Source organism: Arachis hypogaea, chromosome 17 (assembly GCF_003086295.3).
Source record: "Arachis hypogaea cultivar Tifrunner chromosome 17, arahy.Tifrunner.gnm2.J5K5, whole genome shotgun sequence".
Classification (NCBI taxonomy): domain Eukaryota; kingdom Viridiplantae; phylum Streptophyta; class Magnoliopsida; order Fabales; family Fabaceae; genus Arachis; species Arachis hypogaea.
Window position 1 is genome coordinate 20899939 of NC_092052.1, and position 72089 is coordinate 20972027.

The 72089-nt window shown below is 34.0% G+C and overlaps 3 long non-coding RNA genes across 3 annotated transcripts; all 3 read left to right on the forward strand.

The window, feature by feature from the left end:
* Positions 1-8178: 8178 nt before the first annotated feature.
* Positions 8179-10309, forward strand: LOC140181113 (uncharacterized). Its single transcript, XR_011875774.1, has 3 exons — positions 8179-8219; positions 9332-9508; positions 10226-10309. It is a non-coding gene; the product is annotated as an uncharacterized lncRNA (long non-coding RNA).
* Positions 10310-12800: 2491 nt separating this feature from the next.
* LOC140181114 (uncharacterized) lies at positions 12801-13466 on the forward strand. The gene is made up of 2 exons (XR_011875775.1): positions 12801-12965; positions 13103-13466. It is a non-coding gene; the product is annotated as an uncharacterized lncRNA (long non-coding RNA).
* A 49541-nt stretch (positions 13467-63007) lies between these two features.
* LOC140181115 (uncharacterized) lies at positions 63008-63600 on the forward strand. The gene is made up of 2 exons (XR_011875776.1): positions 63008-63147; positions 63257-63600. It is a non-coding gene; the product is annotated as an uncharacterized lncRNA (long non-coding RNA).
* Positions 63601-72089: the final 8489 nt, after the last annotated feature.

Below are 72089 nucleotides of genomic sequence, written 5' to 3' on the forward strand. Positions count from 1 at the left end.
CTTATTAAATGAAATAAGAGCATTGAGAACCATTCTAAGGATTTGAAACGTGTCGGGGATGGATTTAATAAGTCTAATTAAAATAATTCCCTATAAAACTTATTAAATGAAATAAGAGCATTGTGGGGATGGTGGTTCGTCCCACCTACGGTGACAATGATAGCTTTGTTCTACTCACGGATTGACAGTGATGTTAAATGTCCTAGTGGTAGAGGGGTTATGATGAATTATAACTTATGAAATTAGTTAAGATTGTGATTATGATTGAGCATGATTATAAATAAGATATGATTAATCTAATTGAGAAAAAGAGAATTCATTAATGATATTGATTACTTGCCTGGCAAGGATGGTGGTATTGTCCCACTTGCTCAGTGCATTGTTATTATGTGGAAATGGTGGTTTTGATCTGCCCACAGTGGGAATGGTGGTTTTGTCCTGCTCACAGCTTGAGGATGATTATTTTTGTGAAAACTGTGATTATAAAGAATAATGATTTTGATTATGATCTTGGTTATGACTATGGTTATGTTTAAATATGATTATGGTTATGTTTGATTGTTATTATGATTATGATTATGATATAACAACTGAATTAGCAAGGATGTGGGTTTTGACCCTCTTGCATTGCAAGAATTTGGGTTTTGTCCCACTTGCGTTATTGATGAGGCACCTGTGCCTGGCAAGGATGGTGATTTTGTCCCGCATGCTTAGTGCTGCTGTGTGGATGTGGGGATGGTGGTTTCTCTTGCGCACATTCTCTCTGATTATAAGGTGGAAAGACATTCTTCTTCATTTTATATGGCACAGCCTCACAGGAGAAGATGGTAGGGCACTCTTCCTCGATTTATTCTCCCTAGTGATCTCTAGGAGAATGTGATAGGGCACTCTCCCTCCCAAGACTGACTTGTGATAAGTGCGGGATATTCTCCCTGGTGATACACAATAGAGAGATGATATCCGGGTTAGCTACCGGATATTTCGGGTTTAACAGTTTAACCGACATGTGAGCTCACAACCAGTAGGACAGGCATACATCATATTGCATTTGTTTGTATATTGCTTGAAACTATTTATCTGTTTGTCTGTCCTTGTGTAATTGGAAAGTGTTGTGATTATATGTGTGATTGTTTGCTTGTTTGTGATTGTTGGTTCGGAATCGTTGGGAAATATAGTTCTTCGAGAAAGAGATTGACTGGATGGTAAATCTAAAAAGAAATAGTAAATAACATACCCATGATCGGAAATAAGAAAGTAAACAACAGTGAATTGAATTAGTTAATTTTGAGAAAAAATAGTTTAGAGAAGAATATGGTATTGAGGAATGAGTTAGGAAAGAGTGACAGTTGAATTATAAAAGTTGAAAGACAAGGAATTCCCAAGAGAAAGATTCATAAGACAAGTACTGATCGACTTCCGTAAGGCAAATTATGTTTTACATCTTCTTATGACAATTCTAAAATCCCTCTACTGAGACTGTGTGGTTTGGTTCTCATTTCCTACATCCTAATATTTTTTAGGAAATGGACGAGGAACCCTCTAAAGAGTTTTCTGAGCATTGAATGTGCATTAGTTTATTTGTAAAGTGAATTTGTATTTAGTTATTTTTCCCTCGCTGTTATCTATTCTTTTAAAAGGGGCAAGAAATTGTATTATTTGTTATATATATATATAAGTATACTTAATGTATTTTATTCATGACAATAATTTTAGTTGTTTGAGTTGTACTGATTGTTGATTATCTTGTGATAATTGTAATATGAAATATATATAATTTTAATGGCTCCTATTGATATATAAGTAGGTAATATAGGGTACATATGTAATATCTTTGTCATTAGCGATATCATGACTTAAGCATGATATCTTGATAGTAAGAGTGTTACAACACGCACATACTAGAAGTGGGTGTGAATTATCAAGTTCCTCCCATAAAGTCTTCAAAGCTATATAGTACGCAGTGACTGATAAATTGTTTTGCTTCAAAGCATAGACTTTTTCTTGGAGTTCTATGATTCGGAGGAGATCAGACTAGGAAAACCTCTCATTAAGGTCAGGCCAGATAGAGGAAGCTATTCTGAGGTAAATCAGGCTTTGTGTGATGGATGGAGATAAGGAGTGGAATAGCCAAGAGATCACCAATTTATTGCAACGCTCCTAGGCAGAGAAAAGAGCATCATCGGAGGATGGAGACGGTATAAGTCAGGTAAGGAAGTCATATTTATTTTTTGAAATGATGGTCATGGAGAAAGCTCTTGATCATGAGTGATAATTATTCCCTATAAGCACCGGCATGACTAGGATAGATGTGGCATTCTCACTGGGATGAATATAGAAGGGGCTAGCAGGATTGGCCATTTTGACCATGACAAGGTATCAACAGAGCCCTAGAGCTCTGATACCATAAAAAGGTATGGAACAGAGATAATATGAATAAAATAATTGTGTGTTATTTGGTATTCAAATAATTGGCACCTATATATAGGTAGAATTATGGACAACTCATCAAATTTTTGTGAAGATTTCTAAATCCTAACAGATTCTAAAATAACATAATGTAAAACAATGCAAAGGAAGTAAAGGTGACTCACTGCTTCTAGAAGACTATTGGAAAGAAAAAATGCATGAATAAAAAGAATACATGAATAAATGATGAGTGATGAAGATCAATCTGTTTGGGCTTGTATAGGTTTGTGATGGGTTGTTTGCATATTAAGGTCCAATAACAACATTATTTTTGTTCTAATTCCTATTGCGGTAGTTGAATGATTATTAGAGTTTGTAATAGAATCATGAATGTGACTAAACCAGAGAGAGAAAATGAATGTAAGTATTGCCGAGAGTATGAATACAAGTAATGGGTTAACCTTAACCATGTACACTCCTATAGATGAGTGTAAATTAATTATTCTGACTGAAGTAAAGATACCAGAGAATTCTATTTATATTGGCACAAACCATCTAAAAATTCCACTAATATCAGATAGAAGTCACTCTACAATGGCTATATCCAAGCCACAAGGGTTTATGTCTTAATATTCTCTCTCAAACTCAAGTGACGGTTGTCAATCACTCTGAGTTTGAGCCTAAATTTATGAAATATATTCACAGACAAATGGTTTGTAAAAGTATCAACCACCTAATCTGTAGTTGGGATATGAACAATGAGAACTTGCTTCTGATTAACACTCAAAGAAAGTGAAGATCTAGCTCCATATGCTTGCAACGTAAATGAAGCATTGGTTCAAGGCCAACATGTAGGAACTTTGGTTATCGGAGTAAACTGTAGGTGGAACCGATTGGAAAACTTGAAGTTCTTCTAGCAATTGCAAATTGAAATCACCTTTGCCTGAGCTGCCGCCAGTATTCGCTGATTGAGTGTTGATTATCAACGTCTGCAGCTCAGTCCGCATATGCAAACGCAATCAACCTAAAGTAAGCACATTTATGAAAAGTTAAACCACTACTCACGGTGTCCTTCATATATCAAATAATCTGCTTCATCGCCTTCTAGCACTAAATGGTAGAAAAGTGCATAAATTGCGCAACCTTGTTTACTAAAAATGCAAGTTCTAGGTGAATAATTGTCAAGTACTAGAGTGCCTCTATAATGGAGTGATAAAATTTGGGATCCTCAAAGGCTTCAGACCCAGACTTAAACAACTTGAGAGAGGATATTATGGGAGTGGACATTTCTTTCGAGTTCAACATTCCTGATTTATGTAGTAATTCAGTCGCATATTTAGACTAGCTAAGAATTACTCTACAATTATCCAGGTAAGTTAACTTCTAGCCCCAATAAAAAAAATTGAAATTGTTCAGATCCTCAAAGGGAAACACGTCATTGAGTTGCCTGACTAAAGTATTTATTCTGAATTGCTACCTGTGAGAATTATATCGTCAGCATATGCTAAAAGATAAAAAAATAGAATTGTTAGTCTTTTCAACAAACAGAGATACATATAAACAAGTCTATTTGAAACCAAGTTTCTGTAGAGTTGATGTAAGAGTCTGAAACCAAGCCATTGGAGCTTGTTGCAACCCATAAATTTCTTTATGCAATTTGCATACAAGATTTGTATTAGTATTAGTAAATTCCTCAGGTTGATGCATATAAATAGTTTCTTCAAGCTTTTCATTAAGGAAGGCGTTATTAAAGTCAGATTGTCGCATAGGCCATCCATTAGTTAAAGCAAGAGATGGAATAATTCGCACAGTGGTTGGTCAAATGACTTGGCTATAGACTTGATCAAAGTCAATGCCTTCAGTGTCGTGAAACCCCTTACCTGCCGTATCCTTCTCAACCTTTGGGTTGCACCATCCCGGACAGGGACGTTGCGACATCTTGGCAATTCTACTTGGGACATTCTTTCTGAGTCAAGCCTTATATTAATATCTTATTTTTTGTTGTTTAATTTCATTGGTATTTTTTTTTCTTGAATATGTTGTATGTTAATCTGTGTTTATATTATTCGTACAAAAATTGTTTCATTTTTTTTTATCAAACTTACTCAACATCCATAGGTTAGATATAGGGATAAGTAGTGATCCTTTGTGAAACCTTCGGTTTCCGTATAAGCACGTGAAAGTCTTTCACTTGAATTTAACATCTTTTTCCATACTAGCAAAATTTGTTTACTACTAGCTAAGTTATTGGTGTCAGAAGGAAAATTTGGGGACCCAATAAAGAGTCTAGAACCAACACTTTCACATTGTATAGTTCCTTTCTTTAGGAATCAAATCTTTGCATTTCACTAATTAATTTTTGTTGCTATTTTCTTTAATGATAATTTTGTTTTCTTATTTATTGCACATATATCGTCCAATTTTACAAAGATGTCATCAAATTTTCAGCATGGATAAGGGTGACGTTTCTGGGTCAACTAATATAGTCACCAAAGAAAAAATGGTGGTCGTAAAATTGTCAAAGCACACACAAAAGAAAAAATAGACAACCTACCTTTTGGGAAAGAAATTGCATTGTCCCCTATTGAAAAATGTGAGTTCGAGTCAAATGATTTAAGAGTGCTTAAGCAAACATTGCCACTACAAGAAAAAATGCCTGTCGGGACACTTTTTTCTTGCCACGCTTTTAAAGCGTGGCCAAAGGTGATCAATGGCCACACTTTTGTTAGGGTGGCCATTAATTTGTGATTTGGTCACACTTTTTTTTGCCATGCTTTTCAAGGGGGAAACCGGTACGCTTTTATGAGGGTCGCCACTAATTTGTGATTTGGCCACACTTTTTTTGTCACGCTTGAAAAGCATGGCCATAGAGAGAAATCGATACGCTTAAAAAGCATAGCTAATTTGTCTTCCAATGGTCACCTTTTTAAAGCGTGCCCATATCCTGTGTCTATTTGGGCACCCTACAAAAGCGTACTGATAGAGTTCCCTCCCCCAAAATTTAGTTTTCCACCCATTTTTTTCAAACACTTTTCTTTTTTGTTTTTTTTTCTAACTTTTTACTTTTAAACCTATAAGTGATAACATTATACACTTTATGTCCAAATTCACCTCAACCCTAAAGAAGCCGTTGCACCCAGTAGCAGCTCGCCTTCATGTTCATAATTTTTGAATCTCACATTTCTATCCCATTCCTCTAACCCTAATTCACGCAGCAGTAGTGCCTCCCTCTCCCTCATTTTTAGCATCCGAGCACTTCTCCTCGTCCTCCATCTTTCTCCAGCGCCATTATTTCAGTCTTTCCCTCAACCCTCACAGACTCAGCCCCTCTCCACTCTCCTCCTCAGCGCCACTCATCCCCTCCATCGTCGCAGTCCCTAGCTCACCCTTTCCTTCCCTCGCAGTCACAGTGGCCATCGCTCATAGTCCTCCGCGGAACTCACCTGTCACTCGAAGTCGGACTCCAAAGCCGTCGCCCGTAGTCCTCCTCGGAACTCACTTGTTGCTCGTCATCCTCTGCGGTACAATGCAATAAACAGTCGCATTCCTCTACATCCTTCACCAGCTCTCTGAAACTCTGCATCTATTTTTCTTATTTGCAGTTAGTTGTTGAATTTCTACCTTTTTTTACTTTTAATTATTTGTTCTAATTTTTTTGGATCTAATTATTTATTCTTGGTTGTTATTATTTTTTTATTCTGATTTTTTTGTTATGATTATTTGTTGCTGGTTCTAATTTTTGGTTTTGGGTTTTTCTTGTTTTAAATGTTGTTTCTGAACCAATTTCTTATTCTGAATTTTAGTTCTGATTTGGTAATGCAGGACAACAGCATTAATGTTGGCATTCTGTGAACATCTTTGAGATAACTACAGTCTTGCTACTTGATAAACCCCAATTTTGTGGTTTATCTTGTGCTTATTTTGGGAGATTTTATCAACATTTCTCACACTTATTCACAAGAAATGCATGATTTTGTGTTCACTTCCCAATATTGCTCCATGATGAAAAACATGCTTATTTTGCCTTAAAATTACCATATTTTAATTCTCTTCTATTGCCATTCGATGCCGTGATGTATTTGTTGAGTAATTTCAGGAATTATAGGGAAGGAATGACTTAGAAGAGAGGGAAAAAGCATGTACAAAAAGGGAGGAACATGAAGAATTGAAATCTTGGGAAAAGCAGCATCGGCGCACTCGCACACTCCACGCGCACGCGTGGACAGGATTGGCTGGAAGTGGCGCGCAAGGATGGACGCATCCGCGTGGATTAGAAAATTTCTATCGACGCGCACGCACGCATGGCGCGCACGTGTGGAAAGCTGCACGTGACCTCATTAAAGGAAATTGTGCCTGGCGATTTCTGAGGCTCATTAGGCCCAATTGCAAGCTGTTTTCTGCAGGAAAAAGACCCAAGGATGCTAGGGGAAATGGGGGATCACTCATTTTACACTAGGACATAATTTTTAGTTAGTTTTGGGGGTTATTTTGTTATTCTAGAGGGAGAAACCCTTGTTCCTCTCTAGATCTAGTTTCAATTTGATCTTCCCTTGTTGATTTGTGACTTGGATCTTGTTAATTACTAGTTTTAATTGTTCAATTTGAATTCCTTGCTACAATTTTGCTTATATCTTGTGATAGTTTATGAATTCTTGTCAATTGTCATTTTATACCCATTTCATGAATGTTGTGAATCTTGACTTGTTGATGTTACATTGATGATTTCTTTGTTTAGCTTTGTTGTTTGGATGATCATATGTTGATAATTGTTAGTGGGTACTTGTAGATTTCAACTTAATTGCTATTTTGAACATGTCTTTTGTTAATGCTTACCAAGTGTTTGATGAATTGTTTACTTTGATTATGGAGTAGTCTTCTTTACTCTTGGCCTAGGTCAAGGGAATTGGGTAAACTTAAGTCATTGGGTCTAATGGGTTTGATGATTTGGGAGCCCTAGGTGGTCAATTTGATACTCATTGTCGCCAACCCACTACTAATTTAATTAGTAGGTAGGTTGGGACTTATGGGTTGATGTGAAAAAGCCATTTGACGTACTTCAAGTCTAGGAGTAGATATCACGTACTTAAGACTTTGAGAGTAGACTTAATGAGCTTGGTTCCTCATAATTGTCAAGATATAGTTGTTAGACAAGGATGGTGGCCCCAATTCCCAAGCCTAGCCAAGAGTTGCTTTTATTATTCGTATTTGAAAATCAATTTCCTCAACCAATTTCTTTAGTTGTAGTTACTTGTTTGGGTTATAATAGAATTAAGTGGAATGTTGTTTATTCATTGAAGTTGCTCATGTTTTGCTTAGTTAATTGAACTAGTTGTTGCATTTTAAGATTACTTGCTTGTTAAGATTCCCATTTATTTTCATGCTCATAACTCACAACCCCGGATTTCTAACCAATGTTGAAGCACATGTTTGCCTATTCCTTGTGAGACGACCCGAGGTTTGAATACTTCGGTTATTTCTATTGGGGTTGAATCCCTCTTCTAAATTTGACCCCTGAGGATTGTTGTTGGTAGAGTTATACTTGCAACGCGACCTTATTGAAAAAATCTTTACCAATACACCCTTGGGGCCCGTGTCACTACTATAAGTGTAATAAAATTTTGGCATTCAAATCATTATTTGATCTTGTAGACAGTTTTGTACACAGTCATACATGGTTTCTTTGTTTGTTTTCTATGTGGGACCTTTGTTTTTAAAAAAATTATCCTCAAATTATGATTATGACAAGACATTGATCTACACAACAAAGAGATAGTAAAACTTGTAGTGTTTCAACTCACACCAACCAGGACCAGGTAATGTTTTGAGCATGGTATAAAGCAAAAGTGTTTAAGCTTAAGCTTAACTAATTATTAGAAGGCATTATTAGACCCTGGTTTCTACAGTATTCTTGCATTGAAATCTATGTATTATCATTGGGTGTTTTTATTTTTTTAGACCCGCATCAATTCCTTTCTTGCATTAACTTCTTAAGCACTATGGTCTGCTTTTCATTAGACAAAACAATGATTTGGCCTAATGACACTTTTTCACATGTACTTTATTTTCTTTTGCTAGGCATGCATGTGTTTTTCTTTTATGCATTTCTGGTTAGTTAATTAAATGGAATAACTTTTTTATTTCAAAACCTATCAACCTGTATTTAAGCTTGTGTAACTTTATATACGCATGATGACAAGGTCTATAGTAAAATAACAAATTAAAGAGAATGTTACATAATTAATTTTGTAATGTAATTATATGAAAGAACATGTATGTTTGGATAGCACCTACTCCTCTCCAGGTTTCTTAAACCAAATTTGTCTTCTTCTGGTTTACCAGTATTTGCTTTTATATATATGTTGCTAACAAATGAGGGCTATGCTTCTTTTAGTAGCATATAGTAAGAGATAATATGAAGCTGTGTGTGGCACCTGGAAAACTAGCCTCAAAGCTATGAAAGAATAATAAGGATTATTACATATGAATTCTATGCAGCATAATTCGAATAAATTCTCTCATGGTGTTATGTCTGCTTTACTTTTAAGCACCTACTTATTCTTGGCTCGCAGTTCCCACCATGACAATATCATAAACTATCACATGAAAAAATGCTAATTGGTTCTTTGTAAATTTGAGCTTATGTGTTTTACTTTATGCTTTACGCTTAACTACTTGAGTACATCTACTACCGGTAAACTAGACAAGCATTTTACAGCATAAATAAAAAGGTAACGTGGTACCGTCACTCAACTTTGGTATCTTGGCTTAATTTATGCTAAACTGAAGCAATTCACACGTGCAATCTATTTATATTAAAAGAGAAATCACAGCCAGAATTTCGATGATCTCAAGAATTAATCTTTTTTGGTTTCCAAGATTAGTGGATGGGTTTTGGAATTTTGGGTTTGATCATTTTTCTCTGCAGATGTGAGCTGGTAGTGTTTTGTGGTGGTGTTCATGAGAAAATAGCTTCAGGGTTGTTTGAGCCTTTTGTTTCTCACCTCAAGTTTGTGAAAGATGAGATCTCTAAAGGTGGATACTCAATTAAGCTTCTCCCTCCAAACAATTCTACATTCTGGTTCTCCAAGGCCACCTTTGAAAGGTGATTATTCCTGCCCCCCTTTTCTGGTTTTTCCTCTTTTCACTTTTATTCTTTTGTGGATAATCACAGTGTTTGTAAATGATTCTTCATTTGTTCTTTGGTTTCAATAGAGTACTTATCCTATTTCCAATTAAGTTTGAAGACCCCTGAATCAATGAATCAATGAGTCGATTACCTTTGCATTGAAAGTGCTGAAGTGCTTTAGATATGATTGGGAATGGTTTTTCAAATGCATACTGACTTAGGCATTTCTCAATGTTCTTAATTATTAGTTAATTAAGCAGGGATTGATGAATGAAATCCAACTAGTTGAATGATGACTATCACATTAATCATGGAATTAGTTTACTTGGTTTTATAAATTTGGAGAATAGAGATTCATTTTTTGTTGGATCTTTGATTCAAACTATTTCGACAATAAAATTTGAAAAGTAGTCTACGACATGTTGTGCATTTTTTTATGATCTCATGTATTTTGCAAATGCATTTGGAGCATTGCGTTTGAGGTATGAACTGGAATTGATTAGCATATTAAGAAGGTTCTGTGTATTATTATGCATTAAGAGAAAGCTGATTCTTACATGCTTACAGGGAAGCCTGCATTAAGAATATCCTTCATACATGCTCTTTTTCAAGAATTATGAGTGTTCCTGTTGATTGTGGATGTATTTCAACCGATTCAATGCATAATCTGATTTTATTTATTTTATATTCTAGGAGGTTCAAGCTTCACCTAAGGAGGCAACTGAAACAGTGGTTTTGGTCATTGATGAGAAATGTGTGGAGTCACTCATATCAGAGCTTGTGAAAGGTGTCAATGAGCCAAAGCTATTTTGGTCTTCACACGAACAGTTTTCTTGTTCTTCAAATCACAAATTTTGACTTTTTCTTTGATTGTGACTTTGATGATGTGTATGTTGTATTTTTCAAATAATAAATTTTATTTTTTTGTTGACAAATGTGATGAAAGTTTATGGATGTTGGATTGGTTAATTTAAAATTATATAAAAAAAATTTCCTTTGTTTAAATTAGTCATTCAAATTATGATGTAAAATTATATATCAATTTTGCAATGTTTAATTAGGAAGATTTATAAACAAGTATAGCTATAAGTATTTTGATCTAACTTATAGTCATATTTTTTGCTATTGGCATGCTTTTTAAGCGTAGCCATATCTTTTCGTAATCATCAATAGCCACGCTTATCAAGCATAGTCATATTTTCTCCTATTGGCACACTTAAAAAGTGTAGCCATATCTTCTCCTATTGGCACGCTTTCGAAGGGTAGCCAAAACCACTTCATTGAGCACGCTTCCAAAAGCGTGGCGATATGTATGCTTTTCGGTACGCTTCTCAAGCGTAGCTATAGGTTAAGACCTATGGCCACGCTTTTTAAGCGTGCCAATAGGTGAAAGCGTCCCAACAAAAAAAGCGTGCCGATAGATCCACAAAATCGTGGCGATAGAGCAACCGGCATGCTGGCGGATGTAACCCTTTCAAAAACGTGCCGATAGCTCAAGAAGCGTGGTGAAAAGCTATCAACACGCTTTTTTGCACTTTTCGGCACGCTTTAAAAGCGTGGCAGAAAGCTTATTTTCTTGTAGTGTGCACAGATCTTGTACCAACAACACGGTCAACATCTATTGAGTATCTTGAAGGGACTTTAGTGCTATTAATCAATATGATCAAGCATCCCAAGACTTTTGATGGTTAGAAGAATTTGATGTTGGCATGTTGAAAAATTACATTCTTCAAGCTTTTCTGGAAGAGGAACCAATTAAAGAAGTTTTTATGGAGGATGAACAGCAACTACAGGTGCCATTGCAAAGAAGGATGAACAAATAAATCAATGTCAACTAGAATTAGAGCAGAATTGGAGCATTTTTGGTGATGGAGGGTGATTCAGCAAGAAATAAGGTCGTGATCGATGGTGATTAGTGGTAGCAAAGCGGGTAGCCTACCTTGCCCTGGAACAAAAATAATGTGGACTCAAAATGCTAGTCTGCCCTGCTTTATTGCAGGTTGGTAGGCTAATAAACTAGCTCACTTAACTCTTTTTAAAAAAAAGTTAATAAAATTAATAAAAAAATAATTATTAAAAGTTAAATACAAATAGAAAATAATCAAATTACAATATAATTTTTTATTATTTTTTTCAAAATTTGTAACTTCAATATAATTGTTCAAAATAATATTCGTCAATAGAATCATCTTTATTTTAAGAAATAAGTCACATAATTTTAGAATATATATGAAATTGTAAGATAAAATGAATAAAATTAATAAAAAATAAAAAAATATATAATAAAAAATATTTAAAAATTATATAATTGTTAAGTTTTATAGCACTAATCACTCTTTTATTTGTTAAAAAAAAAAAAAAAACCTTTGACCTTGTGGGTTAGTCTGATTTACCAAAAATTTGCGAATTTGACAGTATATATGTTGGCGCATTTTTTATTTAACGGGTTTTAAATTCTAGTCCGCTCACCCATTTTTATGTATTCGGTGAATTTGACCCATTTTAATGATCATCGAAAAAAATGCAAAAAATACGAAAAGAAAATTAATGAATTGAATGCAGGATTAAAAATAATTGAATACATCAGAAAAAAAGGAAAGAAAATCAAAGAATTGAATGCATGCTTGAAAAAATACAATGGTGCATCAAGAATGTGACTCTTAACACCATATTAGAATTTGTAATAGGACTAAAAATGTGATTAAAAATTTGTTTGGATGTCATTAAGTAGTTAAAAAAATTTAATGAAAATATATTTTTTTTAGTGTATTTACTAAAATTTTAATGATTAAAATAAAAGAGCAATGTTAAGTAATTAATGATTTTTTTGAACAACATGAATAACTACCAGTCAAATAAAAACACACTACACTCTAAATTACCCACCTAAATCTTAATATTAGAATAACCATTTACACACCTAGTAAAATAAATATCCGATATATTCATTGTTCACATTGTTTAATATTTTCATTGTCTACCTATACTTTTTCAAAATAAAAATATTACAAAATAAAAAATATTCTTTTAGAAGTTATAATTTAATATTTTTTTAAAAGATTTTTTATTAAAAAAAAAAAGATATTTTTAATAAACAAAAAGTATCTTTATATTATCGAACCTAAATATAATTATTTTTACTCTTCTAGAAGATGTTTAAAAAAAAGTTGACTTAAAAATCAGACAGAGAAAATGTAAGTAAGCATTGCTAAGACTATAAATACAAGTAATGGATGAGTGTAAATTCTCTATTCTAACTAAGGCAGAGATTTCAAAGATTTCTATTTATATTGGCACAATCTATCTAAAGGCCACTAATAACAGATAAAAGTCATTTTGCAACAGCTATATCCAAGCCATAAGGATTTACGCCTTAATACGATGGCTAAGATTTCCTATGCTGCAATTTTTGCCCTTATTCTTATTATTTCTGGTACAATATATATTTAAGCATACCCATATACAAATGTTAAGAAAGTTTTCAAAAATGAATTATTATTATTATTATTATTATTATTATTATTATTAATTTCTCATAACTATTTTTTTGTTTTTGTTTGAGTTTTGTAGTTTCTATGGCAAGTGTGGAAGGATCATTATGTTCGAATGATCTGTACATTACTAATCCTCCTTGTCAGGAATCATTTTGCAAACTCATATGTGCTGGTCGCTATGACGGTGGACGAGGACATTGTGCGACAAGAAAATCTAATAAAATATCTTATGAAGTATGTGTATGCATTCATGAGCATGACTGTCCCCCATAGGCATTAGGGTTCATATTTTTATAAAAAAAATATATAAAGTTGAGAAATGCCCTGTTTTGCAAAATAGATTAATCAACATTGTACTCCTTCAATGTCTGTATCTTGTTTTTTTTTAAATACAATAAAGCAAAGGCATATGAAATAAATAATATACAATTTAATTTTAAGTGTTTTATATTATTTCTTGTATATTCATATTTATTTATACGACACGAATAATAATTACAAAAATATGAAATAAAGTACAAGAATCATAAAATAAAATATGTTCATAATGGGCGGGAAAATGTTAAATGAAATGTGTTTGGAAAGATTCATGATTTTGCCATGATGTCATCAATAACAATCTTGGATGGATCGAGAAAGAAACCACTCAGATAAAGACGCCTAAAACGTCATTTTTTAAAGATGTTTTTATGTTGTGTTTTAATTGGTTTCTATATAATTTATTCGGTGTTCCTCATCACATACTATTAAATTTCTCAAAAGATTTTCTTTCCAAAAACAATAAAAAACATTTAATTTGGATTAAAACAAAAAAGGTAATAGATTAACTATTAGATTTTTTTAAAAGATTATTTACATAAAAAAAATCACATTCACACACACACACATATATATATATATATATATATATATATATATATATAAAACAAGCTCTTAAAATTTTTATAAATAAAAAAATAATTAATTTTTATTCATATAATATATAAAACAATTATTATATTATAGATTAAAATTTATTAATTTAAATTTTGTTTTTATTTTTAATATAAACATTAGAAATAAATAATTTTTTTATAACAAGATGTAATGTAACAAAATATATATAATATTAATTAGTTTTTAAAAAATTCTGAAAAGATGGTTTTTTTTAATAAAGTGTTATTAAAAAATTAACATTATAAAAATGAATTTCAACCAATATGATATAATAGGTTATTAAATATATTTAATACAAAACACATTGAATATAAATTTTTATTGAGTTTAAATTTTAAATAATTTTTAATTGAATTTTGAATATTTTTATTTTAAAGAGTTAGAATATTTTAACATCATTTTTTTCGAATCTTTTTAATTGAGTCTTTGATTTTTTAAATTATAAACCTTATTTATAATTAAGAGTAATGTTTTAACACCACCAATTAGTCACACATATAAAAATACAAGAACAATTCTATTGTCATAATTATAATCTAACTTTATAAGCAAAACAATACAATGAAACTATATATAAGTAATATAACTAAATTTTATCTACATATATAGTTACATTTCATAAATAATATAATTAAATCATATTTATGTTTATAATTAAAATATGAATAAAAATACAAAAAATTATTAGGATGGTTAATTTTTTTGTTCATAATTTTTTTATTATTTTTATTATGAAAAGTTTAATTATTTTAATAATTAATTATTTTTTAAAAAAGATAACTGAATAATACAAAAAAGTCTTATTAAGAGTAATTTATTTATATATGATTAAAAAATAATTGAATAATTATATACAGTAAAAAATTAATATTATTAAAAAATAAAAATAAAATTTATTTTAAAATTAAAAATAAAGTTTATTTAAAAATAAAATTAAAAATCATGGTTTTTTTTTCTTTTTTCCAAAATTTATCTACGAGTAATTCTATAAATATTTTATGATGAATAAAAATATTAAACTCGTACTAAAATTTATTCTAATAAAATTTATTTTTATTCTACTAAATGTTAAATAAACTATTGAAAAGAATTTTGTTTCTTCCATTAGAGAAGAATGATAAACTTCTATACTTCTATTATGTTATGGCAATAATTTGACCTGTTATTTTTTAATAATAATAATAATAATAATAATAATAATAATAATAATAATAATAATAATAATAATAATAATAAACAAGTATATCACAATAAAAAAGGAAGCACGTCACCAAATAATTTATCATCCAAATTATATATGAATCAAATTGATAATACGAGAGCTAACACTGCAAAAATTGATAACAAGGTTAGGGATTTACAAAACCTTTCTTAAGATCATAGAAAAAAACGTTTATATTTGTGTGATATATAAAACAATTATCATATTATTATTATTATTATTATTACATTATATATATATATATATATATATATATATAGGGTAAAGTACTAAATTGGTCCCCTAGGTTTGGGCGTAATTCTGTTTTGGTCCTTAAGGTTTAAAGTGTTCTATTTGAATCCAAAACGTTTTCATTTAGCATCAATTTAGTCCCACAGTGAGGTCAAAATTAAATAATTAACAAAATGTCCTACATAACAACAGTTCAAGAACAAAATCGATAATCTGGAGAACAAGTACAAGCTCTAGAGGCACAAAATCAACCATTGATGCATCAATACATTTATTTATCATTTTCTTTAGTTTTATAGAAAATATTTTATTTATATTATAAAAAATAATAAATAAATGTATTGATGTATCAATGGATGATTTTATGCCTCTGGAGCTTGTACTTGTTCTCCAAATTATCGATTTTGTTCTTGAACTGTTGTTATGTAGGACATTTTGTTAATTATTTAATTTTGACCTCACTGTGGGACTAAATTGATGCTAAATGAAAACGTTTTGGATTCAAATAGAACACTTTAAACCTTAAGGACCAAAACAGAATTACGCCCAAACCTAGGGGACCAATTTAGTACTTTACCCTATATATATATATATATATATATATAATTTCGTAAAGTAAAATTTTTTTCGGTAGGGGTATTTATATATATATATATATATATATATATATATATATATATATATATATATATATATTTTCAACTATTTTAAAGTAAAAAATTTCTTTTAATATTTGATTAAATGTTCTTGTATTTAGTACTTTTTTTTGGCACTTCCTCTTAGTTAAAAATATAATTTTTTAGTTATTATTGCTAGGGGTATTTACAGATGGGATATGGCTGAAATTTCGATCCAATCCGCACTAAACTCATTAGATCAAATTCGATATTCGTACTTTTTATGTTTGAATCAGATATCAAATATATCCATAAAATAAAAAATATTAAAAAATTTTATTTTAATAAAAAAAGTCAATAATTTTTTTTGTTTACTTTTTAAAACATATTTACTTCTATCTGATTAGAGTGTGGATCTGATTCGATCCAATCCGATCATCTTACAGATCAGATCGTATCCTCAAATTACAGATCAGATACAGATAAATACTGTGAATTTATATGGATATGATCTAATATATGAACACCCCTAACTACTACTATAGGTTCATTGTTGCAAAAGAATGCTTCTTTTATTATAAACCATTATTAGATCTTAATTACCATTAAAATAACTTAATTGTCAACAAAGAGATAATACTTATTGGTCTCTGAAATTATGTTCGTATTTCAATCCATAGTTGTAAAAACCGAACTATAGTTGTAAAAACCGAACTGAATCGGCTGGTTCGACCGAAAAACTAGTGAACCAGACTAGAACCGGACCACGATTTACTCCTTAGACCGTTAAGGAATAAAACCAGTGTGAACCGGTACAAACCGGTGTAACCGAACTGGTCTGCTTGAAAATTTTTTTAAAATATCTCCACAAGGTCTCGAACTAAGAACCTTGGAGCAAAAACAACCTCTACTTGTCACTTAGCCATTGCACTTCTAAGTACTATATTTGACAAATAATAATTATATAGTATACATAAATATCTAATTTAATTTAATTTTTGTTTTTTCTATTTTTAAAATTAATTATATTTTAATTATATACCATTATTAATATAAATATACATTTCACTAAAAATTATTAATTTACTTGATCTATTTTATTGCTAGTATTGTGATTAAGGTTATTTGTTTTGATGTTAGTGTTAAAATCTACTGATATTATAGTTAGATGATATGCTTTGTGAATTAATTATTTTTTATTGTGTCAAAATAAGATACTATTGTAGTATTAAAATTTTATGGTTTTTTTATATTAGTTATTTTTAGAAGTTGAGACTTGATTCTTCATAAAATGTTAGTGAAGATATGTATTTCAAATTTTAATTTTAAGTTTTTAACTATTTTATATTTTATATTTACGTGAGACCGGTTTTATCGGTTCAACCAGTGATTTATTGGTTGAACCAATAAACCAGTGAACTAGTGATTTTATATTTTAACAATTGAAATTTTTTTTTATCTTATTTCTTTTCAACTAAACACTTAAAACCCTAATATGAGTCATGTAAAACCCAGAACTTTTGAAAAGTCTTATTATGATTAAGTCTCAAATCATATAGTTATTTATAGCCTTAATTTTGAAAATCATTTTATTAAAGATAAATAAGGCAAGTTGTGATTTATTGAATTTGAGACAAGTTATGATTTATTATCCAATTTGATAATTATTGGATTATTTTCTATAATTATATTATAAAGTTGGTAGTTGTGAAATAATAAGGATTTTTATATGATTCGGATTAAATAATTAATATTTTAAATATTAATACTGTTACTTTGGAAAATAAAGGGTTTAATTATATTATTTCTAATTATTTTGATTTGGGCATTTTATGGAAAATAATTTGTAAGATTGATAGAGCAAATAGTATTTTCTATATGCAATTAGTGTTGGATTTAATTATGGGTTTCAATTATTATATTATTCCCAATTTTAGTAGAAATTACGAAACTACCCCTAACCCTAAAAACCCTAACCCGGTTACCCATTCCCTCTAACCCTACAGCCACCAAAACCCTCCCCCAACAACTAGCAGTAGCAACGGCTGCAAAGATGAAAGAAAGAAACGAACGAAACAAAGAGAAGGAGATGCATAATTAGGGAAGAGGGGAGAAGAGGGAGGCGGCGCGGTGGGTGCCACTTCCACCGTCGCTGCCGTCGCCAACAGAGGGAGAGGGAGACTGAGTCGCGGCGGAGGAAAGGAGGGAGCTCGCCATCGCATCACCACGTCGCCACCGATTTGCCGCCACCACGAAGCCGCCGTTCTAGCCTGAGTAAGAGAGAGATCGAGGCGACGCGAGGGAGAAAGGGAGCCATCGTGCTCTGCCGCTGCTAGTTCCGCCGTATCCTGCGCCGCCGTCGTCTTTACCACAAAGCCAGTCGCCGTCCTTCATGGTAGAGAGAGAGAGAGAGAGCGCGCGACAGTGGAGCCCTGTTGAGGCCGGTCTGTTGCCTCCATTTTCGCCGCTGTGCCATGGAGAAGAGAGAGCCGTGCCACACCTTAGTCATTGCTAACTCACCGAAGCTGGCGCACGAGAAGAGGAGGAAGGGACGTTGCCTTGCGTCGTCGCTAGCGTGCCTGGGCACTGTTGCTGCGAGCTGGCCGTCGACGAAGCTGGGTGGTTGTTGTCCTTGTCAGTAGCGGGAGAGGAGGAGACGCGATGATGGTGGGTGGTTCCGCGGCCCTTGCTGCCGTGCCGTCAGAATCTGCCGCCATGGCCGCTGGAGCTCCGGGCTGAGCTTCTGCCACTTGAGACCTTGCTGCCGTCGCCGGAAAAGTATGCCGGTAAGGGTTTCAAACTTGGTTTTCGTTTCTTGTGAGATTATGGGAGTCTTATTGTCGCGGCATGTTGGTTTCAGTCACCGTCGCTGGAGTTGGGTCGCCGCAGCCGCTGGAGGTGGCTACCGGGGCTACCGCCAAACCGGTTTAGAGGCCGTTACTGTTTCGCTTTCGTATTACAGTAAGTATCTTATGTTTCAAAAAAAAGCCTCGCGTTAGTATTCGGTTGTGTTTGGTTAATGAATATGAGTTTTGGTAACGTAAGGTCGAGTCCTGATTACTATATGTTGCGATTAGTGCTGCTGTGGTTATTGCGAAAGTGGCTGGGAGCTGAGGTTTTGATTGCCGTCAGTTCGGGTTAAGGCGGAAAGGACTCTGTGAGGCGTTTGGATTATGGAACCTTGCGTTTTGAGGTAGGGGCGCTTTCCAAAAACTATAGTTTATTATTGGAATTATTACATATGGATACTGATATGAGAAAATGTGTATTTGGTGATTGTATCAGTCCTATGTATTGTTTGGTTGTTTTGTATGATTATGGGTGTTTGTTTGACTCGACTGTGGTGTGGCTTTGTGAAACGAAATGCTTTTAAAATTGATTCTTTTAAAGCTTTGAGATCGAGTTGAATCCGTTGGAAATTGATTTGAATTGAATTGGATCCTCTTGAGAATGTGTAAAATAGATTACACTCTTGATTTCAGCCTGGCTGGCTCTAAACGATCTGGTTTTTGATAAATGATTGTTGCGGAACCGTTTCTTTAAAGCTTTAGAAATGAGTTTATTCGGCTGATAATGATTTGATTTTTAAACGGTTTTCTTGAAATATGGAATTGAGATGACTGTTGGATTTTTGGCTTGCCTTGGACTGATTTTTGAAATTTGGGCTGTTGGAAAAGGATTGTGGAATGGTTTTGTTGGGACCCGAACCGGGTGGCAACGTCCAAGTTTTAGGGGAGATGCTGTCGAAATTTCTATAAAATCCGAGTCTTTATTGAAATGTTGTTTGGAGAAATGATGAGTTAAAGATTTCTATTATTTTATTTGAATTATCAAGAAAAGAATGATTCATGCTTTTAAAATAAATTATTAAAGAGAAAATTGTGATTTAGTCTTGCTTCTTAAGAAAGGCATTGTATCTTTCAGGAGAAAGTTATTTGGATGAAACTTATGTTTTAAAGCTGTTTTAAATGTGACAATGACAATGCCTTTGAATTTGACTTGAGGGTTTCGATTAGAGGAGTTTCAATGATTTTGAAAGAACCTAAATGTCTATTGACAAGTTTCATTTTGAAATGTTTTGAGAAAGGTTTTGAGTACTCTTTGAATTCTGAATTCTTGCAAGACTAAAACAATTTTGAACAGTTGAAACATTCTAGAACTTATCATGGGGTTGAAGTTGGTTTTGCCTAAGTAAAGGAAACAGTTTTGAAAGAAGTAAATGATTACGTGACTCGGTTTGGCTTAGATCCTATTTTATTACTCAAATCGAAAAGCCAAGGTTTTAATGATTTTAAATGAATTTGGCGAAATGAGTTATGCTATTCTCCCCTAAGGACTTGGGACTCTGTCGAGAAACTTTTGTTATAAAATCCCATTGTTGGATGGGTGATTTTGAATGTTCCCAAAGTGAATCTTTAACTTTCCATGGTTTTGGAAGTTTTGGAAAGAGGATGCCGAGAGCGGCTTTGTTTTAAAAAGTGAACTCACTTTGAGTAAGTTTGGCTTATGAGCCTGAGATGATTTGAGAAATGAGATCTTTAAAGCCAAAGCTGAAAAGAGTTGAAATTTGATTTCAAAGTGAAATGGCTTGAGAAAAGTGATTTATGGCTTAAATGCCGGTTTTTATGAATTTGATGATGTTGAATGGTGGAAGTGCTGTTTGTTATGGGCCGGAATGGCTGTGTATGATATTGATTTATGGTTGGTTGTCGAATGAGTTATGGGCCGCATGGCTGATTATGAATTATGAGTTTAAGCCGCAGGGCTGTATTTATTGATAAATTGGCTGGTTCTGGATTGAACCGTGAGCCGGATGGCCGAGATGAATGTTTTATGTGAAAATGCTTGTGTTTTCTCTCTGGTTGTAAGGGTGACAGGGCACCGATACCCTCTAATGGCGACAGGAAGCAGATACCCTCTAATGGCGACAGGGCGCAGATACCCTCTAATGATAATAATACGCAACCGAGAGACTGTGTCCGGGTTAGCTACCGGACACGTCGGGTTGGCTTGGTAATCGACAGATGATATCATCAGCCACTAGGGACAGGCATGCATCACTTGCATCTATGTGACATTGTTTGGGTGTGCATATTATACTTGGTTTGCCTATGTGAATAATTGCTAATTGTTCTACTTGCAATAACTGTTTGTTTGTGCTTGCATCTTCCTATTTGTGTTTGCTACTGGGATTCTGTTGGACTGTGGTGATTGGTTGATGGTAGGACTGTTTGGGGCCTAGGGTCGTGGTTGAAATGAGATAAACCGATGGTTGATTTCGGTTTTGTGTTTCTGGTTTGGAATAAAATATGAAAGCCTGTTTTGGTTCAGCATAGATAAACCGTTTTGAAAGGCTTTTGAGTTTTTGAGAATTTAATTGTTCCTCTTTCAGAAAAGATTTCAGACTTCTATTTATTGTAAACCGTTGTTTTTGAAAAGAGGCATAAGACGGTTATTAATCACTGGTACGGTTTATCTTCACGTATCCTATTACAGTAATTCCCAAAAACCCTCAACTGAGAACCCTTTCGAGGATGATGTTCTCACCCCTCCTACAATTTTCCCCTTTCAGGATATGGGCGCAGAAGTCACGAAGAGTTTATTTAGTTGTTGTTGAAATACTCTGTATTGCTTTAGACTATTATTTGTACCCTCGCCTGTATCTTGATATATTCTGTAAGAGGGTTACGGACTGTATTGGCTAATACTTGTAATTTTATATATATATATATATATATATATATATATATATATATATATATATATATATATATATATGGATGTAATCTTTATGAGTTTTTGTAAGTTGTATGGTATCTATGTATGTACGTTGTATAGCAAAGTATTTTTTTGGGAGCGTATTGCGGTTTAAAGTTTTAAACAGACTCATATTTTAGTATTAAATAGTATAAGTGTCGTCGTAATATCCGAGCTATCAGAGTCGCGTAGCCGGAAGCGTGAGCTTTGGTAGTTAGGGTGTTACAAGTCACGGATACCTAAGTTAAAAAATCAAACTAAGTAAATTAAAACTTTAAAAATCATATTAAAGATCAAATATAACTTCAAAACAGAACTTTAACTTATGTAGTGATTAATTTAAATGAGAATCAAATAAATCAAAATTTAACATAATTTTTATCAATGTTTTCAAATTCGAAATTTCTATACCAAAATTAACTAGGATTTTTCTTTAAATTAAAAATTTAATGAAATAGTGACTTTAATTATCTTAACCAGTGTCCTAATTAATTACTTTTATATCTTAAAAAAACTGTATATGAGAAGAAAATAATTAATTTGTCTACTTTAATAAATAGTTATTTTATTAAAATGAAAGAAACTATTTTTTAGAATTTTTTAAGAACTAATTAATATTATATATATTTTGTTACACTACATTTAGTTATAAAAATTTTATTTATTTCTAATGCTTATATTAAAAATAAAAAAAATTTTAAATTAGTGAATCTTAATCTATAATATAATAATATAGTAATTATTTTATATATTGTATGAATATAAATTAATTATTTTTTTATTTATACAAATTTTAAGAAGCTTGAGCTTGTTATATATATATATATTGATGAATATGATATATTTTTTTGTGTAAATAATCTTTTAAAAAAAATCTAATAGTTAATCTATTACTTTTTTTGTTTTAGTCCAAATTAAATATTTTTTTATTATTTTTGGAAAGAAAATATTTTGAGAAATTTAATAATATGTGATGAAGAATACCGAATAAATTATACAGAAACCAATTAAAACACAACATAAAAATATTTAAAAAAAAAAACGTTTTAATTGTCTTTATCTGAGATGGAGAAATGTAAATCATGCGCATGCAAGATGAATAACTACTCACCATGCAAAACTACCTGGATAGTGTAGAAGTTAGTGCCAACGGATGCAGTACGTGATCCTACTTCCAAAACGACCAATTGTCTGAGTTACTCTATAAATTCCACTATACTACCCCATGTAAATTTCATCCACTTCTAACAACACTCATACTTATTTACTTTAATATCGGAGTGCCTTGCAAACATTTTCAACCACTGTTCAGATACACCTACAGTGGAGCATTCACAAGCCTGGACCTTCGTCAACTCAGGTCCAATCTCAACAAGCAAATCGGGTAAATATGTCGGCTACGGTTATTAACATATTTGATTTGGAATTTCGCTGTACATCCATGCATTTTTGTTAGAAAACCCAATTAAATTTGTCCAAATTTAACAAAAATCACTCCTATAAAGTATACGTAAATCACGCACTGTTTCTTTTTTGCGTTCCTCTTTTTTTTCATGTGTTTTTTCTTCCTCATCCTTTTTTTATTGTTGTATTTTTTATTTCTTCTCATTTTTCTGCTGTTATTGTAAATTTTTATTCTTCTTAAGAGAATGAAAACAATAAAAATTATGAGAAGGTAAAACAAAAAGGAAAAGATGAAAAAGAAAAAAAAAAAGCGATGACGATGATAAAAAAATAAAATTTTAAATTGTGCAAAATTTATCAAGAAAGAGCCCAAAATCTTCTAGGCTTGAGACAAACAATTTTTTAATTGAGACCAAAATTACTTAACGGGTGATACAATTTTTTTAACTAATTAAAAGATATTAGAAACAAAAATAATATCCAAATATTTTAAAAATATCATCAAAATTTTTAATTATGAAATTAAAATTTCTTTCAATATATCTTATTCTTTTACTTTTTTTTTTCATATTTTATTTTTTTTCTTTTTAAACAACGTGTTCTTTTTTTTATGTTTTATTATTGATATAAATTTTTTCCTATATCTTTTTATACTTTATTTTAAAAATAAAATATTTTATCTAAACAAAATTATTTTAAAATTGAATTATATACTGCTAAGTCTTATAAAAGAATTAACATATATACACACTAGCTACTGAGTTGAAAACATCAGATAATATTAATTTGAAAAACGTTTATTCTATTTAAAATTATATAATTGATTAATATTTATCTTATATTTATTAAATTCTTATGAAAACATCAGTGGATAGAGAGTAAATCTTAACGGTTATAATTATAACATCTGATATTTTTAAATTTTAATGGAATTTTACTATCTTTCAATGGATTACAATCACCAATTCTCATTAGGATTTACCCAATCCTATCTAGAACAAATTCAGATTTTAACCCAATCTAAATTTAACTAGGACTCAATCCTATCTTTCAACAGCCAAGTGCTAACCCAACTTGCAAGGGCATCTCCACAGGATCATGATACAAAACAGAAAAAATACAAAGAATTTTTGAGATGATTTATGACTTTTTTCTCCAAGTTTAATTCATTGCCTTTTTCATCTCATTGACTTTTTCTTATAAACCTCACCATGTTTTCCTTTTTCAACGAGACTCAAACAAACTAAACTGAGAAAAAGAAATGCAAAATAGTAACCATGAAGGAGAAGAACTTATAACGACTTAGGAAGCTATGAGAACCGAACCAAGTGCTCTGTTCCACTTACTTGCTCAACCTGTAACACCCTACCATACAAAGTCTTATGCTTAAGTCATAATTCAGAGATGGCAAGGTATTACGACCTCTAAAACAAAAATTTAGTACGTATAGTAGTATGAATAATTGATTATAACTAGGAGCCTTTGTAGAAAATGGGGGTAAACAAAAACCGCGACTCGAACAGGCAACACTCCGATCGACAACGTAACGAACAGGGATAAGCTAACGCGATATTATATATATAAAGAGTGTCAAAAACAAGAATTTCAAGACTCAAAACCCGGCTGCGAAGAGAACCGGTCCGAGCATAGCAATATATACATATGATAAAATAAGGAAACCCCAAAGGAAACCCAAAGGGACACAAATACAGAAAATCTATTCTCCAAAAATCCCCTCTAGAAGGAGTCGTCACAGTTTGTATTATTTAATGGAGATAAAAGTATCTAAACAAGATATATAACCCAAAACAGAGTCCCGAGAACAAAGGATCTTCGCTAATCCAGAAGTCTCCAGCATGCCTCAACGAGAAGCCTCGCGTCCTGCATCTGAAAACCACAAAATCCGCATGGGTGAGAACCAGAGGTCCCCAGCACGGTAACAGCTTCCACATATATAATACATAATAATAGAGGAAAGCCGAAGGCAATCCTAGAACTTCCTTCAGATAATATCAAAGCTTATAAAAAAGCTAAACCGTAAGTGGCAACTGACTAAAGATCCTTCATTCTAACTAATACTTCCCTTTCCAATTCCTTCAGACCTCCCAACCACCAGCAGGAGTATAATATAGCAAACACAGTTATATCAGACAAGAGATTTACAAATAGGAACAGATAAAGCATTTAAGCAATTAGCAAGTAATATGCAGTCAATAGGCAATCTCAAACAATTCATGTAGTATGCTTATGATGCATGCCTGTCCCTAGTGGCTGATGATATCATCTGTCGGTTATAGAGCCAACCCGACAAGTCCTGGTAGCTAGCCATTGGACTGTCCCTCTGTCGTGCATCCCCAACTCGAGTTATACTCATCATAAACTTGATCATAATCATGATCCATATCCATCACCCTCACTGGTGAATATTTATGGGGGCGAGCTCATCCGGGCCTTTCACAGTGCCCGACCACACTTACGACATTGGGTTAACAGAGCTTCGAGTCTCAACCTGGAGCACATGGTGGCTAGCCATTGCTACTACCCAGGGAAACCCTCATCTCCAATGGTGGAAGTGCCAACATTCACAATTCATTCAACAGCATATATGCATTTATACTTAGCCATAAACATGGCTCCGCCGCCACACGGCATAATCCAGCCATCCGGCTCACGGTTAAATCCATAACCAGCCAATTCATTAACAATTACGGCCATTCGGCCCATGGCATAACAAGCACTTCCACCGCCATCCTCCACATCTCACATAATCATCTTTGATCCTCATGGATCATTCATTTTTCCCTTGCTTCACTCGCAAGTTACCACATTCACTAGCCCTTTTCCTTATGCTAGGCATATCATAATGATTTAAGACATAAGTGGTGAGATTGGAGGCTTAGAAGTATGGAGTTTGGCTTTTAAAACTCAAAAATCAACTTTGGGATGAAAACAGGGTCACGCGTACGCGCACGCGTGGATGGCCTTATAACTCATCGACGCGCGGGTTGAAAATTAGCCAAACGGCGCGCAAGCGTCAGCCACGTGTACGCGTGGGTACTCTTGCGCCCCAGGCACAAAACTGGCACAACTTTGGCACAACTCTCGGGAAAATGGCTGGGCATTTGGTGCAGCGCATTCGGCGCGCCCGTGCACATCACGCGCACGCGTGGATGGCGCTTCCTGGAAGAACGGCGCGTATGCGCCAAGTGCGCCTACGCGCGGGGGGGTGATTCTGCTAAAAATTTTCTAAGTTAAAAGCTGCAGAATTCACAGATTCAAACCCCAATCTTCCGACGGTCATAACTCTCTCATTTTAAATCATTTTTCACCCGTTCTTCGAACGGCATGGACATCCCGGATCCAATTTCATTTCTAAACAGATTTGGCACAAATCAGAGATCCGTAGTCCAAGTTATGTCCCGTCAAAGTATGCCCAAATACCATGTTTTCATACAAAACCACAAAGTGCCATTTTCAAAACAAGCCGCTTTCAACTCTTTTCAAAATCAATCAAAACATGCCAATTTCAACCCTTCTCTTTGAAATCATTCAAAATGTACCAAAATCAACAACAAGCCATCCTCAACTCACATATTGACATTTTACCAAAATTTTCACAACCACATCCAACCATTTTAACACTTCTCAATCAAATGGCTAAAGGACAAATACAATATCATGTCATACATCCTTCCTCATCCCAATTTCCAATAATACCATTTCCAATCAACAATCACTATACATAATCAACATCATACTCACCATCAACATGGTACCACCCACCAATTCAACCTTAATCATCCATCAAGCATATATCACAACATGCATTTCTTATATATCACACAATCAAGGCATCATTATTCATAATCACATATATGAACACATCATATATCTCAACCATTCAACAACACCAACAATTCAATGCCTATCTTAGGGCCTCTAGCCTAAGTATTTCCTACCACATTACATATTAGATACGGAAAACCGAAACCATACCTTAGCCGATTTCCCAAGCTCAACCGGAGCACTTCCAAACCACTTTTCCTCAAGCTCTCAAGGTCTCAACACCTCCAAGAACAGATTTTTATCACACAAAACCCTCTTCCAAGCTTTCCAAAATCACCAATCAAGCTCCAATATTCACATATACACAACCTAAGCCACAATCATCATACCCATACACAACATCTCAATGCCCAAACCTCATAGAACAACAAATTACACTAGGGTTGAGAATCTTACCACACCCAAGGTCCAAAGAGACAAGATTAACCTTCTCCTTCAAGAGAGTTGGGTCCTATAACATCAAAGAACCCAAAATCTCAACATTTTTACTCATGAAACTCGAAATCAAGGGCTGGAATTTCGAACAGTAAAACGTGGCTTACCTCAAGATTAATTGTATGGGTTTTGTAGAGCTCTCCGCGGTGAACGCGTTGCCGCAAACGGAGCGGCAATCAGAGCTCTAGATCAAAAGTTATGGTGGTTTGAAGATCAAGTGAGAGATAGAACTTGAGAGAGTGTTCTTCCCTCCATGGCCTCCATTTCAGCGTGTTTAGTGTCTCAAATGAGGAGAGAGAGTGCTGAAAACTAGGGTTTTGGTTTAGTTTAGTTGGGCCAAGGGCCCACTTTGGGTCCGGTTGGCCCGGTTTGGCTCGTTCGGTCCAATCTTGGTCCGATTTCTATAAAATTGGTACCGAAATTCTCGTCTCAATTTCCTCTATCATATTAAGCCATAAAAATAACATTTTTGGCTTTCTAGAATAAATTCTCATTTATGGGTTAATTAGCCGTTAATTAACCGGATCTTACATTCTACCCACCTAATTGGGAATTTTGCCCACAAAATTCAAATGCAATTACCTGAGAATAAGTGCGGATAATCCATTCGCATCTCCGACTCAAGTTTCCAAGTGTGTTCCTCAACACCGCCTCAACTCCATGCCACTTTGACTAATGAAACCTCTTTTCCACGCAACCGTTTGATACTAGTATCATCAATTCTGACTGGAGCCACTGGAAGCGTCAAATCTTCTCTCAACTGAACCGATTCAGGTTCTAACACATGGCTAGCATCAGGAGTGTACTTCCGAAGCTGCGACACGTGAAACACGTCGTGCAGGTTCAAAAGATGAGGTGGTAGAGCCACCCGATATGCCACCGGCCCAATCCTCTCCAGGATCTGAAATGGACCAATGTATCGAGGATTCAACTTCTTTGCTTTAATCGCTCTACCTACTCCTGTGGTCGGAGTAACTTTCAGGAAAACATGATCTCCTGCCTCAAATTCTAAGGGCTTCCGCCTTTGATTGGCGTAACTCTTTTGACGACTCTGCGCCGTAAGCATCCTATCTCGGATTTTCTTGACTTGTTCAGTGGTCTCAGCTATCATTTCCGGCCCCAACAAGCCTTTCTCTCCAGCTTCATACCAACATAGTGGAGATTGACATTTTCTCCCATACAAAGCCTCATACGGAGCCATTCCGATGCTCGCATGGTAACTATTATTGTATGCAAACTCTACTAACGGCATATACCGATCCCAACTCGCCGGTTGGTCCAAAACACAAGCTCTCAACATATCCTCTAGTGTTTGGATCGTCCTCTCAGATTGACCATCTGTTTGAGGATGGTACGCTGTACTCAAGCTTAATCGAGTTCCAAAATCTTTCTGAAATGCACCCCAGAACCTCGAAGTGAAACGAGGATCTCTATCAGAGATTATAGTAGCAGGTACACCATGGAGTCTCACAATCTCCTTTATGTATAACCGAGCTAGATCCTCAAGGGTGTAAGTCATTCGAATGGGCAAAAAGTGAGCTGACTTTGTCAGTCGGTCCACAATCACCCAGATAGCATCAAAACCAGTCCTAGTCCTTGGCAATCCCGACACAAAGTCCATTGCAATACTTTCCCACTTCCATTGCGGAACCTCTAAGGGTTGCAACATCCCGGAAGGTCTTTGATGTTCAATCTTTACCTTTTGACAAGTTAAGTACTTTGAAACATATTCCGCCACATCATTCTTCATACCCGGCCACCAAAACATCGCCTTTAAATCATGGTACATCTTAGTACTCCCCGGGTGAATGGAGAATCCGCTTTTGTGTGCCTCCTTTAAGATATCTTGCCTCAAAGTGCCAACATCCGGCACAATGATCCTACCCTTGAATCTCCATAACCCATCTTTTTCTTCCGACACTCTCCACTGTTTTCCTTGCTCGATAGCCGGTAACACCTTCCATAACGCTTCATCATTTTCATGAGCCTTTAGGAGTTCGGACTTAAAGTCACTCGAGATTTCTAATCGGCTCAAACACAAGGTTCCAGATACTTCTCGAGCACCAATTTTTAGACTTTCGAATCCCTTGAGCAACTTCTCCTCTTGAAGCATCATCCAAGACGCATATAACGACTTCCGACTTAACGCATCCGCCACTATATTCGCTTTTCCCGGATGGTAATTCAACTCAAAGTCGTAGTCTTTCAACAATTCCATCCACCTCCTTTGCCTCATATTAAGCTCTTTCTGATCAAAGAGGTATTTCAAACTCTTGTGATCGGAGAAGACTTGGAACTTAACCCCATAGAGATAATGTCTCCACACCTTCAAGGCAAACACGACCGCAGCGAGTTCCAAATCGTGCGTAGGGTAACTAAATTCATGAGGTCTCAACTATCGTGAGGCATACGCTACCACATTATGATGCTGCATCAGCACGCACCCTAGACCCTTTAACGATGCATCACAGTACACCTCAAAAGGCTCGTTCGGCTCAGGTAACACTAACACAGGTGCAGTGGTCAACTTTTTCTTCAATGTCTGAAAGCTCTCCTCGCACTCAGGAGTCCAAACAAACGGAGTATCTTTGCGAGTTAACTTTGTCAACGGCAAAGCTAATTGCGAAAAGCCTTTGATGAACCTTCGGTAATAGCCAGCTAAACCCAGAAAACTCCTTATCTCAGTCACTGTGGTTGGTTGCCTCCAATCCATCACAGCTTCCACCTTAGTTGGATCTACGGCTATTCCCTTCTTACTCACTACGTGACCCAAAAACTTTACCTTACTCTTCCAAAACTCACACTTAGACAGTTTCGCATAGAGTTTCTTCTCCTTTAAAATTTGCAACACGGTCCTCAAGTGTTCTGCATGCTCTTCTTCAGTCTTGGAGTAAATTAGTATATCGTCAATGAAGACAACAACGAATTTATCCAGAAACGGACGGAATACTCTATTCATGTAATCCATAAACACTGCAGGAGCGTTCGTCAACCCAAAAGACATTACAGTATACTCGTAATGACCATATCGAGTCCTGAAAGCGGTCTTAGGGATATCCTCACCCCTCACCCTTATCTGGTGATAACCGGATCGCAAATTGATCTTAGAGAAAACCCCAGCTCCTTGTAACTGATCCATGAGATCATCAATCCTCGGCAATGGGTACTTATTCTTTATGGTGACCTTGTTCAGCTGCCTGTAATCCACACAGAGTCGCATACTTCCATCTTTCTTCTTTACCAGTAACACTGGAGCACCCCACGGGGAAACACTTGGTCGGATAAAGTTCTTACCCAACAATTCCTCTAACTGAGACTTTAGCTCGGCCATCTCTAACGGTGACATCCTATAAGGAGCACTTGAGATTGGTCCCGCCCCAAGCACCAATTCAATAGCAAACTCGACCTCTCGGTTAGGTGGAAATTCCTCAATATCATCGGGAAACACTTCCGAAAACTCACACACTACCGGAATCTGATCCAACCTTTGATCATCACCCGAAACACCCGCGGTTAACAACAGGATACCCTGACATTCGGTTCCAGAACAGTTCACCATCATTGAATTCAAGTAATAATTATTCACCACAACCGGCCCTTCTGTATCCTCCGGCATAAAGTACACCGACTTTGTAGAACAATCAAGCAGGACATGGTTCTCAGATAACCAGTCCAATCCCAAGATAAGATCAAGACCGATCATCGGTAAGCAGATTAAATTATGGACAAAATCACGCTGCTTAAACCTAAACGAAACTTTCGGGCATCCTAGCCTAGTTACCATGGCTTCATGGGTAGCATTATACACTTTTAAGTCATAACCTAAGGTTACGATCTTCAATCCTAACTCATGGGCTTTCTCAAATGCAATAAATGAATGCGATGCTCTCGAATCAAATAAAGCATTTAAAGTTTGACCAGCCATTTCACAGTTACCTTGAATGAGTGTCTCAGATCCTTCTGCACCCACAGCTGAGGTGGTGAACACCCGACCAGTCTGTTGTGCTTTCCCAGCACCTTATTTTTGCTTCTCAGGACAACTTGCGGCTTTATGCCCCGCCTTTCCACAATTGTAGCACAAACCCCATCCGGCCTTGCATGGTACTCCCGGATGGTGACTCTCACACCTAGTACAAGCTTGATCATTCTGAGGCTGCTTCCCAAACCTTTTCCCTTGGGAGTAGTTGTTGTTGGGCCTCCTAAAAGAACCTCCCCTCTTGAAAGGCGGACCTCTAGGTGCAAAGCTCTTCCCTCGGTTCTGTAAAAATGATCCTTTGTGACTTCCTTTCTCAGCGGTTGCCCTCTTCACACACTCTTCAGCAACCCTACACTTGTTCACCAACTCGGAGAAAGTCCTAATCTCCATTGGTCCCACTAAACTGAAAATATCGCTCCGGAGTCCTCCTTCGTACTTAACACACTTCCATTCCTCATATTCCACCGGAGTCCCTTGACACATACGAGAGAATCTGAACAGCTCCTCAAACTTGTCAGTATACTCAGATACGGACATAGTACCCTGCTTCAGCTGCAACAATTCAAGCTCCTTGGCCGTCCTAGCAGAAGTCGGAAAGTACTTCTTATAGAACTCCTCTTGGAAGACATTCCAGGTGATATAATCATCACCCTGCTGCAGGAGGTGTCGGATTCCTTGCCACCAATGCGACGCTTCACCAGTGAGCAAATAGGTAGCGAACTCCACACGCTGCCCTTCAGGTACCACCTGCGCTTGCAGTGCTCGTTCCATAGCCTGAAACCACGTATCGGCTTCAGTCGGGCTAGTAGTTCCCTTGAACTTCGGGGGATTAACCTTCAAAAAGTTCGCCAGTGTCATCGGGCCCTGAACTCCACCTCCATCATTACCATGGTTGTTCATCTGTTGACCAAGAGCCTCAGCAGTGGCTTGCATAGCAGCAGCCATATTCTCAACGCAGTCATAAAGTTCACCGGGTCATTAGTGTTAGTCTCCGGCGCACGAGCATTAGTACGACCTCTCCCACGGCCTCTACCGCGTACACGAGACGCCATCTGGTTTCTATACACACCAAACAATCGATATTAAGTTGATCAGTCTCAATATCGGAAGTTTAGTGCTTCAAAGTCCCAAATGCATGCTCATGAACGTTTATGCCAACTATATCAAGTAGATATACTAAAAGCACATAACACACATACAGAGAATGCACAGAAGCATAGTCAGTCTATTCCTCAGGCTCTACAGGAACGAACTGCTCTGATACCATAATGTAACACCCTACCATACAAAGTCTTATGCTTAAGTCATAATTCAGAGATGGCAAGGTATTACGACCTCTAAAACAAAAATTTAGTACGTATAGTAGTATGAATAATTGATTATAACTAGGAGCCTTTGTAGAAAATGGGGGTAAACAAAAACCGCGACTCGAACAGGCAACACTCCGATCGACAACGTAACGAACAGGGATAAGCTAACGCGATATTATATATATAAAGAGTGTCAAAAACAAGAATTTCAAGACTCAAAACCCGGCTGCGAAGAGAACCGGTCCGAGCATAGCAATATATACATATGATAAAATAAGGAAACCCCAAAGGAAACCCAAAGGGACACAAATACAGAAAACCTATTCTCCAAAAATCCCCTCTAGAAGGAGTCGTCACAGTTTGTATTATTTAATGGAGATAAAAGTATCTAAACAAGATATATAACCCAGAACAGAGTCCCGAGAACAAAGGATCTTCGCTAATCCAGAAGTCTCCAGCATGCCTCAACGAGAAGCCTCGCGTCCTGCATCTGAAAACCACAAAATCCGCATGGGTGAGAACCAGAGGTCCCCAGCACGGTAACAGCTTCCACATATATAATACATAATAATAGAGGAAAGCCGAAGGCAATCCTAGAACTTCCTTCAGATAATATCAAAGCTTATAAAAAAGCTAAACCGTAAGTGGCAACTGACTAAAGATCCTTCATTCTAACTAATACTTCCCTTTCCAATTCCTTCAGACCTCCCAACCACCAGCAGGAGTATAATATAGCAAACACAGTTATATCAGACAAGAGATTTACAAATAGGAACAGATAAGGCATTTAAGCAATTAGCAAGTAATATGCAGTCAATAGGCAATCTCAAACAATTCATGTAGTATGCTTATGATGCATGCCTGTCCCTAGTGGCTGATGATATCATCTGTCGGTTATAGAGCCAACCCGACAAGTCCTGGTAGCTAGCCATTGGACTGTCCCTCTGTCGTGCATCCCCAACTCGAGTTATACTCATCATAAACTTGATCATAATCATGATCCATATCCATCACCCTCACTGGTGAATATTTATGGGGGCGAGCTCATCCGGGCCTTTCACAGTGCCCGACCACACTTACGACATTGGGTTAACAGAGCTTCGAGTCTCAACCTGGAGCACATGGTGGCTAGCCATTGCTACTACCCAGGGAAACCCTCATCTCCAATGGTGGAAGTGCCAACATTCACAATTCATTCAACAGCATATATGCATTTATACTTAGCCATAAACATGGCTCCGCCGCCACACGGCATAATCCAGCCATCCGGCTCACGGTTAAATCCATAACCAGCCAATTCATTAACAATTACGGCCATTCGGCCCATGGCATAACAAGCACTTCCACCGCCATCCTCCACATCTCACATAATCATCTTTGATCCTCATGGATCATTCATTTTTCCCTTGCTTCACTCGCAAGTTACCACATTCACTAGCCCTTTTCCTTATGCTAGGCATATCATAATGATTTAAGACATAAGTGGTGAGATTGGAGGCTTAGAAGTATGAAGTTTGGCTTTTAAAACTCAAAAATCAACTTTGGGATGAAAACAGGGCCACGCGTACGCGCACGCGTGGATGGCCTTATAACTCATCGACGCGCGGGTTGAAAATTAGCCAAACAGCGCGCAAGCGTCAGCCACGCGTACGCGTGGGTACTCTTGCGCCCCAGGCACAAAACTGGCACAACTTTGGCACAACTCTCGGGAAAATGGCTGGGCATTTGGTGCAGCGCATTCGGCGCGCCCGTGCACATCACGCGCACGCGTGGATGGCGCTTCCTGGAAGAACGGCGCGTATGCGCCAAGTGCGCCTACGCGCGGGGGGGTGATTCTGCTAAAAATTTTCTAAGTTAAAAGCTGCAGAATTCACAGATTCAAACCCCAATCTTCCGACGGTCATAACTCTCTCATTTTAAATCATTTTTCACCCGTTCTTCGAACGGCATGGACATCCCGGATCCAATTTCATTTCTAAATAGATTTGGCACAAATCAGAGATCCGTAGTCCAAGTTATGTCCCGTCAAAGTATGCCCAAATACCATGTTTTCATACAAAACCACAAAGTGCCATTTTCAAAACAAGCCGCTTTCAACTCTTTTCAAAATCAATCAAAACATGCCAATTTCAACCCTTCTCTTTGAAATCATTCAAAATGTACCAAAATCAACAACAAGCCATCCTCAACTCACATATTGACATTTTACCAAAATTTCCACAACCACATCCAACCATTTTAACACTTCTCAATCAAATGGCTAAAGGACAAACACAATATCATGTCATACATTCTTCCTCATCCCAATTTCCAATAATACCATTTCCAATCAACAATCACTATACATAATCAACATCATACTCACCATCAACATGGTACCACCCACCAATTCAACCTTAATCATCCATCAAGCATATATCACAACATGCATTTCTTATATATCACACAATCAATGCATCATTATTCATAATCACATATATGAACACATCATATATCTCAACCATTCAACAACACCAACAATTCAATGCCTATCTTAGGGCCTCTAGCCTAAGTATTTCCTACCACATTACATATTAGATACGGGAAACCGAAACCATACCTTAGCCGATTTCCCAAGCTCAACCGGAGCACTTCCAAACCACTTTTCCTCAAGCTCTCAAGGTCTCAACACCTCCAAGAACAGATTTTTATCACACAAAACCCTCTTCCAAGCTTTCCAAAATCACCAATCAAGCTCCAATATTCACATATACACAACCTAAGCCACAATCATCATACCCATACACAACATCTCAATGCCCAAACCTCATAGAACAACAAATTACACTAGGGTTGAGAATCTTACCACACCCAAGGTCCAAAGAGACAAGATTAACCTTCTCCTTCAAGAGAGTTGGGTCCTATAACATCAAAGAACCCAAAATCTCAACATTTTTACTCATGAAACTCGAAATCAAGGGCTGGAATTTCGAACAGTAAAACGTGGCTTACCTCAAGATTAATTGTATGGGTTTTGTAGAGCTCTCCGCGGTGAACGCGTTGCCGCAAACGGAGCAGCAATCGGAGCTCTAGATCAAAAGTTATGGTGGTTTGAAGATCAAGTGAGAGATAGAACTTGAGAGAGTGTTCTTCCCTCCATGGCCTCCATTTCAGCGTGTTTAGTGTCTCAAATGAGGAGAGAGAGTGCTGAAAACTAGGGTTTTGGTTTAGTTTAGTTGGGCCAAGGGCCCACTTTGGGTCCGGTTGGCCCGGTTTGGCCCGTTCGGTCCAATCTTGGTCCGATTTCTATAAAATTGGTACCGAAATTCTCGTCTCAATTTCCTCTATCATATTAAGCCATAAAAATAACATTTTTGGCTTTCTAGAATAAATTCTCATTTATGGGTTAATTAGCCGTTAATTAACCGGATCTTACACAACCCTTGGTTGTTCACCCTTATTATAGAAGAGTAAAGCCTCCAAAGTTTGAACCAAGTTCAACCTCTTCGCTGTCCTCTTCTCCAATATCAGACTTTGCAGCGGCGTTATCAGAACAGAGAGAGAAGGTCAAATCTTTGACATGCAACATACCTTCTCTTTCATTCTTTTTCTTCATGATTCTTTGGTCTTGACCGTGAATCCTTTCTTTGGCCCCAAGTTTAGTTTTGGATTATGGATTTGTTACTGACCATGTCTGATTTCAATTTCTCCATGGTTGCTTGATTTGAGTTTAAGACTTGGCAGATTTCTTCACGGTTCGTTGGTGTATCACAAATGGGAAAATTAACTTTCGAGATGTTCTGGCCGGATGTAATCTTTCCTTTTGTTATGGCCAGAAACTTGCTTGAACTTAGTAACAAGCTTTTTGTTCTTTGCCAAAACCTAGCCCCAGAACTTTCCTATTCTTTCTTTCTTCTTTGTTCAGAGATTGATGTGATAGATGAGAAGAAGAGAGGAGAGAGGAGAGAGGAGAGAGATTTTGGCTTTTGGTCGAAGCTAGAGAAAATTCAAATGAATTAAACTTGGGGTTCAAGTTTTTGAGTGGTGAGTTTTGGAGGATTTACCGAATGGGCTTGGATCTTTTCTTTGGGCCTATTTGTTTTCTTTCTTCCTCATGGTTCAGCCATTCAATTTTTGCATCAGATTGTTGCTATAGCTGAATTGGAGTTGGTCAAGGTTTGTGTGGCCTTGCATTGATGGGCCTTGATTGTTTGCACCTTGGGCCAGTTTTGCTTAACTTATTTTCCTGCACACTAAACTAAACATATTACACAAACAATTTATAATGTTCCTAGAATGTTTGTTTATCATCTTTAATCAAGAATTAGTTTTTCAAACTCAACAATCTCTCCCTTGGTGGCAAATATTACTAAAAATGAATTTAAAGAGACTTAGGAACAGAAACTTTCCTTTGATGATATGAAACTCCCCCTGCCCTTTTGTCACCAAGCTCCCTCTGAATATATACTTTGATCAACCTGATTTGAAAAAATCATTCATAGAAATGATGCCAATATTCAAGATATATTCAAACGATTTTTATGTCTCAGGGAACCTGTTTGGTTCATAAAAAAAATCAACGCCTTTTATCAAACAATCAATAACCAACCTTGAAAGGATCATAAATCAAAGCTAATATACAAAAATTCATATCCTAGTTCAGAGCCTGATCATAACAATTCAAGAGCTCAAAAAGACCATTAAAAACATGTACATCCCATGTTCACAATCAGATCTAAAATTCAGCAAAAATTAATTTTGATCACAACAGAAACACAGTCAGAATTTCAAAATTTCAAAAGTGTGCCATTAGAGACAAAACGTTCGAATGTGAATAAATCACAAATGTGATTTCACAAATTCAAAACAGAGCAGCTGTTCAGCCGCCTTTTAATTCATTTTTTCATACTCCCCCTTTTGTTATCAAGAAGGAAAACCTGCAGCAAAAGATGTCAATAAATAGAGCAAAACAGCTAGCTAAGCAGGCATAATTAACAAAGTTAAAAGTCTAGAGTTATTACAGTCATTCCGAATAACAGTATTCAAATAAAACAAGAAAACAGTCACCAAAGTTCAGAATTCAGAAACAATAAAATGTCAAACTTTCAATAGTTGTAGGGGACAAGCCTAGGCATCAGATTCCTCTTCTTCGGTCTCCAAGATGTCTTCCTCCTCTAAAAATTCTTGATCCTCACCAAGAGAATCAAGGTGCTTCAATAGTACCTCAATCCTATCATGGGATTTCATCAAAGATTTCTCATTTTGGATGGCTATCTTCCGAGTTTGTTTACTTGATTGGACCATTTGCTTGGTCATTGACACAAACTCTTGGAGGACATCTTTGACTACCCCTGTGATTAAGAATTTGTGGGACTTAGAACTACTAGCGAGTGAAGGTGAGGGAAGGCTTTCATCTTTGCTTTCATCTATGACCGAAGCCTTAGGGACTTTAGGACCTTTGCCTTTTATTTATTTTGTTGCACCACTGCCTTTTAGTGAGGATACTTTATTTTCAACGGGCTCATTACTCAAACCAATTGAAAAATATTCAAACAAGCATGTCAAAACATTCCATATGAAAGAGAATTATTTTTGCAACTTCTGACACAATCAAGCATATGACGGATCGTAAGATAAGCAAAAGAAATAAGAATAGAGTTCAGAATGGCATAGAGCACCAGAGTATCACATACAGTCAGTCACTTACTAGTAAGATCCACTTTGAGGCATGATGATATGAGTCACAATGTGATGAAGTTGGGCTCTAACAGGTCCTAGAGATTTATGAGTGGGGTCATACCATCCATAAGTGAAAAGTTTTCACAAATTCTAGCCAAAGCATCTTGATGAGAGATACCAATATGGTCATCCCATTTTCTAGACATATATGCTCTTACCCCTATGTTTTGATAGTCGAGGGCATCACCAATAGTGTCCTTCTTCAAAATAAATTGAGTGCCCTTGACATAGGAGTGAAGTTCTCCCCCATAAAGAGCATGTTAGCATAAAACTCTCTGGCCAGATTCGGATACACTGGTTTTCGAATCTTAAAAATGTTATCCCATTTCAGAATATGAAAATTACTTTTAAAATCAATTTCTTTTCCAGCTAATGCATCAAGATCAACAACAAAAGTAGAACAGAGTGTTCGATTTGAGGTGACTTGTTTATAAAACTCATAATCTGTGTAGTACGTGAAATAGTGAGGATGATGGTGAGAGTGAAAAGGTTTACCAAATTTTGTTTTGAAATCAAGGGAGTCAAGATTTGGAAGTTCCCTAGTAGGTTGAAGAACATGCTTTTTAGGACCTCTAGAGGGACGGCTGGATGGAGCAGAACGTCCTAAGGGATGAGAGGTTGAGTGTGGAGATGGCGGACGCTCTTCTTCATGGAACGGCCCCATTCCTTTTCCACCCTTTGTTCGAGATGACTCAGCCCCTTTTTGTGCAGAGGAAGCCCTAGGACGGATGACTTTTCTGGCCATTGATTCTGTCGGTTGAGGTGACTAGGAGGAAGATGAATGAGAGTGGATATGTTTCTATGTATGAGATTGTGGTTGTTTTGAATTAGGAGAGTTGCGAGGTGGGATGAATGAGCCAATGCCTGTTCTAGTTGCTAATTTCTTTCTCATACTGAAGAAGAGAAGAGACAGTGGAAGGGAGAGAGAGCGTCGAAGTGGGGTAGTAGGGAGGAGAGAGGTTATCTTGATTATGAAACCGTCATTAATGCACAATGAAATCTTCTCTTTAAAACATAAAATTCTTTAATGAAGTGGTTTTCAAAGAGAGGTTTGAAATTCAAAAAAATTGCAATTTTTGAAATGACATATCATGAAAGATTTGAAAGGTTTCTGACTGATAAGACTTGAAAGGAGAAGAAAGAAAAAAAACTTGAAGTAATTTCAAAAATATTTTTATGATTAATATTAGTATGAAGCCCATTTCATTAAACACAACTTGTCTCACATAAGCCCAATGGTGGTGATGTGGAAGCACACTGGGTCACTTGAAGCAAATTTCCATATCACAGAAGATTTATGGGCCTTGTTCAGGCCTCAGAGGAGTTCATCATTTGCCCAGTTTTGTCTCCCTGCTACCTGTGAGACAAAACAATACTTAAAATTTTATTAGTCAGAATTACCCCACAGATTGGATATCAATTATTCCCAGAGTAGTTCTCAGTTTACAGAACCTATCTTCACATAATGGCTTTGTTAAGATATCAGCCAATTAATCTTTTAATTTTACAAATTGAATATCAATAGTTTTCTTTTGCACGTGTTCCCTAATAGAGTGATATTTCACTTCAATGTGCTTAGTTCTTAAATGCAACACAGGATTTTTAGAAATATTTATTGCACTCATGTTATCACAAAGTAAGGAAACACTATTAATTTTCAGTTTGTAATCGGCAAGCTGAGTTTTAAGCCAAATTAATTGTGAACAGCATGAGGAAGCTGAAATATATTCGGCATCGGCAGTGGATAAAGCAACAGTAGCTTGTTTTCTACTTGACCAAACATTTAGGAATTGCCCAAGAAAGCAACACATCCCCAATGTACTTCTTCTATCCACACAGTCAACAGCAAAATCTGCATCACAATGCCCGATTACACAAAAATCATTAGTTCTAGGATACCACAAACCAAGGTCAGATGTACATTTTATGTACCTAATGATCCGTTTAACAGCAGAAAGATGTGATTCTTTAGAACGAGATTGAAAATGAGAGCATACACCCACACTTTGTACTATGTCTAGCCTAGATGATGTTAGATACATAAGTGATCCAATTATACCTCTATACCGAGTCTCATCAATATCTTTTCAGTTTTTATCCTTGTCAAGTTTTGTATTAGGATGCTTAGAATTCTCTAAACCGAATTTCTTCACCAATTCATTGGCATATTTACCTTGGTGTACAAAAATACCACTAGGAGTTTGTTTGATTTGAAGTCTAAGAAAGAATGTGAGTTCTCTCATCATACTCATATCAAACTCACTAGTCATTAGTTTTCCAAATTCTTCATACAAGGTTTCATTTGCTGATCCAAATACAGTGTCATCCACATACACTTGAACAAGCAAGAAATGATCATTAGATTCTTTAATAAAAAGAGTAGTATCCGTAGTACCCCTTTGAAAGTTATTTTGTAACAAGAAGGCACTAAGCCTTTCATGCCAAGTTCTAGGAGCTTGTCTCAAACCATAAAGTGCTTTTGCAAGTTTAAAAACATGATTTAGAATATTTTTGTTTTCAAAGCCGGGGGGTTGAGCTACATAAACTTATCTATCAATAAATCTATTCAAAAAGGCATATTTGACATCCATTTAAAATAATTTGAAGCCTTTGTGGGCAGCATAGGCAAGCAATAATCTTATTGCTTCCATTCTAGCCACCGGAGCAAATAACTCATCAAAGTCAATGCCCTCTTCTTGATCATAACCTTGGGCCACTAATCTAGCCTTGTTATGAACTACATTACCATCCTCATCCACTTTATTTCTAAAGATTTACTTGGTACCGGTCACCTTCTTGTCATTTGGGTAAGGTACAAGAGTCCAAACCTCATTCTTTTCAAATTGGCTTAACTCTTCTTCCATAGCTTTAACCAAAGAAGGATCTTTAAGAGCTTCTTTCACATTTTAGGACTCCAATTGGGATAAGAAAGCAAAGTTGTTGATGTTGGCTTTCTTCTTGCTTGAGGATCTAGTGGTGATTCCATGGGAAGGATCTCTAATAATGAACTCATGAGGGTAGTTCTTCAAGAACTACTATTCTCTAGGCTTATGTGATGGGTTTTCAGTTGGGCTTTGACTTGGTTCACCAATGCTCACAGATCTAGAATCTCCTGCTTCATTAGGAGACAAAACTAAATTATCTCCTGCATTCTGATCAGCAGGGTTAGAGCCAGCATTCTCCACAGATGGCACTGGGGTATCATTTTCTTGATCCTCCTTTGGATTCAACTCAGTTTCAGTTCCTGCATCATCCTCTATAATAGAACTCAAAATGTTGTTAGTGTCACAAAATAAAACATATATGGATTTCTCTATGGTTCTGTGCTCTTTGAGATAAACTCTATAAGCTTTACTAGAGGTTGAGTAACCCACAAACATACTCTTATAAGATTTTCTTTATTATTTAACACAAAATATTTGCCCAAATATATGAAGGTACTTGAGATTTGGAGGTGTTCCTTTATATAGCTCATAAGGAATTTTTTTTAACCCCTTTCTAATGATGGTTCTGTTTAAGATGTAGCAAGCAGTGTTTACAACCTCTGCCCATAGAAATTTTAGAACCTCATTTTCACAAAGCATTGTCCTAGTCATTTCTTGGAGACTTCTATTTCTCCTTTCAACAACTCCATTTTGTTGGGGAGTTCTAGGATATGAAAAGTTATGAGAAATACCAAATTCATCACAAAAGTTTTCAAAATCTTGATTTTCAAACTCTTTTCCATGATCATTTCTTATATGAGTAATTTTCGAATCTTTTCCATTTTGAATCTTTTTGCAAAGAGAAGAGAAAGCAACGAACGCATCATTTTTGTGAGCTAAGAAAAGAACCCACCCAACTCTAGTGAAGTCATCAACCACTACTAAACCATAATGTTTTTCTCCCAAAATTTGAGTTCTAGTAGGATAAAAAAGATCAATGTGTAGTATTTCTAATGGCCTTTTAGTATAGATTACATCCTTGGGCTTAAAAGAAGTTTTGGTTTGTTTAGCCAATTGACAAGCATCACAAGTGATGTCTTTGTCAAACTTTATATTAGGAATGTTTCTAACCAAATTTTTCTTTACAAGTTTAGAAATTTGGTACATGCTAGCATGTCCTAATTTCTTATGCCAAAGCCATTTTTTTCCGATTTCATTGAAGTGAAACATGCTACATTTTGTTCTTTTAGTTCCTCTAGAGTGGGTTCATACACATTATTGCACCTTTTTGCTTCAAAGAAAACTTCACCGGATTTTTCACAAATGACTAAGCAATCCAATTTTCTAAAGATAACCAAGTATCCTAGATCACATAATTGGCTAATATTTAGTAAATTGTGTTTCAATCCGTCAACAAGAAAAATATCATTTATGAATGAAGAGAAATTTTTACCTACTTTACCTGTGGCCACTATCTTTACTTTACCATTATCACCGAAAGTTACAAAGCTTCCATCATACTTGTCTAACTTGATGAAAAGCGTAGACTTTCTGGTCATATGTCTAGAACATCTGCTGTCTAAGTACCACATGGTTGTCCTTTCTTTTGGATGTTAGGCAAACCTACAAAAACATTCTCAAGTGACCTTAGGTATCCAAATTTTTTTGGATCCTTTAATGTTAAACCATCCTTTTTGGCCAAGACCATTATAGTTGCCTACTATTTTGTATACCTTGTCCCCAATCATTTTTTCAGTTATAAAACATTGAATAGGAAAATGTCCACCCCGATTGCATAAATGACAAAATCTTTTAGGTTGCTATTTTTCAATATTAGTTGGGTTTTGAAATCTTATGTCATCTGAAGTAGAAGCCACGTTTGCAAACGGTGATCTTTCAAAAATAGTTTCAGATTTTTCATAAACCCCAAACCAGCCTTTTCATAAAGAGGCTTTTGACTAGCCAAAAGTTTATTTAAATTTTTAAAACTTTGAGCAAACTTGGATAGATATTCCTTTAATATTTTAACCTCTTTATGCGACCTATCATTTTCTTCAAAATAGTTTAAATATGTAATCATTGAATGTTGTTTCTCACAACTACTAATTTTAGCCTTAAGCCGCTTGTTTTCTTCAATAAGGTCAACAGTGGCTTTGGATTCTCTTAGTTTATCTTTCAGAAAAGCATTTTTAGCTTTTAGGATGTCATTTTCCATTTCAAGATCATGGCATTAATTTAGAAAATTTTCAATTTTTTAGTGAGGTGATCAATCATGAGATGAAGGTCTTTAGTAGAAGGTTCAATGAAAATTACCTCATCAGTATGATCAGCCATGAGACAGGCTTGAGAGTTGTTTTCTGAATCTTCATCATCGTCTGAATCATTTTCCAGGTCTTTCCAAGAGACCACAAGCCCCTTCTTCTTATCTTTATGGGTTTTGTCTTCCTTCTTGAGTTTAGGGCAGTCAAACTTGTAGTGACCAGCTTCTTTGTAGTTGTGGCAGATGATTTTGCTTAAGTCCTTCTTTGGTCTTCTTGAATTGCTTCCCTTGCTTCTTCCTTTCAGCTTCATCATTTTTCTGAATTTCTTAGCAAAAAGAACAAACTCGTTATCTGATAAATCATCACTGGATTCATCATCCAGAGACTCAGTTCATAATTTGAGAGCAATTCCTTTCTTTTTTTTGTGTCATTTTTCAAATAAGTGGTTTCAAAAGCGAGTAATTTTTCTCTCAATTCATCATAAGTCATTTGACTAATGCCACTAATTTCGGCTATGACTATGGCCTTAGTTTCCCACTCTTTTGAGAGACTTCTCAGAAATTTCCTTACTAGCACACGTTCAGGATAAGCAATCCTCATAGCATCTAAGCCGTTGATGATGACTGTGAATCTTTCGAATATTTTGTCAATAGATTCTCCTTCCTTCATAGAGAACATCTCGTACTCTTTATACAGCATGTCTGGTTTGTTTCACTTGGATAGTGCCTTTGTGTGTGACTTGGAGCTTATCCCACATCTCCTTTGCCATTTTGCACCTTGATACCTTTCAGTATTTCTCGAAGCGAATTACATAGTTAAGCATATTGACAGCTTTAGCATTAAGCTCTATTTTTTTGTCTTCATCATTCCATTCGGCTTCAGTCTTGGGAATAACTACACCATCTGCTTCTGTTTTGGTTGGGACTTAGGGACCATTCATGATGATCTTCCATATGTTGTAGTCCACCGATTGAACAAAGATCTTCATTCTTTCCTTCCAATAGCTATAGTTCTTTTCATTGAAGAATGAAGGTCTATTGTTGGATTGCCCTTCTGTTAGAATATAGGCCACCACGCTGGAACCATTTTGCTTGCCTTTAGGATCTTTACTCTAAGCTGCAAAGCTTGATCTCTTTGAGACCAAGCTCTGAGACCAATTGATGGTTATCAGTGGCTAAGAGAAGGGAGGGTTGAATCTTGGCCTCCTTTTATGCTGACTATTAACTTAGCTTTACCAAGAGAACTTGAGGAGATAATTTTTTTTGTCTCTTGTCAAAATATGAGATACTTTCTTTTTGTCTCCTAAATTACTGAAACAGAAATAGAGTAGAGAATAGAGAATTACATACAGATGTATCCTGGTTCAGCTACCAAGTATAATATAGCCTACATCCAGTCTCCATCACAACTGTGATAGAATTTCACTATCTTTCAATGGATTACAATCACCAATTCTCCCTAGGATCTACCCAATTCTATCTGGGACAAATCCATATTATAACCCAATCTAAATTTGACTAGGACTCAATCCTACCTTTCAACTGCCAAGTGCTAACCCAACTTGCAAGGAAATCTTCACAGGATCATGATACAAAACAGAAAAACATACAAAGAATTTCTGAGATGATTTATGGTTTTTTTCTCCAAGTTTAACTTACTGTCTTTTTTCTCTCATTGGCTTTTTCTTACAAGCCTCACCATATTTTCCTTTTTCAATGAGACTCAGACAGAATAAACTGAGAAAAAGAAATACAAAATAGTAACCATGAAGGAGAAGAACTTAGAACAACTTAGGAAGCTATGAGAACCGAACCAAGTTCTCTGTTCCACTCACTTGCTCAACCTTGGTTGTTCACCCTTATTATAGAAGAGTGAAGCCTCCAAGGTTTGAACCAAGTTCAACCTCTTTGCTATCTTCTTCTCCATTATCAGACTTTCCTATGACATCATTAGAACAGAGAGAGAAGGCTGAATCTTTGACATGCAACATACCTTCTCTTTCATCTTTTTTCTTCATGCTTCTTTGATCTTGATCGTGAATCCTTTCTTTGGCCCCAAGTTTGATTTTGGACCGTAGATTTCCTACTGACCATGTTTGACTTCAATTTCTCCATGGTTGCTTGATTTGAGCTTGAGGCTTGGCAGATTTCTTCACGATTCCTTGGTGTATCACAAATGGAAAAATCAACTTTCGAGATGTTCTGACCGGATGTAATCTTTCTTTTTATTGTGGCCCGAAACTTACTTGAACTTGGTAACAAGATTTTTGTTCTTCGCCAAAACATAGCCCTAGAACTTTCCTATTCTTTCTTTCTTCTTTGTTCAGAGATTAATGTGATAGAAGAGAAGTAGAGACGAGAGAGGAGAGAGATTTTGGCTCTCAGTGGAAGCTAGAGAAAATTCAAATGAATTAAACTTGGAGTTCAAGTTTCTGAGTGGTGAGTTTTGGAGGATTTACCGAATGGGCTTGGATCTTTTCTTTGGGCCTATTTGTTTTCTTTCTTCCTCATGGTTCAGCCATTCAATTTTTGCATCAGATTATTGCTATAGCTAAATTGGAGTTGGTCAAGGTTTGTGTGGGCTTACATTGATGGACCTTGATTGTTTGCACCATGGGCCAGTTTTGCTTAATTTATTTCCCTACACACTAAACCAAATATATTACACAAATAATTTATAATGTTTCTATAATGTTTATTCATCATCTTTTATCAAGAATTAATTTTTCAAACTTAATAGGTAATATGATGGTAATAAAAGGATGCCAAAATATATCACCATCAAGAAATAAAAGGATCATCCATCTGAAATTTCTGAATCAAGTTATAAGAATGATGAAGTAGCTATGAATCATAATGAACAACCATTGATTAAAAAAAATTACCCTGGTCACTAACAAAATTAGTTCTGATGAAACCTTAGCAAAAATAGCAAACCATCAGCATACATATCCACACAATCAACCATAAATAACTCTATTTAACTACAAAAAAAATTATATTAACAACATTAAGGTAAAACAGAACATTTCTTATTTCTACTTTCACTTTTCCTTTTTGCTTACCTCTAATGGAGAAAACAGTATTTAGCACGATGATAAAACCAACGCTGGAGTGCAATCATTTTCGGAGGCAGCAACTGCAGTGGCGCCAATTATGTCATCACCGTTAAGGAATAAAGGGAAGAAGAAACGCCTTTGTATGGGTTTTGAGAGGGAGAGAGAAGTGTTGATTTAACTTTGAGATATGGGTTACAATATAGTGTGAAACGACGTTGTTTCACAACGTTTGCACGCTAATACAATACTGTGTTGTTTTAGGGTTTGCCAACAAGTCAATATAGAGTCCATATCAGCTTTCTACTGGTGCCAAGTGGACAGAAATTTCTTAAAGGACAAGTTTGGGTCCCGGAGTGTAACTTCAGAGATGAATTTAGGTAACTATTAAATTTAGGGACCATTTCGAGTCCCGAATGCAACTTCAGAGACTATTTTGAGACCTAACTCTATAATTAATAGTAATAATTGATACATCTAATTAATAGTAATTATTCACACCATTAGCATACATTCATGATAATATTATTCAGTAATGTGTAGTATTTTGGCGTTAAAAATATTGATGTGGTGAGTTTTAGTGCCATATGTATATTTCTTTTCTCAAAATATTTTATAAAAATATCTTTTTTTATAATTTTATAAAAATTAACATTTAATGAATAATTATATTAATTGTCAATGATTTTAATTATACTAATTATTAATCATTTTAATATAATTATCAATTATACATAATTAGCATTTACATGATATTTACGTTAATAAATTTTTTATACGCATGTGTATTAATAATACATATATTGATATCAATTCTTATAATTAATTTTCGTGCAACTATATGTTATAGATAGGGTTAAGTATGGTTTTGGTCCCAAAATTTTTTCGCCAGAATTGAAATCGTCCATCTTCTAATTTTCGATTTAAAATCGTCCTTAACATTTTTTTCGTATTAAAATCGTCCTTTTAAATAAAATTTTTAATTTAATTCCTAAACTACCCTTATTTTAATAAAAAATAAAATAAAAAAAAACGCGTTTTGGGGGAGGGGGCAAAGGAAACGCGTTGGGGGTGGGGGAAAAGGAAACGCGTTGGGGGTGGGTGGGTGGGGGGAAAGGAAACACGGGAGGGAGGGGAGGAGTCCATCGCCATAGCTGCCGCCGCTGGAACCACGACCAGAGGAAGACGTCGCCGCCTTCCCTTCATGTATCTTTCTGCCGCCACCGTGGAGTACGTCGCTGGGAAGGGGAGCCCGAGCTGCCGATCTACCCAGCCGTGGAGTGTGTCGCCGCCGTTCATGCATGCTCCTGCCACCGCCGATCTACCCAGCCGTCGTCGCTCCGTCGCCCACGATTTGCCTTCTGCATCTGCTTCTTTGTGCTTTGAATTTCTGATTTGGCTTTGTGCTTGAATTTGTTGATTTGGCTTTGTGTTGATTTGTTGCTTTCTGTTTCTGCTTGTGTTAAATTTGTGTTGATTTGTTGATTTTTTGCTTCTCTTTGATGCTGTTATTCTTAGAGGTGGAGGTGGAGGTGGAGGTGGGGGGTTGGGGGAAGGGGAGACGGGGAGGGGGAGGGGATGCAGGGTGGGGGTGGGGGTTAGGGGAAGGGAAGACAGGGAGGGGGAGGGGGAAGGGGAAAGGGGGGAGGGGGACGGTGGCGGCGTTGGTGGTGGTGGTGGTGGTGGTGGTGGTGGTGGTGGTGGTGCTGTTGGTGGTGCTGTTGGTGGAGGTTGTGACGGTGGTGTTGGTGTTGGTGGTGGTGGTGGTGGTGGAGGAGGTAATTGTGTTAGTAGTGGTGAGGGTATTTTTGTCCAAAAAAATAAAAAGGACAATTTTAATATGAAAAAAAACGTTAAGGATGATTCTAAATCGGAAATTAGAAGAGGGACGATTTCGATTCTGGCAAAAAATTTTTGGGACCAAAACCATACTTAACCCTTATAGATACTATTTTTTTTTATTGTTCATGAATCTAAGTTTTATAGTCAAATTAAAGTATTTTGTTTAATTTTTAATTTGTTATTCTTCTTTGATTATAAGTTAAAATTTTTTATTATCTTTTATTATTGATATAGTCATTTTCTTAATCTTTTGATAATTTGATGATTGTTCTTACTCAAACTTAATTTTTTTATCTAACCTTAGCTTACAGCGCAATTGTCCTTTGCTGCAATCGTTTACAATGCACCATATCCTTCAAAATACCACCTCAAGTTATATTCACTTATTCGGGTTATAATTAGATGGATGTAAGAGTTGAACAAAGGGTTAATAAACTCTATTTTACTGGATGATGGTTGGATTTACTCATATATTATGATTGTAAACCCCGAATAATTAGTTAATAAATTAGTTAGTAATAAAATAAATTATAAAATAGAAATTTATGATTTAGTGAGGTAGAACTAATTAAAATAAGAATTTTGACACTAATTTTAAAAAATTTGGCCCAATATTAGGCCGAACAGGTCTAACCGCGCGAACTGGGCCCATATTGGTCCCGAGGCCCAATTTTTCCACTTAATAAAGATGGCTTCAACCATCTTCTCTCTCCTCATGCATGCTGAAACGCTAGGAAACAAGGAGAGCGGAAGAACATAAGCTTCCAACCCTTGTTCTTGTTTCTAATTCCAATAACTTTTGATCCGGAGCTCCGATTGCTGTACTGTTTGCGGCCACACGTTCACCGCGTCAAGCTCTACAAAGCTCAGTAGTTAATTTGGTAAGGAATCCACTTTTCAGTTTCAATTTTCTCTTCCCCTAATTTCAAAATTCAATATGTAATTATGTTGAATTTTGTGTAATTTCGATATTTAGGATCGAATTAGCTTCGTGGACTTGTTGGGTCTTATCCCAATTTTGCGTTGGTAAGGTGAGAAACGTTTAATACTTTTCAAGTTATCTAATTACTGAACCCTATAGTAATTTTAGTATTATTTAGTGAAATTAGTTTGGATTGTGTTCTTGGGAAACAAATTAGTGGTGTTGGAGACTTGGTATTGGACTCTGGGGAGCCGGGGACCTGTTTGGTGAGACTTTGGAAACTTCGATATCGAACGGTAACAAATTGTGATTTTTTGGGTTTTACGGAAAATCGGTCAAGGTATAGTTTTAGTTTCTTGTATGTAATATATAATGTACTGTAAAATCTTAGGCTAGATGATCATAGGATAGGTGTGAATGCATGAGTATGATAATTGCCTAGCACCTTTGATGATGATTGTTGATATGGATTGAGTATTTCTTGATGATTATTGTTCATGATGATAGTAGAGTGATAAATAATGAATTAATGATGCTTGACATGTTGATAATGATGAATATAAATAGATGATGGATTGTTGATGATTTGTTGGTAAAATTGTGAAGTCCATGTATGAGAATTATATAAAATGGAGAAATTGATACATGAGATTATTAAATTGAGAAATAGTAGGATGTGGAGGTTGTTATGGTGCTGAAAAGGATATGTTGTGTTGATGATTTTTTGTTTGGTGGGTTGAGTTTAAGTTGGTTTTGGTGAAAATAGAGGTTTGGGAATGTTTGTGAAAAACTAATTTTTGGCCAATCTTCGGTGAGCCATAACTTGACTTCCGGAACCCAAAATTTTTTTAAATCTATTTTATATGAAAATTGGGTCCGTGAAGTTTACGCCATTCGAAGAACGGATAAAAAATATTTTAAAACAGAAAAGTTATGCGCGTCAGAAGTTCAGAGGGCAAGGCTGAAATTTTGCAGTATTCAGCAGTTTTGCTATTCTGCATAGCTTGCGTACGCGACCACTATACGTGACGTGACCAATCTTTTCGGGTTGGGCATCTCGCATACGTGAGCATGGGAAAATGTACACCCACGCGTACGCGTGGCACACGTGACGTCTCAGTAATGCACTCCCACGCATACGCTTGGCCAAGCGTACGGGTGACCCCAGTTTTCAGCAAATGAGATTTTTGTGATTTCAACATGCTTTTGAACCTCTAAATTTCTGTTTTACACCTTATGACCCTAGAGCTGAGTTGTAAGGATAGTTAAGAGGATTTGAGCTAGTAAGGTGAGGCAACTTGGAAGTGAAGGATGGTCTAGAGTAACTGAATTGAGATGTTAATTATGGGATTGGGGACAACTGTGTGTGGCCGGAATGATCGAGATGTGTGTGTGGCTGGAACGGTCGAGATGTGTGTGTGGCCGGAATGGTCGAGAGGGCAAGGTTTGGGTGCGATCCCGCTTGCTTGTTAACTTAAAAATGTATTGGGATGGCAAGTTGAGGACGGAAGTTCCCTCTCTTGTCGTGATGGGGATGTGGAGAAGGTGGAAAGGTACTCTCCTTCGTATTGTTTCTCCCACATTCTTCTCTGGTTGCAAGGTGGAAAGGCACGCTCCTTCGATGTGGAAAGGCACTCTCCTTCGTATATCCTCCAGGAGAAGGTGGAAAGGCACGCTACTTCGATGTGGAAAGGCACTCTCCTTCGTTTATGATCCTCCTGGAGATGCACAACCTAGAGACAAATGTCTGGGTTAGCTACCGGATGTGTCGGGTTCTAGTAGTTTAACTGACACGTGAGCTCACGACCATTAGGACAGGCATGCATCATATTGCATTTGTTTACTTTGCATGGGTGTGCTTAATTGTTTTGGCTTGCCTATCTGATAAACTCTGTCTAATTGGTAACTGTGATACTTGTTGTAACTATTCTTTAAATGTGTTTGCCTTGTATTTGCTTGTGTTTGTAATTGCCCTTCTGTTTTGAGTATTTTGGTGGTGGATTGAGGATAATGGTGTTTTGTTTTGAATTGGGCCAAAGGCTGAGTTGGTTTGAATTTTGGCATGAGGCGGTAATTGGTTGGATCAGTGATAAGTGTTAGTTAACAATGATTCGCTAGTAGGCAGAAAAATGTATAGATTATGTTATGTGAAAGTGAAACAAGGGTTAGAGTTAAATGAGACAGAAAGTAAACTGCAGAGTTTGAGTTATTTTGTGACTTGGATACCTTAGAGAGTTATAACTGAATTCATGGTTTAGTTTATTCCCTTGAGATTATGTCATATCTGAGTGTCGGCGTTCTAGGATTACCTCTGGTTTTTCCGGGACCTTATTCTCTTACGTTTCTTCGCACGCAAGTTTTCCTTGTACGTGAGCGTTACGACTTTTGTTTTAAACTTTTCTTCAAAGGCTCTTCGGTATAAATTCCTTTCAACTACTATTATTATATTTATATTTTTACTTTTAGAGGTCGTAATACCTTGCCACCTCAACTTTATGTCTTAAGCATAAGACTCTGTGTGGTAGGGTGTTACAATGATCAACCTAATGAAATGTGGGTAAAGTTTGTTTTTTTAAGAAGAATTCAATTTTAATTGAGCAATTGCTTCCAAGGAGCTTTATACGCCAAGTTTAAATTCCATCTCCTTTATATTTTTTACATTTGTCAAAAAGTCTTCGAAGTGGAACATATAATAAGATTGAGTTTCCTCAATTTAGGTTCAGTTTTCAAAGAATTGTATGAGTTAGAGATGCAATTTGAAAAATTGGTACCATATTTAAAATTTCTTCTTTTAAACTTTTTATAATAATTTTTTTAACATGTGATTTTTTTTCCAGAAACTACCACCTTTATGATGTATCAATGCGATGCTAAATAAAGCTCAATTTGATTTCTCAGTATGACTATTCTATACATTGCTATCTTATATGGATAGCGGATGATGATTAGTATTATTGTGATTTATTTTATTGAAGGCTGGTTGGATCACCTTATATACAATGACGACCAATCTAATAGACTATGGGTGAAGTTATTTTTTCATAGGAAAATGAATTTATTATTGACCTAAATATTTTTATTTATACCTTGTCATATTACATGAATAGCAAATGACGAAGTTTTTTTAACAAGAGGATAATTTGAATTTGCACGAATTCTACATATTCAACCTAGCTAAACTATTTTTATTTGTTATTTTTATGAAAATGATTCTAACATGTGTATGTGCCGAATTACATAAATAGCAGATGACGAGATTAATTTAATAAAAGGATAATTCGAATTTTTTTAGATTCTACATATTCAACCTAGTCAAACTATTTTCATTTATTATTATTATGAAAATTATTCTAATGTATTGTGTATGTCAAAATATTTTCATTTATTATCGTGATGAAAATGTATGTGCGTGTGTTATCGTTATAAAAATAATTCTAATATGTGTGTGCACTGAATTACATGAATAGCAGAGCACGAGGCTTATTTAACCAGAGGATAATTTGAATTTTCATAGATTCTACATATTCAACATAGTCAAATTATTTTCATTTATTATCGTTATGAAAATGATTCTAATATGGAGTAAATAGCCATTTTTGACCATGAAAGATTCGGACACTGGCATTTCTAACCATAAAAGACAGAAATTAAAGTTATACCCATAAAAGATGAGCTTTTGCAGACAAAATTATCTAAATTCTAAAAAATTATATAAAATTCTAAATTTATTCTATAATATAACCTAACTCTAACTTCTAATTTTATTGCATACCACCACTCTCCCAATTCCAAGCTCTAGTACCACTCTCATCCTCAATTTAAATTGGGGGTGACAGAGTGTTCTTGAGGGTCAAAAAGTGATAGAGAAAGGTCTCTGCTGAAAAGTTAGAATCGGTGATAACATCAAAATTTGTAGAGATCCTTGAGGTTCTCCTCCATATCCATTCTATGTTCTCCCTTCTGAAGCTAATTCTGTACCAACTCAGCCTCTATTTCGGGTCCGTGATTTGATACTCTCTAACAAAATATGGAACCAAAATTTAATTGAACATAATTTTTTCAGAAGCGATGAGACGAAGAATTTTTACAATCAATATTGGTGATGGAGAAGATGAGATCATTTGGTATTTTAATAAGAATGGAAAATATTATGTGTCTTCAGGATACCAAATAACTTACCTTTTCCACCATTTGTCCATAGACCTGGGCCCTGAAATAATGAGAAATAAGCAATTATGGTGTGACCTATGGAAGATGGGTCTTCCCCCAAAAATTTAATTTTTCTTATGGAGATCCTTTCATGGCTCAATTCTAGTAATGCAAGTCCTCCACCATCATATAACCTCTATCCATCCTATATGTCGGCGCTGCAAACAGAGAAGAGTCCATAAATCATTGCTTTTTTCGATGCCCAATTTCAAAAGAAACATGAAAAAATGTAATTTACAAGGGATCTTGATGCTAGAGAAAATGACTACTTTTATCAAGCTTGGAACCACCTCAAATTATTTTTTCAGCTAAGGGTTAATGGTGCCCAACTCCTCCATCTTGCGGCTATTGTGTGCTGGTGCATCTGGAATGTTCGTAATCGTCATGTATTTGTGAAAGACTCTCCATCATCAGACTCCATCGCTGCATCTGCATTAAATCTTTTTCAAGAACTTGCTGCAATTTCACATTGAAGTGCTATTTCCTATTTTAAATTAAGTCTTTCTTACTCCTTTGAGTTTGTTTGAGAGAACTCCAATTCTATTTGTACTAGTCCAATAGTTGAGCTTTTTTGCAATTCTATTTCTAATGTATAAAATTCTGTCTTTGAAAAAAAAAATTAATTTAAAATATTAATATGCATATTATAATTTTAATAATATAGAATCTTACTATTCGTACACGAACAAATTAATATACACGTTTTTTTATTTTATTATATAATAAATTTATGTTTAATATTAATTAAAATATTATTTTACTCTAAAATTCAAATAAAAAATTCTGTTTAAAAGATTATAATTCTAATTATTTGGTTCTAATTGATTAGGTTCCAATTATATTTAAAATCGCACATGTATATACTGATTGATTAGGTTCCAATTATTATTTTAAATAATTTAATTGTTAGATATTAATAGTTTAAAGTGTCGTGCAATTTGTGAAATTACAAATGATGTTTTGATTTTTTTTCCATCCATTCATTACGATAATAAATTTAATGATCAGTTTAATTAATATTAAATTAATATATTATTTATCTCATAATTATATATTAATGATGCATCTATTTACACGGATGAATTTGACTCTGTGATTTAATTATAATATTTTTAAGATAAAAAAATCATTAATTAACGATATAATAATTTGATTATCTAAATTAAAAATAAATAATTATGTATAATTGTTGTAGTAGAATTTGTATAATTTATATTTAGTGTAATTATTAATATATTATAATATTATTTTTTTCTAATAATAATAATAATAATAATAATATATGTTTCTAACAATTGATTTAAAATATTAATAATGCACATATTCTAATTTTAATAATATATAAATATTTTCTTTTTTCGTAATCATATATTAACATAAACATTCCTTTCATAAGTATAATATTTTTGAAGCTAAAAAAATTATTAATTAACGATATGAAAAAACATAAAAAATCATACTCAATACATCAAAAAATAAAATCTAAAAGTACCTAAAGCAAACTAATCATGTCACCAAAAAAAATTAATCACAAAATTTTCAACAAAAAAATTTAAAATATTATTTTATTCTAAGAATTCAATTTAAAAAATTCTATTTAATTTAACATGCATATTTATTCCTTAATTAGAGTTTATGCATTTAATTATAATGCTTTAAAAATAGAAAAATTGTAAGGTCCACATCGGTTAGGGAAGGGAACAAAACATGTCGTATAAGGGTGTGGATACCTCTCCCTAACATGACGCGTTTTGACAAATGAGTGTGGGGGGCTTTGGCTATCATCCCTATCGTCAAAAACAAAACCGTGAGACCTTGTATGTTAAAACAGACAGTATCATGCTAGCGGGTGGTATGAACTGTTACAAAAATTATTAATTAATGATATTGTAATTTAATTTTCTAATTTAGGAACAAATAATTATATAATTTGTAGTATAATTTGTATTATTTACATTTAGTATAATTAGTAATACATTAGAACATTATCTTTCTCTTTATAATATAATCATATACATTCCTACTATTAATTAACTTAACGAATTAATACACATATCTAACTTTAATAATATATAAATATTATCTTTCTCATAATGATATATTAATATTCATGTTTCTTCTGTAATATTGGTTATTAATATTATATAGGTTTGATTATTCTATTAGTCTTTATAATTTCACCAAAATTTTAATTAGATCCTATACTTTTTTTCTTTCAATTGAGTCTTTACATTGCTTTTAATTTTATAATTACGTCCTTTTCATGTTAAAAATATTAAAATTAACATAATATTTTTATTAAAATACATGCAGTCAAAGATTTAATTAAGTTTTTTATTATAAATCTATTCTATTATATAAAAATCGGATGTCTGCACTTAACAATGAAGCTGACGTGGCATGCTTCGGAGAGTGTTTTCCGATTTAATTGTTTTAACTTATTCAATACAATTTATTGTACTGACTTAATTATATCAACTAATTGATTTGATTAGATATTTAAATATTAATATTAATATAATTAATATAATTTATTATAATTTATATTACTTAATTAATTATATTACATTAATTATAATTCATTATATTAGTGAATTAGTCTTTTCATTTATAAAGTCTAAAATAAAATAAATAAATTATTATTTATTCTAATTAAATTTATTTATATACTATATATGAATTAACGTTAAGTTATAAAATATAGAACTTGTGGATTGTGATAAAAACGCAAATCAGGAAAAAAAAAACGCATACAATTATAGAAGAATTAAATCTGTCCTCTTTATTTATTTTTAACCATCGTTTTAGATTTTAATTTTTTTTAAACCAGTGATAGTGAAATTTTATTGATGCTAGATAAAATTATAGAAGAATCAAATCATAATTTGCATTATTGATGCTAGATAAAATTATAAATTGTTGCTCTTTCAATCAAATCATACCACATACAAAAATAAATTAAATTAAATAAATCGAATTTGCATCTCTATATAAATCGAATTGAATAAATTCGATTTAGGCAAATACGTAGTAAATTAAATTCATAAGGTTCGAATTATATGCAACTTCTGAATAATTATAATGTTATGGGTATTTTATATAAAAATTAATACAAAAATAATTTAAATTCTGTACAATATTTTTTTTTTGTATTTATGAGCTATTAAAAATGAACGAAAAATATTGTATGAAATTTGAATTTTTTTTGTATGGGTTATTGTATAAAATACTAATATCATTATAATTATTTATTTTGAACCTAAGTACAACTAAGATTTTATTAACAATTTTAAATAAAATATTTTTATAAATTTTAAAATTGTTTATTATGAGCACTTTTTGTAATTATTATAAATAATTTTATAAAATTTAAAAATGGCTTAACAGATGTTATGAGTAAATCGTCTGATAAAAAAACTCATTACAAAATCGGTCGTATATGTGATTAATTGGTGAACCGTTAGAACTGGTTGGTTTTTTTTAAAAGGTTTTCGGTTTGTTAATAACTCCTCCAAACGGTGCCGTTTTGACTTAAAAAAAAAAAGAATCCCAACGGCTTAAGCCCGTAACCCATTCCCACTCCCACACTTCTCTCCTCTCCTCTCTGAAATTGATGTGAAAATGAAAGGCCAAATCTATAACAGTTAAGATTCTTGATGAAAATGAAAGGCCAAATCTACATGGAGCTATTCAAAATTACATGGTACATGGTCCATGTGGTCCGTACAACAAGAATTTACCTTGCATGAAGAATGGATCATGTTCAAAGTTCTATCCTAAAGAGTTTAGACCACGAACACTCATTGATGAGGCCGGATTTTCCAAATATAGGCGTACTAATAACGGTCGAATAGTGAAGAAAAGGGAATGTGTACTAGACAATAAGTTCATTGTTTCGTATAATCCAGAATTGTTGCTCAAGTTCGGGTGCCACATAAATGTGGAATACACATGCCAAACAAGTTCTATTAAATATCTGTTTAAGTATGTACAGAAGGGTAATGACCGCGTAACAACTACTCTATACAATGCTGGTGATCCGTCAGAAGCCACACAAGTTGTTGACGAAATTAGGAATTACTACGATTGTAGGTACATTTCGGCATGTGAGGTAGTCTGGCGTCTATTTGGATACGAAATCCAAGAGAAAGAACCATTTGTGATTAGACTTCCATTCCATTTGGTGGATGAGCAACCTGTGGTTTATGGTGAAACTTCTAATGTGAATGATATCGTCGAAAGAGCAATATCTCATAAGTCCATATTTTTGGGATGGATGGCGGCGAACATGTCATATCCCTATGCTCGAAGTCTGACTTATGCTGAGTTTCCAACCAAGTTTGTTTGGAAGGACGATTCTTCAAAGTGGTTTACTCGAAAGAAAGGCTTCGCAATTGGAAGACTCATGTACCTACAGGTAATGACGAGTTTATATTCAATTTTGATCTTACTTATTTAATGATTTAAATTTAAAATATTAACAGCCTATACCTCAGTCCATTTTATTCGATTTATCTACACTAGAAAATAAATGTTCAGATAACTTTCAACAGTTATAATCTGTAGATTATACAATTTTTTATTTTTCTATATTTTTTAGGAAAATTATTCTTATGCGGATGTGTAGCTACATAATAATTAAAATAGCGTAGCTTAATCCATTTAACAACTTAAAAGTGGAATTGTAACCAAATTTTTTGCAGCAAATATTGAAGAATATTACCAACAACTTCTCTTGAATACTCAGAGAGGATGTATGAGTTTTCGAGATATAAGAACAGTAGAAGGAATAATTTATGCTATGTATAGAGATGCATGCTTCGCCCTTGAACTCTTGCAAGATGACAAAGAATTCATTTATGCAATTAAGGAAGCAAGCTCATGGGCCTCATGACCATATGTTAGGAGGTTATTTGTCATTCTATTAACATCCAACAATATCTCAAGACCAGAACATGTCTGGGATAGATGTTGACATGAACTCTCAGATGATATTTTATATCGACAGAGAGCTGTGATGAACATGAGGGGTGAATTTTTATTAATTACAATGATAAAAGTTCTTCCTTATTGATCATTTTTAGTTTGATTGAATTTTTACAGTATCGTATAATATGCAGAGTTAACAATGTCAGATGATGAGATTAAGCAGTTGTGCTTAATGGATATAGACAAGATCTTACATTCCTATGGTAAAACCTTAAAAGACTATCCTCCAATGCCTTTAGCAACTGAAGTTGATAGTTCTTTGTTAACCGAAAGGGTTATTAGGGAAGAGCTAAACTTTAACAGGGATGATTTAAAGAAAAATGCCTCAGACATGTTAGCCATCGCAATACCTGAGCGAAGATATGCATTCGATAAAATTGTTGCAGCTGTGTATTGTGATGAAGGGGGATTTTTTCTTTGTGTATGGTCATGGGGGTACTGGAAAAATATTTCTCTGGAACTTTATGTCTGCTGAGATTCGCTCAAGGGGTGATATAATGTTAAACGTTGCTTCGAGTGGTATTGCATCTTTACTTCTTCCCAATAGAAGAACGGCACACTCAAGGTTCAAAATACCGCCAAATATAACTGAGAATTCTGTATATAACATCAAACATGGTTCCCCTCAAACAATGTTGCTGTTGAAAGCCAAACTTATAATTTAGGATGAGGCTCCAATGGTTAGTAGGTACTGCTATGAAGTGCCTGATAAATGCTTGGGTGATATCATGAGGTGTTCTCCAACATATAGCAAAGATTTGCCCTTTGGAGGAAAAGTGGTTGTACTAGGTGGAGACTTTAGACAAATTTTTCCTGTCATTTCACGAGGATCGAGACAAGATATCGTTCATTCAACCGTGAATTCGTCTTACCTTTGGAAGTTTTGTCAGGTGCTCAAACTAACAAAAAATATGAGACTCTCTGTAGGGACGACTACTTCAGATCAAGATGAGACAGAGCAATTTGGTGAGTGGTTATTGAAAGTTAGTGATGGTCTAATAGGTGACAATATAGATGGTGAATCTGAGATATGTCTTCGAGGAGATATTGTTATTCCTTCTTCGGACCAGGCATTTGATGAGTTGGTTCATTTTTCTTATCCAAATATTTTGGAAAACATGTCCTCAAAAGATTTTTTCAAAGCAAGAACTATACTGGCTCCCACAATAGACATCGTTAAAGAGGTCAACAACCATCTGATGGCTATCATTCCTAGAGGAGAAAAATGATATCTTAGTTCGGATTCTATTTGTATAGATGAAGGGAATATGGAGAGTCAGCTAGATCTCTATGGTCCTGAATTATTGAATAGTATAAATTGCTTTGGTTTGCCTCCACATAAATTAATACTCAAGATTGGTGTTCCGGTGATTAGGGGTGAGCAGGGTCGGTTTGGTTCGGGTTTATGGTGAAATTAGAACCGAACCGATCAAAATGTAATTGATTTGGTTTGGTTCGAATTTGTATTTTTTTGTATATGTACCCGAACCAAACCAAACCGATTAAGAATTGATTGGTTCGGTTCGGGTAATTGGGTACCCAATGACTTTAAAATTCATAAAAAAAATCAAAATTTTATCTTAAAAATTCAACAAGTACAATAAACATGTAACATCAATAGAAATAATCCAAACATGTTAAACACTAAATACATTAAAAACTAAACTCATTAAAATCCAAACATATTAATAATATATAATCATTGTCTAATGAAAAATTCATATATATTTTTTTATTTTTTGTTATTTAATTAATATATAATCGGGTTCGCGGGTTGGTTCGGGTTCCGCACCCCTAAAACCGATACCCGAACCAATCACTAACAAAAACTATCGGTTTGGTTCGGGTTAGACCCGATTACCCGTTAGTTTCAGAACCACTTTAATTGGTTCGGTTCGGGTTCGGACGGGTAATCGGGTACCCGCTACCCGTGCTCACCCCTACCGGTGATGTTATTGAGGAATATTGACTAATCCAATGGTCTTTGTAATGGTACAAGGCTACAAGTTAGGAAGTTTGGAAATCATGTCATAGAATGTGAAGTCTTAACGGATAACAATGTTGGTCATATTACTTTGATTCCAAGAATGAATATGGTACCAACAAATGAAACCGTCCCAATTAGATTCTAACGAAGACAGTTTCCTATAATAGTAACGTTTGTCATGACAATTAACAAGTTTCAGGGACAAACTTTATCTCATGTTGGATTGTTCTTGCCCAAACCAGTTTTTACACATGACCAACTATATGTGGCACTTTCAAGAGTTAAGAGTAAGAGAGGTTTAAAAGTTTTACTTATGAATCATGTAGGAATATCTGCAAATTCAACCATCAATGTTGTTTATAGAGAAGTATTTGAAAAAATAGTATTCTAATGTAAATATTTTAATTTTATTTTAAATTCTGTATCAATGTATAATTATTTTATCTTAAAAAATATAAAATAATTATTACTTACTTTTTTTAAGTTAAACTTTGATTTTAATAATAATTTTATAAATTTCTTAAAATAATAATTATTTTATACTTTTGTTTTAAATATCGAAAAATATATATTTTTTTTACTTTTATAAATTTTTCCGTGCTGAGCACGGGGTCATACACTAGTACCTTTAATTTGTGAAAAAATATTCAATTAATTCTAATATTTTTTAGATTAGGAAGGACTTAATTACAAAATTAAAGGAGTATAGGAACCCAATTGAAAGAAAAAAAATATAGGAACCTAATTAAAAATTTGATGAAACTATAAGAACCAGGCCAACAAAATAATTAAACCTATTATATAATATATTAATATTATATAAAAAAACATGTTTAAAGTATTTTATTTTTTGTATATATTTAGTATTGTTGATAAAAAAATATTATTATTTTAAAAAATTTAATTTTTATGCATTGATATATAGAGTGAAAATATATCAAAATTATATGACTTGCTATCATATTAGTGGCATTTTTTTTAACTTAATTACTCTGATAAATTGGGAATGGATAAAAACAAAATCATAAATGATAAAAAAAATAAAATTAAAAATTTTAAAATTATTACATATCAAAGTAAACAGACATAACTAATAAATTGATATCATTTTTCAAATTTTCTTGAAACTAAATTAATCAAATTTTAAATTAAAACTAAACTATTTAAATAATATCTAAAGCATTCAATTGTAGATTTTAGATGCATATATATTATAATTATTTTTGTAACGACAACTAATAGAACTAGTTTGACCAATTTAAATATGTAGAATCTAGTAAATTCAGATTTTCTTTTTGTTAATTAAGTCTTATCATTTTTTTGTTAATTAAGTCTCATCATTTGTTATCCAAGTAATGCGATAAGGTATAAAATAACTACATTTTGTTCAATGAATAAATTCAATCCTGTACCAAAAATAACTTAACTCGCATTCTATTAAGGTGGTCATAATATATAAAGAGATCTAACTATCTTTTAATAAAATAAAATTCACTACCTCTGTGTTAAATTCTTATATCTATATAATTAGCACATGAATCAATGAAACTAGTTGGGACGGACTACGATGAACGTAATGCATTATAAATTATTACGGTAAAAGACAATCATTATGCTATAAAAACAAAAACAAAAAATTGAATAAAAACACTCATTATATAGTTAAAAAATAAAATTATAGCTGGATTCATAAAGAAATGAAAAAATTATAATTTAAACCTTAAAAATATCAATTTCAATAAAAAAAAGTGAAGAACATGTTATTATTATATGAAATAGTTAAGAAAAAAATAAAAAATAAAATAATTACTCCATCTTGTTGCATTAAGTTTTTTTACTTTAAAAATAAAAAATAAAAAATTTTGGTGTTCTAGAACTTACACTTGTGAATGGTAAAAAAAATTAATAAATTGAATGTAGGTTTTAAAATTAACTGAATTAATACAACAAAAAAGGAAAGAAAATTTTGTTGTGTTGAGTTTTTTTACTTCAAAAAAAATTAAATAAAAAATTAAATAAAAAATTTTGGTGTTCTAGAACTTACACTTGTGAATGGTAAAAAAAAATTAATAAATTGAATGTAGGTTTTAAAATTAATTGAATTAATACAACAAAAAAAGGAAAGAAAATCAAAGAATTGAATGCATGATTGAAAAAGTTCAATGGTGCATCACGTGACTCTTAATACCATATTAGTTTGTAATAGGAGCAAGAATGTGACTAAAACCAGAGAAAGAAAATGCATGCAAGCATTGGTGATAGTATAAATACAAGTAATGAATGAGTATAAATTCTCTATTCTAACTGAGGCAGAGATTCTAAAGACTTCTATTTATACTGGCATAAACCATCTAAAGCCCACTAATAATAGATAAAAGTCATTCTGCAACGGCTATATTCAAGCCATAAGGGTTTATGCCTTTATACGATGGCTAAGTTTTCCTATGCTACAATTTTTTCCCTTATTCTTATTATTTATGGTACAGTATATATTTAAGCATATATACAAATGTTAACAAAGATTTTAAAAATGAATTATTATTATAACTATTTTTTTTTTTTTTTGTTTCGTTCCTTTGATTTTTGTAGTTTCTACAGCAAGTGTGGAAGGAGCATTATGTTCGAATGATTTGTACCTTAATCCTTGTCGTGAATCATTTTGCAAATTCATATGTCTTAGTCGCTATGAGGGTGGACGAGGACATTGTGCGAAGAGAAAATCTCATGAAATACCTTATGAAGTATGTGCATGCGTTCATGAGCATGATTGTCCCCATTAGGCTTTAGGGATCATATTTTTCTAAAAAATATATAAAGTTGAGAAATGCCTTCTTTTGCAAAATAGATTAATCAACATTGTACTCCCTCAATGTTTGTATCTTATTCGTTTTTAAATAAAATAAAGCAAAAGCAAAGGCATATGAAATAAATAATATACAATTTAATCATAAGTATTTTATGTTATTTCTTGTATACTCAGATTTATATATACGACAAGAATAATAATTACAAAAGTATCAAACAAAGTACAAGAATCATAAAATAAAATATATTCAAGATGGGTGGGAAGATTTAAATAAAATGTCTTTGGAAGGGATTCACGACTTTCCATCAGTAACAACCTTAGACGGATCGAGAAGTCCTACATCTAACTTGGGTGTCAAAAGCTTGACTTGGGCTTTGATATTTGACATTGTACCACTTTTGCTCCAAGCAAAGCGTCCTCCCTAGGCTGTTCTGTTCATAGTCGGCCATCTCTTTTTCCTTTTTCATGGTCGCTCTTCCCTCTTCCTCCAATTTTGCCTTCTCCCGCTCAAGCGCTCTCTTTCTAACCACGTTAATTTCTTCGGCAAGGTCAGCCTCCTTGACCTAGTAATGAAGTTTCTTCTGGTCAAATTGAAGTTGGTTTATTCTTTAGCAAGCTTGGCATTAATTAGTAGTCTCAACAGTCAAAAGAAGTTACGCACTCCAATAAATATGGGTTTAATAACGTCAAAATTTACAACGTCTTAAACTAATTTTTAGATGATTTTAGACAATAACTTTTTATAATATTGCTGTTAAAGTTTAATTTTTTATTATTTTATAATAATAAAATAAAATTATTTTTTTTGACTATTTTAAAAAACGATTTTTTAAACGTTATAATCATTTGTTTTTAAGCAATAATTTTTTTAATGTTATTTAAATAATTGTACAAAAGATACGTATAAAAATCGTTCTCTAAAAATATTTAATTTATAGTACATATAAAAATCGTTGTCAAAATTTGTTACACTTTAAAACCATTCTATTAGATAGTTTTAGACAACTATTTTTATAGTGTTGTTAAAATTTAAATTTTTATTACATTATAACAACAAAATAAAACTGTTATCTTTGACTATTTTAAAGAATAATTTTATAACAATTACAATCATTTTTTTATCAGGCAACAATTTTATGATATTATTTAAATAATTCTGCAAATTAAAAGATACATATAAAAATCATTCTCTATAAATATTAAATTTGTAGAACACCAAAAAATTATTGTTATAAATGTATAACAAATAAATTTGAGAGCTTGAAACAAAAAATTTATTCCTCCATAAATAATAACATAATATTTACTTTTACACTTAAAAAAATATTAGTAACAAAACACTCAGCTCTGATTTTTTTCCTCCCTCTAGCCCTAACCTACCACTCATCATCAGAGCCATCATTGCACAAAATCAAACATCATGCAACCCTCACCCTCTAGCTTTAACCCACCGTCGAAGAAAGCAGTTCGTGGTGCACCATCACTGTGTTTCTGCTCTCCTTGCCACATGGGTTGTCGCTACTTCTCCCCTTTCCGCGCAATGGTCGTTGCTACTTCTCTCCTAGCTGTTGCTACTTCTCCGCTCCTCGTCGTGGGCCGTCGCTACTTCTCCTTTCCTCGCTGCATGGGCCGTTGCTGCTTCTCCCCTCTCATCGCCATGGTCGTTGCTGCTTCTTCCCTGGCCATCAATACTTCTCCTCGTCGTTTGTAGGTTGTCACCTCTTCTACTTCTGCTTCGCTACTTTTTGCTGTCACCTGGTTGTTTTTCCCTCTCGTCGTTGCTGTTTTCACTTTGCACCCGGCCTGTCTCCGGTCACTGGTTCTCTACCTCTTCGTTGTGGCTCAACCTCTATTTATTAGGTAACTCAAGTGTCCCTTCTTATCTGACTTTAATTGATTTGGTTTATGTTATGATTTTAATATTGATTTGGTATGATGCTACTCTATTTTGTTATGAAACTAATTACTAATTACTATATTGCTACAGTTAGTTATTACAGCATTTACTTCTTATGTTCTCTGGAAATACATTTTCTGTGAATTGTTATTTTGCTATTATTGATTCAAAATAGGAAAATATTACCACAATTATGCATATTTTTATATGGTTGATTAGTATGGTGGTTTTTACTCATGTACTATTATTTTCAATCTATTTGAACTATTCAATGCAAATAAAAATGATTTTGTTGTTAATTTTTAGATGTCATAAACCAAAAAAGTTTTTTGGTTCACTAGGTATGCAATTTGTTAATTTGCTGATGGGCCTGTTAAGGGATAGAAAATTTGGTAATTTGTGTCAGTAGGCAGATTGAATATACTTTTGTTATGTGGTAACTAGTGTCTTTGGTTGTTTTGTTTGATTTATAGATGTTAGTACTAGTGTGTAACCATAGAAGTCATAGTAACATTAATATTAAGATTATTATTATGAATTGCTTATATTTTTATTATTGGTTGCTATTGTAATTCGTCTCTTTGAAACTAGAATATTACAATCAAATAGTCACAAAATAAGTTCACAAATTTAGAATAATGATAATAGAAAGTGTTTGCATATAACCTTTAATTTGTTATATATATATATATATATATATATATATATATATATATATATATATATATATATATATATAATGAACAATAAGATAAAGATTTATATTTCTATCTTTAAATCCACTCCTCCCAGTGAAGTTATATATATATAGAAATTGAAAAGTGAAAACTAAAAATGTTGTTTGTAATTTTTTTTCTTTTTCAATTATACTTTGTTATTTTTTTTTTGGTGTAATTTACCATGAACAGGTGTATTTCTTAAAGATTTTTGTTTCTTTTAATATGTGATTGGGTATTGTTAATTACTATTATATTTATAGATTTTTTTATGTATACTCATCTCATCATTTTTTTTTCAAAAAAATATTCAAAAATTCATTGAACTTGAGGTAGATTTAAAGTCAAGTGCGAAATTATGTGCAAAGTTCTTGAAAAACATAAAAATTAAGCGAGAAAATAAGTCTTATGGTCAACAACAGCAGTAATCACCGTCACCACCACCACAATTTAAGAGGATAAAAACCCTTAGTGTTAGGAAAAGGGAGTAGAATTTAAAAAAAAAAGACATCCTTACAAATGGAAAGTAGAATATTGTAGAAAAAACAAAAACTCTTGCAAAAAAATAAAGACCTAATTTTTCAGGAAAAAAAAGGTCACAAAAGAAAAAGGATAGAATTTGAAGAAAAGTAAGGTATAGATGGAAGCAACTATGACTCAATCTCAAGGATCTATCTATAGACAAGAAAAATATTTTTATTCTAAATCTACTGCTATGACTCACAAGAATACTAGAGAAGTAGATTCTAGAATAATACAAGATTTGAAGAGAAAGGAAACAACCACAATTGTAAATGATGTTAAAGAGTATAACAATTTGTAAGAAAGGCCAACTAAAAAGGAAAAAAATGCGTCAATTTGCTGCAATGCCAATTGATATATTTCTTCAAGTTAACAATGAGCTTGATGGAGAAGAACAATTAAATGAGAATGAAGGAGATAATATAAAGGAGCAGGACAAGGATTATATTAATCCGACCACTACCACAAATATGGGCTTTAGCAACGCCAAAATTTGTAATGCCTTAAAACTGTTCTCTTAGATGATTTTAGACAACGATTTTTTAAAGTGTTGCTGTTGAAGTTCAATTTTTCACTACGTTATAGCAACAAATAAAACCATTCTCTTTGACTATTTTAAAGAACGGTTTTATAACCGTTACAATAATTTGTTTTTAGGAAACAATTTTTTATTGTTGTTTAAATATTTGTACAAGATACGCATAAAAACCGTTGCCAATATTGTAACACTTTAAAATCGTTCTATTAGATGATCTTAGAGAATAATTTTTACAATGTTGCTGTTGAAGTTCAATTTTTCACTACGTTATAGCAACAAAATAAGAACCGTTCTCTTTGACTATTTTAAAGAACGATTTTATAACCATTACATTAATTTTTTTATTAAGAAATAATTTTCTAATGTTGTTTAAATAATTTAACAAATATTATTTATGGAAAAAATAAATTTAAAACAAATATTAGTTTTTGTTCCATTCAATTTCCGCTCTAAAATTTAACATATTAAATAATGGTTTATTTTATTAATTTGAGTTATTAGAAGATTAATTTATTAGGAATGATTAAATTTATTTTTATAAATACTTCAAGTTTAAGTTAATTAATATTTATGTACAATTTTTATTATAATTAGTTATTTTATATAAATTGAAATTAAAGGTTTGGTAATAAAAAAATAATGAAAAGCTATATCATTTAATTTGAATAATTGATATTTATAACACCCTTACTTTTAACACCTCATGATCGTACTAAAAGCTCAGGCGTTACTTACCTCTAATCTGTTAATTTAATATTATAATTATTTAATATTGAGCTTTCGTGAATACAAACCAAATCCTTAGTTATGAAATCGAAAAGTCTTTATGTTAATCCACTTAATCACATAATTATATTCACATAATAATAAATACATAAATCTAATAAAAAATTCTTAAATTCAAATCCTGCCCTCTAAAATCTCAAAATGACAATTAACGAGGGGTAAAGACTCAATTAAATCAACAAACAGAAAGTACAACATATATATAAAGTTTGTAGATCGGTCGCGGCTTTGCGCCAAAGCTTCCTGAACCTGTCACTGAAAAAAAATTCTGTAGGGGAATGAGAACATCGTCCTCGAAAGGTTCTCAGTAGAGGGTTTAAGAATTGTTATAAGATGATACATATAAAAAGAAGCATTGATTTCAAGGCAGTGATTATCGTTTGTCCTATGAATCTTTTAAAAATCAATGGCTAATCATCGAAAAAACTTTTTCAAAGAAACAATATTTAAATATTCAGAAAAACCAAAACCTTTCCTTTCTTATAAGAAAATCTTAATCAGTTTCCTAAACTGTATAAATGACAAACCTGTTCCAAGCAAAGGTTCATTAAATCTATGCTAAACCAGCTTGATTTTTCATACTTTACTAATACCTCATTCAGAAACCAATCACAGTCCCCCAACTCAGGCAACTCAACCAAATTAGCAATCAAGTCATCACATAAGGAAAACAACCTTCAGCTTCACTACCACCAGTATGAGAAATCTCTCAGTTGCACACATACAATACAAACAAGAAAAACACAGATATGATATAAATACAGCAAGTAGGCCAAATAGCAGATAAGCATAATTAAATAGATAGGCAAACCAAAACAATGCATACCCAAATAAAACATACAATTGCATATGATGTATGCCTATCCTATGGCTAATGAACTCATCTGTCGGTTATACAGCCAACCCGACATGTCCTGGTAGCTAACCATTGGACAGTCCCTCTGTATGCGCATCCCTAAGCTCAATAACATCCATGGAAAAACTCACAATCTCATTTACGTTTAGTTTATTTTCATCATCAATTCATATCAGTTCATATCTCATTGAAATCTCAAATTCATCATTCCTCATTATCACACCAACCATTCCGTCCACCAATAATTCAAATGCAAAACATAATTCATTCTTTTCTAAATAAATCAAACTTAAAATATATAATCTTCAAAACTAAATCTTTCTAAATAATCAATTAAAACGAATCTTTCCAATTTTTGTAAAAATTTCGGTAGGATCTTCTTTAAAACTCAGACTCCCACCCTTCTCGGGTACCATCCAAACATTCCTCAAACTCTTCTCAATTATTTCCAAACAGTAACTCATTTCTAATAATCAAACTGTTTCCAATATCAAATTCTTTTCAAATTTGTTTTAAACCAAATTTCAATATAAAATCTTTTCTAATACCAAATCAATTTCAAAATTAAACTAAATTCCAATATTAAATCTTTTCAAAAGTCAACTCATTTTCAATAACGAAACATTTTCAAATCTCAAGAAAACCAATTCGGCAACCGCCAATTTAACAAAATCAATAACTCAGAATATTCAACCTTCTGAAACAATCAATAATCCCACCAGACAAACAATCACAATTATCCAGAGCAACTCAGTTCAATCTAGAAGACTCTCATAATCACCAAAATATATTTTTGCATCAATATCAATTTATAACAATTCTCGAAAATAAAATGAGTTTAAAAAAAGGGCCCCTACATCGAAAAGTCGAACCAATGCATTAAAGAAAGCCTTTTACCCTCAGCCCGAAAACAACGGCGTGAACTCCGACTATGTTCTGCAGCGGTAACAACCATAAGGGCATCAGCTAACGACAGTTACTCAACCCTGACATAAAATCGTCGCGCAAAACTTAATAATCTATAACAGAACAGCGACAAAGCAAGATTTTCATAGCAAAATACCTATCACACAAGAAAAGAACCAGGAACGAAGCAGCGGCAACGCTGATGGTAACTCTAGCAGCCACAACCACAGCTCCATTTCATCTTTACAATGACAATAACTCTAAACATGACATGCAATCGCCGTAATTCAACCCATCGCAAAAATGCCGCAAAAACCTTAGTAATATATAATGAAAAAGCAATAAAAGAGGTTTTTGAAGCAAGATAGCTTGCTGTACTCAGAAAAGAACCAACGAACGGTGCAACTGTAGCTCTGGTGATGATTTTTGGCGACCTAAACGGTGGCAGAAGCTTACGACAATGGCAGTGCAGTTCGAAAGGCAAGCAAGGCAAAAGAATGTCAACAGGAGTGACCCATCCCTCCCCTATCGGGCATTTCTTTCTCTATGCGAAGCCCACTCCACCATTGATGATGACAACGCTCCATCGTGGCTCCACGGATAGTGGTGGCGAGCACAACGACTGTGGGACAACCTTCCTATCTCCCTTCAAGCTCCTCGGCGATGACACAGCAGCGGTGACGAGCTTCAGTGGCAACGAATCGTTGGCGACGGACGTCCGACACTGGCAAACGGCTCTGCCTCTGCGTTCCTCTCTTTGCGCGACTTTGCCTCCATGCCTTCCTCTCCTTGGTTCGAGCTTGACGACGACACAATAGTGGCAACGCGACGGTGATGGAGCAGCGGTACAGTGCGGCGGTGACGACTGCACGTGATCCCCCTCTTTCTTCCCAATCTCCTTTCTCCCTCGGATCTCTTTCTCTCTTCCTCTGCTCTCTCCTCTCTTGCCGTTAGTGTGGGTGTGTATAGAAGAAGAAAGGAAAAAGAAAAGGGGAATGGCGGCTAGTTTAGGAAAATTAGTGTTAGGATTGTATTTTGGGAATTTAGGGTTTCGATTTGGGAATTAGGGTTTAGGTAGAGTATTAATTAAAAATCTAATTTAATCCTTTAAAATTTATTTGAAAATATTATTTAATTATCAATCTACTAATTGACTTTTAACTAAGTATTTTAATTTAAAATTAGAGATAATATAATTAACCTTTTTTGTTTATAAAAATTAAAGTATTAAATTTTAAAATCTCAATTATTTAAACTAAGTCATATAAAATTCTTATTCTTTTATAACTACTAAACTTTATAGTTTAAATATAAAAAATTATTCAATAATTGAAAAATTAAGTAAAATTTCTATGTTAATTATTAGAACTTGATTTAATTACTTTTAATAAAAGCAGTTTATGAAAATAAAATCTTTAATGAATAAATAAATTGAAAATAGCTCATAATAAGATTTTCCAAAATTTCTGGGTCTTATATCCTACCCATCTTATAAAAATTTTCGTCCTCGAAAATTAAAGAAATACATAAGATATTACCTAGTTTTAATACTTTTCTTTTGGATACTTTAGAAAAATAAGAAGTTTTGGCATATATATAAATTTTCAAATACCAAATAAGCTATAAAACTTAGATATAAGAGAAGAGTGTGGTGTAAAGTAGAAGTTACAAGATAGGTTCAAAACAAAGAAGTTACATGGTGTCAACATCAAAGGTTTTAACATAGCTCACTATTACAACTCCCAACTGCACTTTATCGAAGGAAACATCCAAAAATTCCTAACCTCATCAATAACTTCGCACTCACTACCGGTCACAAGTCTAATATCAGTCAAACTCTTTCGTGTGAATCAAAGCTCCACAACTCCCTTTGATGTCACATACTTACAAGATTCACCTTCCGCATTCACGAACCGTGTCCTAAAGAACTAACGTATTCGCTTGCTATGCCTAGAGATCGCACGTAACACCAAAATAAATCTCGAGTTTACTCAGAAGTGTAACACCCTAACTACCAAAGCTCGCACTTCCGGCTGCGTGACTCTGATAGCTCGGACATTACGACGACACTTATATTATTTAATACTAAAATATGAGCCTATTTAAAACTTTAAACCGCAATACCGCTCCCAAAGATACTTTCGTTCAATAATGTACATCCATAAATACCATACAACTTACAAAAACTCATAAAGGATACATACATATATACACTTATATACATAGATAATATTATAAGCATTATCCAATACAATTCCTATCCCTCTTACAGAACATATCAAGATAAAGGCGAGGGTGCAGTAAACCATAACTAAAATAATACAGAGCATCACAACAACAATTAAATAAGCTCTTCGTAACTTCTGCGCCATATCCTGAAAGGGGAAAAATGTAG